This window comes from Eucyclogobius newberryi, unplaced genomic scaffold, assembly GCF_026437365.1.
Source record: "Eucyclogobius newberryi isolate DKJ021-1_F unplaced genomic scaffold, fEucNew1.0.hap1 SCAF_19, whole genome shotgun sequence".
Lineage (NCBI taxonomy): Eukaryota > Metazoa > Chordata > Actinopteri > Gobiiformes > Gobiidae > Eucyclogobius > Eucyclogobius newberryi.
The window spans coordinates 3,345,216-3,416,008 of NW_027315823.1; the positions used below are offsets into that span (position 1 = coordinate 3,345,216).

The following is a 70,793-nucleotide window of genomic DNA, read 5'->3' on the forward strand; positions in this document are numbered from 1 at the left end:
GAGAGAATATAACTAATCATCTGTTATTGCTCATAATGTCTGAAATAAGACGCGAAATGCAGCGTGATATAGAGTCTTTTAGAGCCGAGGTGACAGCTTCCATGGGCCCGGCCGTATCTGCTGCAGTAACTGCTGAGCTGAAAGCAGGAGGAGTAACCGGAGCACGCATGGTCGAACAGCTTGTTTCAGATAATACGGACCATCTGCAGACAGTAAGAGCCGAGATGGAGGCGCTGCGGGACAGGGTGACAACGCTCGAGTCAGAGAACAACAATATGAAAAATAAGATCCTGGATTTGGGGTCGAGATCATGTCGTCCTAATCTGAGGCTTTTGGGGGTCTCGGAGGGAGCAGAAGGAAAGGATACAGAAAGCTTTTTGGAGAAGATTGTTCCTGAGCTCCTTGATGAATCAGGAGTTGAAGTTCCTCCCATCACAATAGAAAGAGCACATCACCTGCACAAACCAAGACCAGCAGCTGATAAACCACGAGGCCTGATAATGAGGTTTCTAAACGATTGTGTGAAGGAACGAGTCTTGAAGGCTGCAAGGGTTAAAGGAGACCTCCAGTACAAGTGTCTTCTTTGCTCCAGATATTCCATATGAGGTTTGTCAACAACCGCAAACATTCCACCACATCTGTGAGGAGCTCAGGAGGAGAAAACTGAGACATGAGTTCTCTTTCCCGGCAAGTCTTCTGGTGACTTTTGAAGGTAAAACACTCCAGGAGAAGCAGAGGTCTTCCTCAGGAAGATTCAGAACTAAACATGAGAGATTGAGCCACCAGCGGTAAGTGAGTTCAGGTTATGATGATATATTTCTGTTAATTTGAAGAGACTGATGAGATGATTCATTTGTTTTTAACATCAGACTTTATGCTTCATGTTGGCTGACTGCTTTGGTACGCTTTATCTGAGCAGATAGTCACACTGGACAATGTCAGTGTAGCCTCCAGTTCTACTGTAAGAAACGTTGGAATCTTATTTGACCAGGAGCTCTCATTTAAAGCTCATATAAATCAAGTCTGTAAAAATCCTGCCTAAAAGCGATGCTGAAAAACTTATCCATACATTTGTAACATCTAGATTAGACTACTGTAACTCCTGCTCACAGCAGGTCCTAAAAGCTCTATTAAAAGCTTTCAACTGGTTCAAAACACAGCAGCAAGATTACTAACAGGAACTAAAAGAAGAGAGCATATTGCACCGGTGCTGGAGTCTCTTCACTGGCTCCTGTCGAGTTTAGAATCAAATTTAAACTCCTCCTCCTGACTTAGAAAGCCATAAATGACATGGCCCCATCCTACCTCAAAGATGCTATAGAACCATATCATCCAAACAGAGCTCTTCACTCAAAATGCTGGACTTCTTTGAAATCGCTTTGAAACGTCTTATGTTCAGGCTAGTTAGGAACAGAAATTTAAAACCAACAGTTTCAGCTACGCTGCCCTAGGAGCAACTGTGCTGGGGAAGTATGGCAGCTTGAGCTCTATCCTCTGCTTCTGACTTATTCTATCAAACAATATTTAATATTATTTAATATATTTAATTTCACTTGCAATCTGTTCTTTGCTTTTCCTTCTTCTTCTCCCACTTCCCCGTCGGGAGTAGAACAGACACATCGATGACCTGTGACCCAGATGATCCTCGAGTCAATGGAGAATCAGTCTCTACTCCATGTGAACGGTTCTTCATCTGCCTCAAAGAACTGGTTCTCCTCCTGAAGAACCGGTTCTCCTCCTGAAGAACCGGTTCTCTTCCTGAAGAACTGGTTCACCTCCTGAAGAACCGGTTCTCCTCCTGAAGAACTGGTTCTCTTCCTGAAGAACTGATTCTCCTCCTGAAGAACTGGTTCTCCTCCTGAAGAACTGGTTCTCCTCCTGAAGAACTGGTTCTCCTCCTGAGTGGCTCCAGCTCCACTGTCTCTCTCGCGTCCGTCTGAGGGAGTCAGATCTCTCCTTCACTGTGGAACTGTGATAAAATGTGAATATATGATTATATTTCTGTGATGTATTTTATCTGCATAATAGTGATATTTTATCTGCATCATTAGTCTATGAGAAGAACGGGTGTGTGACAGCATTTGTTTGTGAAGGGGTCGTAAAGATGGGCCAAAGGATGTTTACCCTAGGGGGGGTGATAACCCAGAGGAGTCTGGGTAATGTTTACCCAAGGCTTGATCTCTACGGAAAAATACCAAGTGCCTTGATGTGAGGCTGACCAATGAGAAATGTGACCCGCCTATTCCAGAATATCTAATAAAACCAACCAGCATGGGAAAAAACGGGGTGAGACGCAGGAGGGTCAGCCAGGCTCCTTACAACGGCCTGGCTGACACAGTCCCCGCGTTTTCTCCCATGCATGCCACACAAATGTCTGATCTTTCTGTGTCGTTTCATATTCTAAGTTGAATTGTGTTCTCAATGTGTTAAGGAATAGCATCGGGTGTATGTCTAATTCCATGACATTTTCTGGTCCTTCGAGCCGGATGACAAGCAGCCCCTTCGCGGAGATTGACGGGTGAATCGGTGAAGTCTGTGCACAGCTGAAAGAAGTCCACTTTTCCCGTGGCCGCCCATCGCACCTCATTCTCCGCGAGGAGAGCGCGTCGTTTCGAAGCAGCAGGAGAACACAGGCGACAAAGAAGGTCAGACAAAAAATTTTGTGTGTGAAAAAGAGTTAGCCATAAAACGTTTTTATGCATTAGTTTGATATTTACTGGAAAAATATTGTAGGCTTATGGACGAGATAAGTTTCTCACATAAGCAAGGCAGTTTAGGTATTACTGAGGAAATACCCAGTTTCATATTACTGAGGAAATACGCAGTTTAGGTATTACTGAGGAAATACCCAGTTTCATATTACTGAGGAAATACGCAGTTTAGGTATTACTGAGGAAATATGTGTGAATGTAAGCGCTGTGCACGAGCGAAGTAAGTAAGAGAGAAGTGTGAATGTGTGAATGAGGATTAATAAGTGATTAACTAACACTAAGTGAGAATCACAATTAATCATACAAGGGTCACAAGGCGTTATTCTGAGAGATCTAAAATTTGCAGTCACGGGTGAATCTTTAAACACCTAGCATTATCTCCGGTGGAAAATCAATAAGAAATTCTACTAGAAGCTTGAGATATGACGTGACTGTAAAGCAAGTAGCATTTCTCTCAGACGACCGAGACCACATAATGCCAAAATTATCACCCCAAACTGTAAAAAGACAAAGGAAAAGTCATAAGAGGATTTTGGAGGGAGACTTCCAGTGTGCTCAGATGACGTGGCAGAGAGGGGGAGATAAGGGGGGTCAACAAGACAGGAGAATGGAAAGCAGTTCAGAGGACGCTCTGAACTGATGAAATAAGTAAAACTAAACCCAGCTGGTTTTAAATTTTAGTATTTGAGAGCTCTGTATTTCAACAAATTTAGGGTTTTGTTTGATTGACAACAGTCAATTATAAAGATTTTATTAAACTTGATAAGAGATGAAGATGAATTCAGATTTTTATAGATGGCCAATATTTTGGGGAATGTGATCACAGACAGGACACTTCCTGTCCCCGACATAGAAGACAAAAGTTGTGTTTTTACGGTATCGTGTTTTTTGAGTGCACAGAACAAACCCACGTTTTGTTTTGTTTTATTTTTGGACTTGACAAAATTATCTTTTTGGACTTAATATGTAACCATAATGCATGACTAGATGAAAGTACAGGACGAAAAGACAGAAGTGTTTTTAAATTTAGGATCAAATACAGGCACAGGCCTGGGAAGTGATAATATGGGTAAATGGGTGACTACTGATGTTTTTGGACATAGGAGTAGAATGAGTAGTAAGTAAAGTGATAGTAAAAGTTATATCAGTAACTTATTTATTTGTATTATCATGAGGAAACCTCGTATTGCATGTAGACATAAGTGAGGGAATAAGTTAAATAGTGACGTCCAATGCCCTCCCAGGAAAGACATGAATGGGTCATTAACTAGGGCAATTGACGCAGAAGTGGGGGGACATGGGACATACATGTGTTTATTAACTAAAGACAACAGGACACCAAGTCATAAAGATAGTCAGAGATAAGGGGCTATTGACTGGCAAATAATCTGGAGGACTCAGGATGGAGCAGATGTCGTTATCTTTACGTATCACAGTGACAATTAAGAGCAACACCACCTCAGGGGGAGGGTTGACGTGATGAGTAATAGGAAAAGTTAAAATTAACAGGGAAAGAATTTGACATTCTAAAGTAAATACCTGAAGGATTGTGGAGATTCAATCAAGAATTGAATAGATTTAAATAAGACAATATCATCTAAATTTAGACGTTATAGAAGTTATAAAAACCAGTGATAACAGGACTTAAACATTATAGGACTCAGGTCGGAGCCAAGAGGGGTTAGACTACAGGAAGGGCCTGGGGGGAGTAGAATAAATTTTACGAGACCCGCAGATTACCTGAAGATAGTGAAAACTATAACCAGGGGAAGGTTTAGAATCATTTTGATTTTTATACACATATAGACTTGTTAGAACAAACTAATACACAATGTTTGTAAAGCACCACATGAGCAGGTGTGAGAGATTGGGTTTGAAACTCACCTGAAGCACATATAGAAGATTAGCACATATTACATTAGATGTGTGACTTTATGCAGGCCACACAAACAGAGGAGATGTGAAATTATTAATTATGTGAAGAATTCTAAGTTGTGAACTGACCCTTATGGCCAGCTCAACGGGGGAATTATTGAGACAATTATTATTGTTTGATGTATTTGTATTGCACACACACACACATACATACGCGCGCACACGTGGAGACCAAACATTTAGAGTTTGAGACATTTAGAGTTTGAAACTTTTAGAGTTTGAAACATTTAGAGTTTGAAACATTGGGAGTTTGAAACAAATGGTGGTAAAACAGATAGGTTAGGGCAGTGTCGGATAACAGACACATAGACGGATTACAGACACACAGGGGGGGCCCAGCGCCGTGGAAGGGGGGCTCAGCCAGGGATGTGACCGCTGAACTGTGAAAGGTCAAGAGGTGACATTGCGGAGTGGAGTGACAGACGCAATTCCATCTCTTCCTTGATTACATCGTTGTAAACTATCTGGATTATTGAATTTTGTTTAAATGTAGTAGTTTGAGAAATGGGAATTCCATATCTCAAAAAGGAGGGATGTACGTGTAAACAAATATTCCGAATCAATAATTACTAAAAAAAAAATTGTAAACAAGAAAACTGTTTGAAATACACTGAATTGTCGAAAAGACTTTGTTTATCACCACAGCAGAACGTGTTGGAGATGTGGTGTTTACAGAGACGGAGCCAAGTGGACAGCCAGTGGACGGAGCCACATCGTGTCGTCCTCACACCGACCATTGGAGGGACGAGAACATGGGTGCTCTCATGGGAAAGTGAGAGAAATGTCTGGACAACACAGCGGCAGATCCATAACATCGCAGACGCAGGACTTCGTTTGTATGAGTTTTGTCCAGAGTCTACGGTAGAGTACGATACTCTGCTACAATGGACGAGAGCCAGAGGCTACGGTGCGCAGAGTACCATACTCTGTGGAAAAAGAATCAACAGTTATCATCATCACAAGTGATGACAATAATATGGGTGCTGAACACCTGTATTATGCACCGGACAATCGGGACAATCGGGACAATCGGGACAATCGGGACAATCGATCAACATACACAACGGTGTATACCGGTTAATGGAATATAGAGGGAAGAAAATAAGTGATCAACTTGAAGGAAGGTTATGAAATGTATAATGTACAATGTACAATTGACATGACAGAGGCTGAAGAAACACAATGGCATATTATACAGCCACAGTTGTTTACACTAACTATCTTTTTATCTGCTACAACAAAACTACATGTAATGTTAATGAAATTATGAATTGAGATGGGAAATGTACCAGTTCATATGTGTCATAGGTGTGAACGAAGCGAGCAGCGGAGGGAGGTCTCTTAAGGAACCAAGAGAGGACTTATGGTGATGTGGGGGACACTTGTGGGACGTTGTGCCTATGTATCCCTTTTGTGGCCAGCCATGGTCATAACAAAGACCAGCATCACCCAGAACCATACCGCAGGGTCAAGGTCGAGAGGTTAGTGGACAATCTGGTCCCAGTAGCACCTGATACGACGTATTTGATTCTATTGGGGTGTCCAGAGGTCCCTGACGAGAACTGACTGACCACAGAGCAGTGGGTTTAAGGGCTTTCCGCTTGTACTTCTATATTTCCCATCACACCGCACAAATTATAGACAAGATAAATGGTCTGTTTGTCAAATTACAGAGATTAACCAATCTGACTCAAAATTTAGGACAGTAATGCTGTAGAAATGTTGTGGGCCGAGAGAAAAGGAGTGTGTTCAATGTTGAAAAATGTGCATAACTTTTTGAGTGTAAAAGTGTCATTTTAACAACAATATGAAAGACATGTTGAAAACTGAAATGAGTAATGTGTTTGGCGTATGAGACAGAAGACTAATGCTTTGATAAACAGGAGGGAAATGTGATAAAATGTGAATATATGATTATATTTCTGTGATGTATTTTATCTGCATAATAGTGATATTTTATCTGCATCATTAGTCTAAGAGAAGAACGGGTGTGTGACAGCATTTGTTTGTGAAGGGGTCGTAAAGATGGGCCAAAGGATGTTTACCCTAGGGGGGGTGATAACCCAGAGGAGTCTGGGTAATGTTTACCCAAGGCTTGATCTCTACGGAAAAATACCAAGTGCCTTGATGTGAGGCTGACCAATGAGAAATGTGACCCGCCTATTCCAGAATATCTAATAAAACCAACCAGCATGGGAAAAAACGGGGTGAGACGCAGGAGGGTCAGCCAGGCTCCTTACAACGGCCTGGCTGACACAGTCCCCGCGTTTTCTCCCATGCATGCCACACAAATGTCTGATCTTTCTGTGTCGTTTCATATTCTAAGTTGAATTGTGTTCTCAATGTGTTAAGGAATAGCATCGGGTGTATGTCTAATTCCATGACAGGAACTCCTCCAGGTTTATACTTTTTCCCAAAGAGGTTTGGTAGTTTTTCCTGGCTGAGGGAGAGTTTAAGGACACGGGATAATGGGACATTTGTCCAAGGACACAGGATGCTGGGAAATTGCCAAGTCCCTAAGAACGTTGTTTGATTTGTTTTTCACTGTCGCCCTCTGAGGAAACTGCTGCTGTGATTTTGGGCGTTACAAAGATAAATTTAGCTGAATTGAAGTCCATAAACTGTGACTAAACACATCTACTCATTGATGTGCAAAATGTGGGAGATTTGATTTGTGAAAAATTGGAAAATACTTTCAGAGTGCAGCAGGAGGACGAGGTGAGCCAGGGGGGTTAGATCAGGTTCTTGATCAGGTTTTAGGTTTTGGGTTCGATGCCTGGTTCCAGCATGAACCCTTTTGTTTTCTTTTGACCTTTTCAGTTGCTCTGTGTTCTTATGTTTCTTGTGTATGTTTGTTGTTTCCGACCAGAGAGATTAAAAATAAGAGTTATCAACGTTACAATCAAAACAATCAACCCATTGGCATCAGAAGTGTTACAAGTAGCATCCATTTAATTAATGGAATTAAGGTTTTCTTTTAATGCATTTTTCCCTGTTGTGTGAAGCACTTTGAATTGCTCCACAAATAAACTTGCTTTGCCACTACATTTGTAAATTTAACTGTACATTTTGTGTACATAGTTATTCTCTCTCTATAGTGAATCTAAATCATTATTTTTATTAAGAGTATAAGAGGTTTTGTTATAAGTGTTTTTCTACAAGAGTGTTTTTTTTTTTAAATAAGTTAGCTGTTTTTTATTATTATACTTCTATACCTACTCTGTGTTGCAACACAGGAATCCCCCCCTTGTGGGATAAATAATGGCTTATCTTATCTTCAATAGTTTTTCTTTAATGCATGCCCTATTTGATTTTATACATCTTGTTTTTATCAATATTCATCGTTGAATGTTGCTCCGAATCACCAAAGCAAGTTCTTGGCCTGTGAATTTTGTTCATTGACAATGGCAATAATCCTTTTCTGATTCTTTAGCCCTGTTTTAAAGCCCCACGCAGACCTCCCCCACGCACACGGCAGCAGCTCTATTTTGTCACTCATTTGACTGATGTAAAACTGTGATCAATATTTACAACAGATGCTATCCCACCAACAAAGTGTCAAAAAAGAACCTGTCATATGCGCTTTAAATACAATTCTAGCAGCTGCACATTATTAGCCATGTAGGCCATAGGCTGTAGCCTGTATCGTTCAAGTTCGCTACACCTGTCACAAGACTAAAAAAATACTTCAAATATAAAATTATCATTGTACCATTAGCTCATGACCAAAAGTTCTCCACTCGCATTGCGCCAGTTTTTTTACGGCGATAACTTAAAGGCGGAACTATATTCTCAGCCTGATAGCGCAATATCCCTACGCCTGAATCATTCCGCCTCTGAATCAGCCAATCAGGTGAGAGTTATAACAACAACATAAAAGATGGCTGCTCCCGTGGAGCGGCATGTTATCTCTCGAGCCGATAGAAAACACTATGAAAATATGGATTACACGTGCATCACACACATTTCAGCGGTAGAAAAAGAACAAACACAGCCACAGACTGTTGTCCGCTGGAGGAAGCTGGTGACTTGAGCTCAGAAGTGGATAGAAATCGACGGAATAGACCGCGCGTTAGCGGCAGCTGTTTGTGTACACAATGATGACTTCGCCAAACAAAACTATCCTACGTCTTCTGTGGCTTCTTCGGACGGAAATCTTTCTTATTTTCTGGAAAGTAACAAGCCAGGCTTTCACCCTACATGCTATAGACGTTTCATTGACAAGAAACGAATTACTAGTGCTGAAAAGCAAAACAGTCGGTCTGTGGGCAGCATGGCGAGGGTGAGAAGGTGAATCTACCACATCAACTCTGCCACCTTCTCCCAAACGACTGAGATCTACCACAGATGTAAAGACAAAATCATCTAAAAAGTCAAGCGATGTACTTCCTGCAGTTTGCATCATTTGCAGAAGGGAAGTATCAAAGAGGCTCACAAGACAAAGAAAGATAAATTGGTCCAAGCTGAAACTTTAACTGCTGGTGAGTAGATTATATATTGATTCTTGCATGTGTGTTTTCTCTTGCTCGTGGTAAATAGGACTAATCACAGTGAAATAAGTTGGCCAAAATATACATAGAAAAGATAAGATAATCCTTTATTGTCCCACATGGGGACATTTCATTGATGCAACGCAGGAAGATCCAGAGGTAGATACAGAAGAAAAGAACAGATCACTATAGGAATATGTGCCTAGTTTATTACATGTAGGTGTAGATGTAATGTACGTAAGACTGTATGATGATGTGAGTTGAATAAAAAGGCAATACAACTTTTGCGATTGTTTACTGATTGTGCTCACCCTTGATTGAAATTCTTTTACTTCTCCTTTACTGGGAAGTTTGGTCAAAGCAGCTGAATCAAGAGCAGATGAATCCATCCTGATGTGTACCAGAGGTAAAGATTGTGTTGCCATTGAAGGCACCTCTATCACAAGAGGTGTTACAAAGAATACACAAGCTTTCTGACAAAGAAGACAAGTGATGAAAGGTAACATTTTGGTAATCAAATAAAATATATATATTTCCATATATTTAGATAAATTCATAATTTAATTGAAAATTATTGTAATGACTACACGATAATTTTAAAGACGTTTGAATCAAAGCAAATTTCTGTTTGTAGTGAGCTAGTATATTTCAATCACTGACCAATCACTGCATTTCCTTGCTTTATACAGGTGAGCTAAAGTCTGGGAGTACGGCGATGCATATACAGCATTCTGTGACACTGTCATCCGGACACGACTGATTGAAAATCAGGAAATCCTCAGAATGAAGAAGCTCTTGTCCCTGTTCCAGAAATTCATCAAAAAACACCCTGGTCATGGAAGTTACAGGTAATTAAATTATTCTTATTGTTTATGAAAGAAAACAATAGAAGATCGGATAAACATCACAGCTATGTTTATTCATGAAATTTCATTCAAGATCAGACCAATCCTGTTAGCTACAGGAGTCTACATATTTCCATTCATTTTGTTTATTTATACAGGGAAAACCCAGTGAGAAAAGTGGTTACCCTGTTAAAACACAACACAAAATAAACAACAAACATAGGATACTAAAACACAAATAAAATAATAATTCTAAAACTAAAACACAAATAAAATAGTAATCTATCAATACTTATGAATTTCTATTCCTTGTCTAATTTTTACAGATCCGATCTTCTGAAGAAGAGATTACAGCGAGACTTCCCACAGCTGAATTTTCACAAACCACCAAGAAGAAACCTGAGTGAAATGGTTTCCACGGAGACGACCGGACTTCTCCACCAGGATTTTTCAACTGAAGCTGATATGTCAGTTTCTGAGATGTCATGTAGTGATGGAGAAATGGTGCCAGAAAGTGGTAAAGATGCAGCACTGCGAGAGCTCTCAAGGACAGTTTACAGTGCAGGTGTATTACTGAAACAAGCGGTCAAGAGTGCCCCTAGTATGGATGAAACAAGCGGTCAAGAGTGCCCCTAGTATCACTGAAACAAGCGGTCAAAAGTGCCCCTAGTATCACTGAAACAAGCGGTCAAAAGTGCCCCTAGTATGGATAAAACAAGCGGTCAAGAGTGCCCCTAGTATCACTGAAACAAGCGGTCAAAAGTGCCCCTAGTATGGATGAAACAAGCGGTCAAGAGTGCCCCTAGTATCACTGAAACAAGCGGTCAAGAGTGCCCCTAGTATGGATAAAACAAGCGGTCAAGAGTGCCCCTAGTATCACTGAAACAAGCGGTCAAAAGTGCCCCTAGTATGGATGAAACAAGCGGTCAAGAGTGCCCCTAGTATCACTGAAACAAGCGGTCAAGAGTGCCCCTAGTATGGATGAAACAAGCGGTCAAGAGTGCCCCTAGTATCACTGAAACAAGCGGTCAAAAGTGCCCCTAGTATGGATGAAACAAGCGGTCAAGAGTGCCCCTAGTATCACTGAAACAAGCGGTCAAGAGTGCCCCTAGTATGGATGAAACAAGCGGTCAAGAGTGCCCCTAGTATCACTGAAACAAGCGGTCAAGAGTGCCCCTAGTATGGATGAAACAATCGGTCAAAAGTGCCCCAAGTATGGATGTAAATTGGCCTCCTACATCAGAGGATCTAAATGTTTCCTCTGCCAGAAAGATTGTGCCAATTGAACTTTATAACTTACTAGCTTGGTGTGTAGGTGCTAGTGATAAATTGACATTGTCTAACATGGTAAATGTATCCGAGGAGGTTGATCTTTGTTTACTGTCAATTTGCCAAGATATATATTTGTCCTCAAAAGGTAAAAATCAAACCAGTTGTACTTACACATTTTGACATCAATCATACTTATATCATTCCTCTGTTTGTATGTATATCCTATTCTGCAGAAAGTTTGCCTTATACTAGATCGAAAGATACACATGTTAATTAGCCTGTTTATCACGATGTAAATACTGCTTTTATGATTGTAATTATTCATATTGTTCATATTGTAAATACATTACATAAAATTATATCCGTTCTATAGAATAAAACTTTTACCAATAGCCTATGTTTTCTTTCTTCAAATGGGCAACTGGTGTTGAAAGGGTTAAAATACTACTTTTAGATTATGTTTTTATAGTGTAGTATGAATCAAGACTAGAGAATTTGTAATTGTTGAAGCATTCAGTTGAATACTAAATGTGGAGTAAGAGTTTTCAAGTGCGTAACGATAACATGCAAAATTGTTAAAACTGTTTTTTTAACTTACGTTTGCACATAATCTAAAGCACCCAGAGTCTCACCACTTTACATCCCTCAAGAAAGTAGTAATGTCTCTGAGAATCTGAATTTCTGAAGTAATCAATCAAAGAATGAAAAAAAATAAGAAGGTATGAAGATGGGTGTACACCCCAATTTGTCACATATTTGGGTAAACTGGCAACTTCGACACCTATTTTCTCAAATACTGGCAGAAATCATGCGGAGAACTTTTTCCCCCAGCTCAAGTACATCTTTGAGATTGGAAAACCACTTTTGAAAAGTAGTCTTGATGTGGTGGAGCGAAATTCATTTTCTAGCCACATTCTGAGTTACAGCCTATGGCCTAATGTCATTTGACTTGAAAACACATTTGCAGAAGCCTGCTCTTTCCACCAATGCTTATAATTGACGTTTGATAGAATTAAAATGATTTGATCGCGCTACTTTCCATCAGTCCTGATTTACCTCTCCGCACCAATCAGCGCTCACTTCCGGCGCCACTCCTCCCAATCAGCGCTGTCCACGAGGTTCAGCTCCGGTGGGCGGGCTCTCCGCCGTCTGACTGACACTTCACTTTATCCAACCACCGTTTGACAGTTGACAGCAGTCGGCGACCTTTAGCCTGTTTTGGACCAATCACCCTGAAGCGGGGGCGGGCCGTGTTCACCCCCAAGACACCACGTGACCCTCCTCGGTAGTTCCCAGGCGGTCGTTAACGGAGAGCTGGAGGTAAGCAAAAACGCCCTTAAGTTGTATTTTTAACGGGATATTTCCCCGTAAATGCGGGTCTACGCGTAGCCGCATGTCCGCTGTACGTGTTGGCGCGTAAATGCTTTGGCTAGGTTTCAAAATTCATTGTAAATTTTGCTCGTAAACGTTGGAAAGCGTGCGGGCGTCGGGAGTAAGCGGCTAACTAGCGCTAATAAACCCCAGGTGAAGTAGCTAGCCCAAATTAGCCACGCTCTATTTAGCTAACTCGGGTTTTTTTATGATTGAAACGTGGTGATTAATATTGTTGACGTCGTGGTTTTTATAGCTGATTACATGTTGTGGTTGTGGAAAAGTGGCGAGTCATCGAACAGCTCCAGAAGCGACGTGAAGAGGGGCTAATCTGATGCTAAACGCCGTGAAGAGTGACCGCTTTGGGGGGAGGTTTTGACGTGAAGCTGCGCACGGTTCGCACGGCGTATCTCAAGCGGTTGATAAGTAACTAAAAAGCGGGTTGTTTAGTCAAAGCGAGACGTGGCTTTCAGGTGGCGTCGGGTGAGCTATTTGTGCGTTAATCCAATTGCGAGCGTCTGTTTCGTTGCCCTGATTTAAAGATTTTGACTTAAACTATGGAGGGTGTGGCCCCCAAAAGCGGAGCGTTTCAGGATTAGCGGCTAAGATGTGAGTAATGTTCTGTAATGATGTTCTGAGAGTTCGGGGGAAGATGCAGCACGAGCTCTTGCGTCACTGAACACGTTTATGAACGTGTCTTGCTAGTGCACTGGTCTTGGAAGGCGACACAGCCACAATCAACTGGATGTAGTAGTAGTTTATGTTTATGGGATATTGTGAGATTTTACTCTGGATTGTGCTGTCAAAGTCATAAGAACCATACACTCTTTATCTTAAGCCCAGGGAGTTTTAAACAAGTACTAAATGTAGAAGAAAATTCAGTTGTAGTCATCTGGACAAAGGGTTTTATTTTATTGAGTCCAGATGATCGAACTGACTCCTGAAAGAATGAGGATTACACCGGTCTATGTACTAAATATTAAATAATACAAGTATTTTGACACCAGCTACCTTACTATACCAATGAACAATTTAAAAAGAATATTGAAATATTGATTGACTGTGGCATATGTGCTCAAATTGTCAAAGATGACAGGAAAGCCATGAATAGTGGGATAAATGGCGGTTCCACTGCTCTTGTGTTCACTTTTCATACTAGTCAATCATTTTTTAAACAGGAAAAGTAGAACATAATCAGGCCTGACAGTTAAACTGGTTTGCAGCAGGTTCCTGATGCATTGAGCAAGTCAGTGTTTCATTAAATAGTTTGCAAACATAGGAACTTAAGGCAACACAATTAATTCATCAAATGAAATAATAATGGAACCTAGAGAGTCAAATATGGCATGCATAAAGTAGAAAATAATGAAATAAGATGTAAAAATAAATTTGTCTCAGAATGCTCAAAAGTATTTACGCAGAACTGCACAGATGGTTGGAAATAGTGCAGAACGTGAAAAGTCAGTGCTTGAATAGTATTGAATAATTGTGTGGCAGGTGTTAAATACCTGACAGGTGTTAAATGCCTTTGTAAAAACCGGCTTCAGAGCAGTTTGTCTTCAGATTAAAGGTGTATTTTGCATCACATATTGTTCATGATATATTTTAATTGATCTTTGGGGCAACATGACATTTGCAGTATCATGATGTATAACACATTTCAGCTGATATTTACCTCTCATAGTAGCACAGTATGAACAGACTGCTCTAGTGTCTGGAGGCCTGGACCGTGGAGGCTCTGCACGAGTGAAACACTCACATGAGGGTTGCAAGCAGAACCTATCAGTTTGATACAAATCTCCTTTCACACGGTAGTACAAATATGATAGATGCATCACTTATATTATCTCAATTTGTTTTTCCTGTTATCATAGTCAAATCCAACGTTAGGCCGCCTTATCACTTACATCCATCAAGATCCATTTTGCACAGTTGTCCATGTTAAAGTGTCAAACTGTTGATCCCGAGCTCTATATTATACATACATGTTATATTATATATTATGAGAATATATCGTTACACTGGATCTGCCAGTGATCAGCTTTAGCAGTTCCTCATGTTTACACCTCAGCTGTTGTGTACATAAGAACGTTGGGGGCCCCTGAAGGCTTTTATGGGTCTGAGGTGGGGTACATGCAGACAAATTACAGTTCACAGATTAAGAGTCTTAACTAAGCCAGAGCCTCCGTATGAGAGCAGCCAGGCTAACCACCCTGCCACAGTCTCCTCCTTGTGGCGCCTGTCACAAAGATGAGGAGATAGAGGTGGAACCGCTCGGCTCTGCTGCCCTCAACAAATGATTAGAAATATTTTGAAGGGAAAATTCACTTTCTGTCTCTGAAATGAGATTTGCTCAGAATCTGCCATCTTCATGAGAAACAGAAGGCCCTTTCAAACTGCACATCCCACAATGCGTCAGGCTATAGTGCACATACTGCCTGTGGTCCAAAAGCACAAGATGGATTTCATGTGGGAAGTAAATGTACACTGTACTGTGGTTTACTGAAAAGAAAAAAAGCTTGATACTCGATACCAATTTCAATACAATATTTTTGTTTGACAACAGACATAATAATGTGACTTTGTTCCCATGAAATTATACTTCTCGTACTTTGCGAACTTTAAGCAGCTACTTTTTTCCCACCCTTTGAACTCTGCGGTCATTGCAACGATGCGTCAAATTTATGGATTTTTACTGGTATACTGCCACTAGGGGGCGCTCTAGTTTAAGCTATAAAACACGTTGTGTTTTATTACAATCAAAATGAGTCTAATGAAGTGAATCTAGACGTGGCAGAATACAAAGACACACGGATCGCGCACATGCGATATGCGGAGTTTAGAAGCTGCTGCATTGAAATGAGACTTTCTTGGCCAGACCTGACTCACGGGTCAAAAGAAAACATGTGCATCACGACATGGACCATATTTATGTGTGAATCTCATGATACAATGTAACACTTTAAGTACGAGCTCAGGAGCAGATGAACCAGATGTGAAGACAGACACAGGTAAATCAGCTCACACAGAGTCAAGGACAGAGGGGACGACAGAGGGGACGACAGAGGGGACGACAGAGGGGACGACAGAGGGGACGACAGAGGGGACCCCCTCCTCACACCTGACCCCCTCCTCGCACCAGACCCCCTCCTCGCACCAGACCCCCTCCTCGCACCAGACCCCCTCCTCACACCTGACCCCCTCCTCACACCAGACCCCCTCCTCACACCTGACCCCCTCCTCACACCTGACCCCCTCCTCACACCTGACCCCCTCCTCACACCTGACCCCCTCCTCACACCAGACCCCCTCCTCACACCTGACCCCCTCCTCACACCAGACCCCCTCCTCACACCAGACCCCCTCCTCACACCTGACCCCCTCCTCACACCAGACCCCCTCCTCACACCAGACCCCCTCCTCACACCAGACCCCCTCCTCACACCTGACCCCCTCCTCACACCTGACCCCCTCCTCACACCAGACCCCCTCCTCACACCAGACCCCCTCCTCACACCTGACCCCCTCCTCACACCTGACCCCCTCCTCACACCAGACCCCCTCCTCACACCTGACCCCCTCCTCACACCTGACCCCCTCCTCACACCAGACCCCCTCCTCACACCTGACCCCCTCCTCACACCTGACCCCCTCCTCACACCTGACCCCCTCCTCACACCTGACCCCCTCCTCACACCTGACCCCCTCCTCACACCAGACCCCCTCCTCACACCAGACCCCCTCCTCACACCTGACCCCCTCCTCACACCAGACCCCCTCCTCACACCTGACCCCCTCCTCACACCTGACCCTGTCCTTTTGCTTCACATTCTGTGCGCTCGGCTGCATATGCCCCCTTCCTCTTTCACCACATCCATAAATCTCCTATTGGCCTGCAGTTTCCTGCTGCTCTAACCTCACTATTCTTCTAGTTTACGTTCTACCCAGATGCATCATTGACTCTCTACAAAGACTTTATCTAAACCGTGTGAACAATAGATGTCAACTCAAAGAAAGAACTGAGCCCAAGCCAATGGGATCGTTGCTTAAATCTGCCCACAGCGTCATACCAGGGCAATATAAATGTACGTTTATTTTAGTAGCAGCCTGTTTGCTCTGGGCCGGCTGGTTAGACTGGTAAAGCTGTCACGGCATACCATTCATGGAAGCCTTTATCACCTGGAGAAACCAGATTAGCAAGACCTGGAGAGCAGTACTGGCAGTAGTAGTAGTAGTAACGGTGTTAGTAGTGAATAAATATGACAGCATGAGGTTACACTGACGCACTATAATCCCGACCTAATCTAATAAAGTCCGGCTTTCTTTTAGATCATTTTACAAACTGATCTGTTTGTTCATGCTATCATTTTACAGCCATTTCCTGTTTCTTTAGCTTCAACAGCCTCAGTTTGTTTGTTTGGACAAAGTGGATAAAACGTTTTCTTTCATCCAGTGTCTTGACTGGACTGTCCATCCAGCCTCTGCCCTCCATGATTATCTCTTTGTCTTGCGACTTGTGTGTTGTGTGTGGTTAGAGTGGGGTGCTAATAATCCCCCAGACTAATCTCATTAAAATGGCGCCCCTTGAGGCGGTGGCTGCCCTGACAACAAACCAACACTTGAGCAGGTCTTTTGGGAGAAGAGTCTGGAAACAAACAGGGACTCGGGCCCAGGACTTGTGAGTTTGTCATTTTCACTCTTGGTAGTGATGTTCAGAGGAGAAAGAAGCATCACTGGGTTTTCATAGTGAAGTTTGGTCTTATGGAAAAACATCTGATTACTTTATTACATGAAGAAAAAATAATGTGCTCTTTTGCCTCAGTACGAATATTGTAAAATCAGCTCTCTGGGTGAAAACAAGACAACTGTGTGTTGTCTGCATCTAACACTATAAAGCTGGTAAATGTGAACTGATTCTGTTTTTCACGAGTTTAAGACCTAAAAATAACCTTTTCCGTGTTCTCGCTGGGCTGAGGTTGAAGGGCGGCGGTGGGACAAACCGTGCGAGCGAAAAGTACTACAGCGCTCGCCCAGTGATCTTAATATCCTATTATCTAAATATCCTATTAAGATCACTCTTTTCATACCTGAATATGACCTGTAGGAGCTTGGTCAATTGAATTAAAACAGGATAGTGACAATTTACATTATGCAGTGCTGGACGTAAATTGTCACAATCCCGTTTGTTTGTGTCTGTGTGAGAAAATAGATCCCGTGTGTGAGGAAATAGGTCCCGTGTGGGAGGGACTCCATCACCTTCTCCCATGACTACCACAGACGCTCTGCAGAACAGGTCCCAAATGTTTGAATGGAAGTCGTCTACGTTATAGAGTGTAGCTTCTTAACCCAATTGTTTTTTTCAACCTGGCGGATTGTTGCGGTGATGAGCCGAAGCCTGGCGGCCCGACCTAAACCCCCTCAGCGAGAGGACTGAATGGCATTTTTAGTTTCAATAAATGGAAAAAAAACAATTTTAATTTACTAGTCAAAATGAAAACATTAACCAACACAAAAAAGACCCAAAGAAAATGTATGACTATATCTTAAGCTAAAATAAATGGAGTGAGTGCACTGAAGAATATTAAAGGATATTCCTCATCACATTTAGCTTCATTCACACTGGTCTGAGAGTCCTCTCCCTCCGAGCCTCAAAAACACACTGACTCCTCGATAACGGAGCTTTTCTCCATCTGTGACGTGGCTCTGAGAATCTTCTGCTGTTTTTAACTCCACAAATCATCTCCAGACTCCAGGTGGAAACAGGCCAATGTCATGTTCTCTCTGCTGCCAGTAGATGGAGCCCTAAGCTCTGTTCCACACAGGAGTAAAGCCAGAGACTTCAAACTTTTCTATTTACTTTTTTGTTTTACATGAAATGTCAAAGTAAAGGTACTCAAGACCTTGTTAAAAGGTTAATAACGATGCAATTTGTCCAGTTGACCGAATACACATTTCCTTCTGCTGTGGAACCTGTCTGGACCACTGAGGGTCTGCGCAGGCAGACGCAGGCATGCAGACGCAGGCATGCAGACGCAGGCATGCAGACGCAGGCATGCAGACGCAGGCAGGCAGAGTCTTTGATCAGTTTTCCTTTGTTCTCTGCAGAAATGTCTCTTGGTCGGCTGGCCCTGCTCCTGTCCCTGGGGCTCCTGTGCCTCTCTCTGCCCCTCAGTGTTTCTGCTCAAACTGAGGAGGAAGTGGACATCCTGGAAGACCTCAACGATGTGGACGTGGAGGACGAAGACCTGGAACTAGCCCCAGACCAAGACCTGAACCAGGACGAAGACGCCGAGCCCAAAGCCCCGCCGGCCCCTAAAGTAAGATCCAGATTTCCAGAGCAAGGAATGAAGCACAGTTCAAGTCTGTGGATGGTTCTGTTCCATTTCAACTCATCAACTAGAGATGTCAATTAGCGCGATAATTTATGGCTGCTCTAGGTTATCATGAGCTACAGTTGTGTTGTGAGTTCACACGGGACAGAGCGAGGGGCCGCACCGCTGACCGCTTGTGGAACACAGTGGCCCCTCAGTGGAGAGGGAGATCTTACCTGTTAACACCGTTTTATTCTTCACAAAGCTGTTTGTCTCAAGCCCCGCCCCTGAGCGTTACCATGGAGCTCATCTCACTATTAACTGTAATACTTTAACCTGTTACCACCCACCTATTTTCGCCCTGTGCACAATGGTTGGACATACCCAAATGGCATTGCTTATTAAAAGAGGATCTTATGTTCCACATGCAAGTGTGATGCATCATTAGAAAGCTTAGGCCTTCTAGTTTCTGCAGATGTGCACATGAACACTGTCAGGGCTTCAGAACTTACACTACAGAGGCCCAAACATAAACAAAACATCCTTTTTTAGTCTCGCCTGAATATTGTCAATTTGTAATGGTCCTGCGCATGACATATTTCATTGTGTGCATATGCTGTTCACTGTACATTATGTTTATCTTGACAGACAACAACTGTGTAAAGTTTCAGATCTCTAGGAACAGGCATTTTGGTGCTGTTGACCTTTTTGTATCAAAAAGTATATTCGGAACAAGTGATACAAATATGTGCCAACTGTGCCAAACTGTTTTATTACAATTTTAGCACCTCTATGATCATAAAACATACATTTTGATGTTTTGTAGGCCACTAATAGCAATTATAACTGCTAAAAACAATATATGTGAAAATGTGTAAATATGAGTTTACCCATGAATTTCCCATATAGAGGTTAAAAAAATAAAATAATATTTTTATTTTTGTATCGGTATAATAATACATATATCTAACAAAATGCACGTCCAAAAGGCTTATAAAATCAGAAAACGTTATGCGCAAAATCCTGCCGAGAAATCTGGCTCTTTACAGACTTCCCGGAGCCTTGCGCACGAGAATACAGAAGATTCTGTGTCAATAAGGCCTTTGTCCCGCCTATCAGGAAAAAGGTCTCCTCATTGGCTAGAATAATATGTCACTCAAAGTCTCCTGCGTGCCTGTTAGCAGAAGCTAAGGGCTAAAAACAAAGATGGACGCGCGCTTCGGAAGCGCCAATTTTTTTTCCTCCGGAGGCTGTAGCAAACAAACCCGGTGACAGATGGTGGATGGTCTCATTCTGTAGGAAACAGTCTAAGGAAGAGATCGATGTCAAACACTATCGTATAAGTCAAACAGGTCATTTGTTATGGACGGAGAAATGCGCCGGACAAGCGCATTCACGTCCGGCGAGAAACGAAGAAAAGTTTGTTTACTTGAAAATATCTCAATCGGATAACTTCAGGAAAAATACAAGTAGATATTGTTTTTCAATGATTCCTTACGGACAGACTGAGTACAAGGATGTACAGAATTAAAGCCGTTTCGTCCGTCATAAACAGCAAACAGGACATGCGTTTGTAAAAGTTGAGACTTTCTCACAAACTATTGGCAATTGCTTCTTGGGGCATATTATTTAATGTAAATCAATGACATATTCGTTTTGTTGAGAAAATAAGCTTTAAAATGATGTATGGCTTGCTGGTATTGACCACGGAAATAAAAGTGATGATGTAAGAGAATATTTGAGATATAGAAAATGTTCGCCGGCGGACAGGTGGGTGGTAACAGGTTAAAGGGCTACATTTAGGGGCCCATAAGCTTATATTTATGGCCATTATATATATTTTTAAATGATCTCGCACAGTAATATTTGTAAGTTTGAACATAACATTTGAATTTTTGAACATTTTTCTTCTGCTGATATGAAGAAATGCATCCATGACAGATCTTCACATGTTCATCTCTGTACAGGCTAAACGTGTTACCTGGACACGTGCAAAGCAATCGTCTCATACTCATGTCTTTGTCTTTACACAAAATGGCTGTCTGGAATGATTTGTTGCTTGTCCTTGTTTGTGCAGGTGACGTACAAGGCTCCAGAGCCTCGAGGAGAGCACTATTTTGCAGAGGCTTTTGACAGAGACACACTGGACGGGTGAGGACCCTCACCCTAACCCCTCACGTCTGTACAAACCCACAATACACTTAGTTCTTACTAATCCAATGTTTGTTTTTCAGATGGGTGCTGTCCATTGCCAAGAAGGAAGATACAGATGAAGACATTGCCAAATATGATGGTAGGTTGTGTGTGTGTGTGACTGTTTCCTCCTCTGTGTGTGTGTGACCGTTTCCTCCTCTGTGTGTGTGTGACCGTTTCCTCCTCTGTGTGTGGTGACCGTTTCCTCCTCTGTGTGTGGTGACCGTTTCCTCTTTCTCTGGCCTCTCTTCAGGTAAATGGTCTGTGGAGGAGATGAGGGACACCAAACTTCCAGGAGACAAAGGTTTAGTCCTCAAGTCCAGGGCCAAACACCACGCCATCTCAGCCCAGCTCCTGAGGCCCTTCTCCTTCACCAACAAGCCTCTCATCCTACAGTAAGAACTACTATCATTTTAGATTTTTGTTTGTTTGATGTCCTAGATACTCCTAATGTACTGTAACCTTTAACCTTTGATTCAAGCACATAATCCTCTCATACTTTCTGCAGGTATGAGGTGAACTTCCAGTCTGGGATCGACTGTGGAGGAGCCTACGTCAAACTGCTCACACAGACTCCAGATCTAGACCTGGTACTGCTTCTTCTGTTACTATGAATGCTCTTAAACCTCCACTACTACATTTAAAAGCACTGATAATATTATTTCTTCAATTACTAGCACAATTAAATCCTCATCTGTGAAACCTACCAATATTATAAAACTGCAGTCTGGAGGCCCAGTACTGGAGCCATCTCCAATAACTGCATTTCATAAAATGTTATTGCAAAACTACTGGAGTTAAAACATTTGTTCAAACGGTTGTCTCCACTTTACTGTAAGGGCTTGTGGGTAATGTAGTCCTCTTTGCTGCTTGCCCAGGCCCAGTTTGTGGACAAGACTCCGTACACAATCATGTTTGGACCGGACAAATGTGGAGAGGACTACAAGCTGCACTTCATCTTCAGACACAAGAACCCCAAAACCGGCGAGTTTGAGGAGAAGCACGCCAAGAAACCAGACGCAGACCTGAGGACCTACTACACTGACAAAAAGACCCACCTCTACACTCTGGGTAAGGGTCTGGACCAATCTCTTCTGCTCAGCAGATCTGATTACATGTAGAGCCACGGTGTGTGTGAGTGTAAAACAACCCAGGAAATATGACCCGCTATATTCTTAATATATTATATATCTCTAATAAATACATGCACGTTGTGCGAAATAATAGCGATCAATCAGAGGCAGCAGACGCTTTTAAATGTGTGTCAAGGATATTTGCCTTGAAATATGAACAGAAGAAGACAGAGCAGTGGAGGAGTGTAGAAGAAGAGAGGAAGCGCTATATTAATGTATTACAAGGAGCAGAGGGGAGCAGAGGGGAGCAGAGGGGAGCAGAGGGGAGCAGAGGGGAGCAGAGGGGAGCAGAGGGGAGCAGAGGGGAGCAGAGTCCTGTTGGGAGTAGATCAGACCAGTCTTTCTGCTTTACACTTTTCACCTCCAAATCCAGATCTGCAGCTCCCACAGTTGTTACTAAAGCTGACACAGTGGGATGTTTGGTGCCTTGATTCTTTTCTCACTTGTTGGGCATCTGCTTACTTTGATTTATTATTTATCTGGTCTTGTTCTATTGTCTTTTTTATATATGTAAATATTTTAAACTTACACAAAGAAAAATAATGCTGACAAAAATGTTGGAGTCATGCAAATATATGGGGTCGTGATCCACTCCCAGTTGTCATGGAAACATCTCATTGACTGGATCTGACACCTCAGGTCATTCAGGGCCACACAACAGGTGCTCCTGCTGTTCTTCAGCACCATCCTCCAGTACTACAGTACTGCAGTACTGTGTAGTACAACAGGCGCTCCTGCTGTTCTTCAGCACCATCCTCCAGTACTGCAGTACTGTGTAGTACAACAGGTGCTCCTGCTGTTCTTCAGCACCATCCTCCAGTACTACAGTACTGCAGTACTGTGTAGTACAACAGGTGCTCCTGCTGTTCTTCAGCACCATCCTCCAGTACTACAGTACTGCAGTACTGTGTAGTACAACAGGTGCTCCTGCTGTTCTTCAGCACCATCCTCCAGTACTGCAGTACTGTGTAGTACAACAGGTGCTCCTGCTGTTCTTCAGCACCATCCTCCAGTACTACTGTACTGTAGAACTGCTGTACTGTAGTACAAAATCTGGACTGGGACACCTGTTTGAAATGTGCTCAAAGATCGTGGGTCTTGGACGGTTAGAGACCTCATACTATAACACTGCGATTGGCCAATCACATCGTTTGTGACCCCAGCCGTGTTCTACATAAGAAATATGCTGTGACCATCTGGACGTCTGAGCCAGGCTTTGTCAGGGTCAGGTTCAAACAGTCCTTCATTCATCAGTCCTTCATTCATCAGTCCATCCTAAAGGTGAAGCAGGAGCTTCATCTACAAAACACATTATTCATATGTTAATATGAGTCCTGTTTGTCAGATCTAGGGCTCCGTCACACAAACACAATGACGTTACAAAGTATTATTGTGTTGTCAGCATAGAAAAACTGATACTGTTTTAGGTTGTTGTTGGTTTGGTTTTGCCGATATATATTTTGCCATGTTAAATTGTTTGGCAAAATTCTAAGCTGATTAAAAATAATGAGCAAAAAAAGCAATTGCTTCAATGAAATGCTGTATGTTATTTACAACTTATACAAGTTTCAACTTTAAATGAAATGGGCTGGTTGTTTACCATGCAGGAGGCCCAAGAAACGCTTTGACTCCCCAACTCAAAATACATATTATAAAGCAAGCACTAAGGTTATTTTATCACACAAGGCAAAGCTCAAAGGGGAGGAGCCTCTAAGTGAAATGTAACGTAAAACACAGGGCCTTAGTAAAAGGCCGTATGGGGCCACAGTGCGGGAAGGTCTGAGGGCCACAGCCATCCATGTTTATTTACCTTTACCACAGAGAATCTCTATTTTTATTTTAAATGCCATCCATACTGTGGAACATTCCAGGCAACCAGAGCGTGTGCACGGCTGGTCGAGTATGAAAAGAAACGATTTATAATTTGAGGCAGAATTCAATCTTTTCCTTTCAGTTTTTTTTACTCTTGTCCAATCTGCTGCTAAAGATGTTTTATTCTTCCATGTCATCCAAAGAGTTGTCTAGGACATATATACTAGACATATTTATAGAGATACTTCAAAGGCCAGTTTCTCCAAAGCACCTACACACACCAAACCTCACAATACATAAACTCTTGACCAAAAAAAAACAATTTGAATTTGTGTCTTTTCTCCAGTGCTGAACCCTGATAACTCGTTCGAAGTGTTGGTGGATCAGACGGTGGTGAACAGTGGGAGCCTCCTCACAGACATGACTCCTCCAGTCAATCCTGCCGCAGAGATCGAAGACCCCGATGACAACAAACCTGACGACTGGGACGAGAGAGCCAAGATCCAGGACCCTGATGCCACCAAGCCCGAAGACTGGTGAGAAATGAGTTTACACACACCTCATTCAAGCGGAAAGTGTGTGTGTCCGTGTATAGGTGTCTGTGTGCGTACGTGCGTGTGCGTGTCTGTCTGTGTAGGTGTCCGTGTGTGTGCGTGTCTGTCTGTGTAGGTGTCCGTGTGTGTAGGTGTCCGTGTGTGTAGGTGTCCGTGTGTGTAGGTGTCCGTGTGTGTAGGTGTCGGTGTGTGTAGGTGTCCGTGTGTGTAGGTGTCCGTGTGTTTCTCTGCGTGTGCATGTGTGTTACTAGACTTCCAACAGTAGGGGGCGCTCCAATAACTCACAACAAAGCTGGAAGCTTTCGCCCAATAGCATTTCATGATGGTGTTTTTAAACAAACACATTCTTGCTGTACTGGCTCGCCTCTCCATAAACCTGACCAGTGGGCCTTGTTTGTGACTGAATGTATTTGTATTTTGTGGATCTGAGTGACTCTGTGGATGTCACATGACTCATTACAATTCAGAAGCTCACGAGCCGATACATCTGAAGGTTTTACCAAACATTTCCAATTCAGAATGTACAAAACTACATGGTGAATAATATCATTACTTTACATAAAATCCCAGTTTTATTTGTGCGTTGTGTTTGCAGTTTTGCTTCTTAGTGGCCCACGCGCTTCATTCTGTTGCAGTAATTAATTTGACAGACAATATATAACCTCTTAAAACATCTCAAACAATGTTAATTACGGAGCACAACATTTAATACGTCTAATGCATTGATTCTAGGAAATCTTTTCTTGTCGCCTGATCTAAAGATGATCAGTGCAACAGTTTTATCATTCAGCAGCAACATCAGATACAGTTTACAGAAGTTCAGTCTCTTTTATACTTGCTATGAAGTAAAAAGTGTTATGCAATTAATTGTCAAACAATATGGTGAAAAACAACAGTATATCTAACAATGGTGGTTTTAAAAATATATATAGAATTATTGCCATGCTATTTAAAAGTTGATTTGGGGTAGAATATAGCGCTGTCATGTGTCGTGGGGGAGAGTTCTGCTCTTGCACTGATCAGAACTTCTCTCATCCGGCCATGGTCATGAATGCAGCGACGTGATTGGCTGATTAGTGCCACATGCAGAAGCTCTTTCTACATTTCCACAGGAGAAGAAGCTGCTGCACACAACGAGGCAAAACGCACATAAAGCCACACGCGCTCTGAACACGAGGAGATCGTGTCTCTGCAGCAATGTGTGCTCCTCACTGCTCACAATGAACTACAGACTTCTATGTAGCAAAACTGTCAGCTTATTTTTGATTTAGACAGATAATAACCCAAAACATGAACAAAATAAAGCCTTAAACAAACTCCGAGCAGATGGAGCCGTCCAGTGTGGATCACTGATGGCGGCCTATAGTGTGACAGGAGGGAGCGACTCGAGGAAAACGAATCTAAACATTACATTTATTGATATGTCTGCATTGAGTCTGAATGGTTTTATTACAATGCTTGTGTTGACAGTGGCTCCACCCTCTTGTCTTCAGGGATGAGGACGCTCCTGCGCAGGTCCCTGATGAGTCTGCAGTCAAACCAGAAGGATGGTTGGACGAGGAGCCAGAGTACATCGGAGACCCAGACGCTCTGAAACCAGACGACTGGTGAGACACTGCACCACCTCCACCACCTCCACCGGGGTCTGATTGTAATAAAACACACAGCATTTTGAAGCCTGACGATGTGTCTTCTGAAGTAGACGCACCGTGATGAGGGTTCAAAGCGTGGGGAGTAAGAAAGTGGCTGCATGCGCTCTTTACTGGTTCAAAAAAGGTTTTACAATCAGACCTGAGCCTGTGTTGACAGAGCCTTCACCAGCAGCATCATGTCCAATGTTTATGTAATTAAGAATAAATTGGCATTCAAATTCATTCAGAGAAAGCTATATTTGATAAACTGTTCTTTTTTTAAAAGTACGTTTTTCCAACACTAAACGTGTGAAAGCTTAATCTGGGGCAGATCATCTTTTCTTTTATAGGATGAATTTGTACATGATCTCGCAACTGGAGAATAAAAATATATATGTACCGTATTTTGCGCACAAAGGCGAACTGGGGTACCTTATTTATACATATTTGGGATTTATACATATTTGGGATTTCTTTCATATATAAAGTGCATTAAGTGAAACAAAACACAGATCTCAGTCAGTTGAACTTTATTAAACATGTTCAACTCTTTCAGATCAACGTTGTTCAAACGTTAATGAACGTATTCACAACAACTCAGACTTGCTCAGTTATAACTCGTAAAATACAACACACTTTTTCAGTTCTTTCTTCATCCACAAATCCCTCAAATTCTTCTTCTTCAGTGTCTGAGTTTAACAGTTGGGCTGGATGCTGTACATCCCACATCCTTGATCATTATCAGAGTCACTGGAACCTTCTGATGGTTCTGGCCTTCGTGAAAGTTTGACAGTCGTTCCTGATGCTTCAGCTCAGAGTTTAAAGTCTGCGTCGTGAGCGTGTCTCTTGATAATATAATACATCCATGGTCTCTTGGAAAGAGCCATCTTGGGGTACCTTATTTAGGTGTCTGCGTGGCTCCTGACTTTGGTCGCCGTAATGTTTTAATAACATAGTTTACATTTCGTCAGAGCCGTGTACCTCACAATCGCAATCACAATCGAGTTAATCCACATATTAAGCGTTCTGGATTATAAAGCGCACTGACGTTTTTTGAGGAAATTGAAGGCTTTTAATTGCGCTTTATAAAGTACGGTACGCCAATATTTTCAGATATCTATCGATATTACAATCCACATATATTGTCTTTTATCTCAAACACTCTGTGTGATTCCAGGGATGAAGACATGGATGGAGAGTGGGAGGCACCTCAGGTTCCTAACTCCAAATGTGAGTCTGCTCCTGGGTGTGGCGAGTGGAAGAGACCCATGATCGACAACCCTAACTACAAGGGCAAGTGGAAGCCCCCAATGATCGACAACCCCAACTACCAGGTAACGCCTCACTGAAGAAACGCTCTTCTACTTCAGATTGGTCATAATATGAAACAAAACTTGTCTCTGGGTTTGGCAACGATCACAGACGAGGAACTAGAGCAACAGTTTGCCTCCTGTTCTGGGGCAGAAACTTTTGTATCACAAGTTCAAATGCAGCACCAGTTAGACCCAGTTTCAGCCACTGTAAGTACAGTCTGAAGTCTGCAAAGTGACTCATACCAGGCCGAGTGGGGTCAAAGAGGACCACACGGGTACCAAACCCTAAAGCAGTCTGGCCTCTTAAGCTAAGGAGGGGTCCTCACATCAGCCAGAGGATTGGAGGAGAGAGAATGCTGACTCGGGTCAAAACAAGACAGCAAAAAGCAGACAGAAAATATCATTTTCTCACCAAATGCCCTTTTGATCCCTCTAGACAGCGAGAAATGTCACAAATACAGTGCAATGGTTATTTAGAGTGTTCTACTGAACACCCAGTGTCCTCGCTGGGCTGAGGTTGAAGGATGGCGATGGGACAAAACGTGTGAAAAGTACTACGGCGCTCGCACAGTGATCTTAATATCCTATTATCTTAATATCATTCTATTAAGATCACTCTTTTCATACCTGCCGTGATCTTAATACCTGGCTGTATATTTTGAGTATGGCGTGCCATGCCAAAACCCCTCAGTGAGAACACTGCATTAGTGTGACATCACTGTCTGAAAGCTCATTTCTCTGTCATCAGGGCGTGTGGAAGCCCCGTAAGATTCCCAACCCGGCCTTCTTCGAGGATCTGGACCCATTTAAGATGAGCGCCTTCAACGCCGTGGGCCTGGAGCTGTGGTCCATGACATCAGAGATCTTCTTTGACAACTTTTTCATCACAGACGAGCGTAACACGGCCGACAGGTGGGCCACGGAGGGGTGGTCCCTCAAGAAGAGTGCAGAGAGCGCCGCCGAGGTAAGAATTCAGCAAAGTTCCCCAGGCTCTACTCCTCCTCCACTGGCTCTACTCCTCCTCCACTGCCCTCTGCTCCTCCCCTGGCTCCTCCTCATTGACCTGATTGCTTGTGGTGTTGCAGCCTGGTTTGGCCACTCAGATGCTGTCTGCTGCTGAGGAGCGTCCGTGGCTGTGGGTGGTGTATGTTCTGACGGTGGCTCTGCCCCTCGTCCTCATCATCGTCTTCTGCTGCACTGGGAAGGTGAGACTTATAACTCTGAACCTTGTGAAACCGAAAAGAGATTGTGTGTGAGATATATATATATATATATATATATATATATATATATATATATATATATATATATATATATATATATATATATATATATATTAATTATTACTACTACTGGAATCTGGCCATGAGAGTACAGTATTATTTTCTCCTTTATTGATTCTGGATGTGATTAAGTTCTTCAGCTCTTGCTGCATTAAAGAAACACTGATTGTCACGACTTTCTCTTGTCGCTCGGTTGAGACAGACTCTCTATTGTAGTGACAGGAAGACGGAGCGACAAACGCCCAAATGAGTTGAATGTTTTGTGAAGTGTTTTCACTTGTGATCATGAACGTTCTTTTATGTCCTCAACAGAAGAAGATTCCAGCTGCAGATTATAAGAAAACAGACGAACCACAGCCAGACGTGAAGGAGGAGGAAGAGGAGGAAGAGAAGGCTGCCCAAGAGGAAGACAAGAGCAGCCCAGGTACGACTACACTGCAGCTAGAACAGGACTCAACATAGGACTGAGCGGCCGCTCAGGAGGTTCATCCTCCAGCTTCTTACTACTGAGTGACGTTGTGTGTTTCAGTGGCAGAGACTGAGGCGGTGGTGGAGGAGGATGCAGCTGAAGCAGAGGAGGGAGAAGAAGCAGAGGAAGGAGAAGATGGAGAAGAGGAGGAAAAGGCAGAGGAGCTGGAGCAGGACACGGAGGCGGATGAGGTAAACACAACCTGAGCTTTAGCTCTCCAGATCAAACATGAGGCGGGTTGTTCCAATGCTATATATATTTATTTACTCTGGCCTCGGGAGGCTGTCGACAGAGTCCAGAGGTTAAATGAGGAAACACAAATGTATTTGCTGTCAATATTTAGACAAATACACCTTGACTCAGTATCAGAATCTCAGTAACACGATCGGAACAACCCTAATCGTTTTCTATTGCTACGAAAATATAAGGAAACGTTTCACTTCTGAATTGGAGGAAAGTTATGTCATTAAACTACTGTTTATTAGAAAAAATAATTTTGGATGTTACAAAGAGGTAAAGGCAGAAAAAACTTTGAAGTTTATCTTTTAAAATACATGCATTTGATTGGTGTATTTCAGATCATGTTTGATGCTTTCCTCTGACAAAATCATGAGCCAAATCAAATATTGATTCTTTTCTGGGGTCGTTGTTCTTAGTTCTTAGTTGTTCAGGTGAAGGTGTTGGTTACTCTTTCATTCTGACTATTGCTAAGTGTGAACCAGGACTAACATTCAGCACATTCAATCAGACGACACCAGTAGGTCTCCATGGTAACATAAACTGAACACCTAACCTGCTCTGGACTGTTTGAAGTGTCCACTCTGGTCCAGACATGGGACACCATCGAGGGCCCCGCCCTGTTTTGTGCTGTCCAAATGTCCAGCAGGTGCAAAAGTTGTGCACCCAAACTTTCCCATGATGCACTGCATGTGATTATGGTCACTATGGGTCAGTCGACCACATCGCAGTGTGTGAGTGTGAAAAACAGTGACCAGTGTCTTTAACTGGACACGACACGTCTGAGGCAGAAGAGCTGTTTGACATTCGCTCTGATTATGAATAAACTCTAAAGTCTGTCGTTAATAATCAATCTGTTTTTCCTGAGATCCATCTGGACTAAAACGTGTGATTATTGGTCCATAAGAATATGAATGTTATGATCTTGGTGCAGCTGCAGCGTGTGAGGACGAGGGACCAGGGTGGACATTTGGACACAGCCCAGGACTGAATCAGGGTTTAAATAAGTTTGTCTTTACATGCAGTTTAGGGCCTTTTTAAACGTCTGTAAACGCTTCTTCTCAAACTGCTCTCTGAATTGGAAAAGGCTGCAAACTTTATTATTCTTAACGCTGCAGTTTCAGTTTTCTTCATTTCTCCATTTTGCCCTTTGTTTGTAGAAACTGGAGGAGGACATTCTGCGCAGATCTCCCAGAAACAGGAGACCCCGAAAGGACTAAACGAACTCCTCTCTCCACTAAAACGCCCAAAACCCACCTCTTCTTCTCTCTGAGGGCATTGGTTAACAGACACCGGAAGACCCTCCCCCTCTGCTCTAAGGAAGACTCTGATTGGACAAAAAGCCTGGGACTGAGAGAATTTTCAGAAACTGTATCATTCCATAAAAAAACATGGAGAACCGCCGTCCGTCGCTACGCTAACAGAAGTTAAGACTAGGCTAATATGCTAAAGCTAATAAAGGTAGAAAACAAGCCGGCCGGTCAGACCAAACCGCGGAGTCTAAAGCTGATGCTAATGACTTGCTCAAAGGTTCGAATGGATTAAAATAGTCTTTTTGTTGCTATTCAGCGCTGTATCTGATGAAATCCTGATTCATTTGGAAGTACGTGAACATAAGAGTCGAGGATTATACGTGTTTCTAGTCAAAATATGTAATGATGTCGTGAAAGTTTGTTCAGGGACTCGTGTACGTACCTGTTCCCTTAGAAATCGTATGTATTCCCAGATTTAAATCCCCCCCGTTGTCTTTTCTAAATGTTAAATTTGGCTACAATTAGTTTTAATTTCTTTCAAATCCAAATTAGTTAGATGCAGGTGAACAACTCTCCATACGAATCGACCCCACAAGGAAAGAAAACGGCACTAACTCGAGCGCTTATCCCACTTTTGTTCACCCGGTTTCCCCGAAATGTGTGTCTAAACGGCGTTGCACTTCTTGACCACGCCCTTTTGTACAGAAATGGAAAAAGTACCAAAAAAAGTCGTTTTATTAGCTTAAACTAGAAATGAAAACATAGCTTGAAAATCCTTTTGTCTCCATTTTGTACGAGAATCTGAAAACGTTTAATCAGCGTGATCTGAACTGACCTAGTATTTCCTGACTCCAGAACCTTAAATCCAGTTTGAATATTTCAACTTAAACGCCACTATTTTAAATCATGAACTAATTAGCAAGTCCTTAGTATTAATACGTGTCAATAATGATCCCTTTGTCATCATTGAATCAGAATAAATGGCTGTGTTGGCTTCACCTAATCAAAGTACTTTTGTCCTTAACATTTTTATTTTTCATATTGACTCTGAATACTGTGCACTGATTGGTTGGCGGGCGGTGGGTAGGTTTGTAGTATCTTTGTTTAAAATAAATAATTATTAATATTGGAGGATTTTCTTTTTGGCCTCACAGCTCCATGTTTTCATTTTTTAAAACTCGCTTTGTCTTGATGCATCCACATTTGTGCTTATTTTCCTTTTTTTTTTTTTTTTTTTTTTTATGTAGGTGGGTCCAGTTACATGTGCACGGATACTTTTACACAGTATTTATGTTTTGCAAACTGATGTCTTCTAATAGCTGAATCTTTTTTGATTTCTTTGGACATTGCCCCTTTGTCTGGACGGATCCATTTGGATTTTAAAACGATTCCCTGGACATGTAACTGGCCTGAAGTCTTGCCCAGTCTAACTCTAGTCTGACCCCTGCTGTTTATCTGTCGTCATTTCTCCTTTTTTAAAATTTTATTTTGTAATTGTTTTCTCCAGCAATGTTCTTTGTAGAGACAGGCGTGACGCTGAGATACTGTGACCGAGGCTGAGTGTGCATGGAACAGATGTTTGATGAATAAAAATACTAAAGTAAATGGACTCAAGAGTGCGTTACTATGTGATGATGTAACTTGTGGAGGGTCTGCTTTGTGTTTCACAGTATAACAGTGTTTTTATTCTTTTACAGGTGTTTTAATAGTCTGGCTCGCAGTATCTCCATGGACGAGCAGTAATAGACCCTTTAGTATACTTTAAACAGAATAAGCCGAGCAAAGACTGAACTGGCCGAATAAAATGAACGTAAAGGCCAAGAAGATGCACATTTTCCATTAAAGGGGATGTACCACATGACTTTGTTAGGTCGAGTTGATACTGTTCTGGTTGGCTCTATTTATAGAAGATTTATTTAGTTACAGTTGGCATTACTGTGGCTGCAATTATCTGTGAAAAACTAGAATGCTCAGAATTCATGAGACAGTGTAAAGTGTGTCCTGTCTGCTGCAAACCGTGAACTGGGTCAGTTTTTCACGTTTTAGACCATATTATGCCTCTAGTGCCTCTAATTTCAGATTGTCAAACATTTAACTGCTGGAAATGAACAAGAGAAGCTGATGTTAATCCTGTAATGAAGAATGCCATGGACATGTTCTTTTAGCAGAATGAATGCTACTGAGAGTTCATTCTTCTTTGTGCCTGTTGCATAAGCTAAATTATAACTTATCCAAACGTTTAGTTAACAGATGCAGAAATATAAATCTACATATTTTCCAACACAAGCTCATGCAGGAGATGCACCTGTCATTAGAGCTCATCGTGTGGACACTGGGTCAGGGACTTGGTCATGGGGAGAATGACTGACCAAAATTCATTCTCCTATCTAGGAGTACATTTTAGAAAACTCTGCACACGTGTAAAGTAAGTAAATGTTATTTGTACAGCACCTTTCATAAAAACACATAAAACTTACAGTGAGCAATACATATACAACTAAATACAGTAAAATCAAATGTAATTAAAAGTGTGCGTCTTTTGGACTCGATGGTGTTGTTTTTATGATACTTGCTTTTACAGCTGTTTTATGCCGTTATTGAAAATAAAGAAAGTTAGATTGGAATAAATAATGTGGGATTTGTTCAGTCAACACAAAGTAAGAATCTAAACCAGAACTTAGGCTCATAATATCTGCAGTTAATTCACATATTCTATTCTACTTTATTTTCCCTTAATTGTCTTTTGCTTTTGACCCATCCTTCAACCTTCAACCCCTGAGTCAGGACCAGTCTGGGGCCGAGGCTGGTTTTGTTTTTATAAATGCTGCTAAATGGAGCTCATGCGGTTGTTTTCTTTTATTTATATCTTTAAAAGTTTAAAACATAAAACACAACAGACAGAACAGAACTAGAAAGCAAAATTAGGACTATGAGATTAAAATTAATTGCAAAATTATATCAACTGACAAAATAAAGACAATCACAAAACGGATGAATTCAAATAGAAGTCCCAGTCAGTTACAGTCAGTTACATTTGTCCATTTCCAAATTAAGTACAAATGTTTGTCTTTCCATTTGTCTATTGTCTGTTATAATGTCAGTCCAGTCTTTGATCGTTGGTGAAGTTGGTTTCATGTGATGGCCTTTTTGTCCACTGCCAAAAGTACATTCCAAAGGTTTCCATTTATTGTGTCCATGTACATGGTTCAGTCTACAGTGCATTATTCATTTCAGTCCAATATTTTTTAACAACACGGCCGTCCCAAAACACGTGATGGTGGTTTGATTCCTGGCAGCCACAGTCAGTATTTCCTTGTGAATAATTGGCCATTATTTTGGTTCACACCAAAACTGATGCAGTTCAGGCAGAAGAAGGAGGCAGCGCTCTGAGCGGTGAGAGGAGGATTTAGCAGAGCCGTGTTGAGAGCTAGATCTCAGGAAACTGGCCCAGCAACTCAGCTCCTTCTACTCTAGGTTTGAGACCACCCACCGTCCCCCACTGTGGACACCTCTGCCATGTCCCAGCTTCAAATCGTCCATCATCGTCCCTGTCCCCAAGATGCCCCAGATCACTGGACGTCATGACTACAGACCTGTGGCGCTGACGTCTGTAGTCATGAAGTCATTTGAGCGCCTCGTCCTTCCCCACCTCAAGTCCTTCACCTCCCCCTCCTGGACCTCCTGCTGGACCTCCTGCTGGACCTCCTGCTGGACCTCCTGCTGGACCTCCTGCAGTTCACCTACAGAGCCAACAGGTCTGTGGACGACTCCATCAACCTGGCTCTCCACTTCACCCTGCAGCATCTGGGCTCCCCGGGAACCTATGTCAGGATCCTGTTTGTGGACTTCAGCTCTGCATTCAACACCATCCTCCTGCTCTGCTCCTGGACAAGCTCTCCCAGCTCAACGTGCCTGACTCCACCTGCAGGGGGAGCAATGACTCCACTCCACCTGCAGGGGGAGCACTGACTCCACCTGCAGGGGGAGCGCTGACTTGCTGATGGATGGAGGCAGTGCTGGGGAAGAATGTCTCAAGCCCTCGGATTATCAGCACAGGAGCTCCACAGGGCTGTGTACTTTCTCCCCTGCTCTTCTCTTTTTACACAAACGACACCACCCTCATCGGGCTCATCTGGGACGGGGATGAGTCAGTCTACAGGAGGGAGGTGGAGCGGCTGTTGTCCTGGTGAACCTGTAGTTCAATGCCAAGAAGACAGTGCAGATGATCGTGGGCAGGAAAGTCACTGCCCGGCCGGCACCATCACCCAGGACCTAAAGTGGGGGCCCACCATCAGCTCCCTCATCAAGAAGTACCTCCGCCTCAATGTTCTCCTCTGTGTATGACAATATAAACGCAAACAATTCTGCCAATCAGGGCACAGAAGAATTAACAACGTTTCTTTTATCTTCATGCTCTGCAGCATTAGACATTAGTCTTAAAGCCAAGCATCCTAAACTTAAAGCTGAAGCTTCATAACTTCATCAGAACAGCAGGAGCAGCGTGCAGATGTGCAGAGAGAAAATGGGGTAAGGATGGACTTGTAGTGTCTAAAGAAAATCTTAAAGAACAGTGGAGAAGCTACCAGAAATTGTAAAATATGAAAAGGCAAAATACTTTTCAGGCATCATCTCTAAATATGTGCACGAACCGCAGATGCTTTTGAAAACTGTAGCTTCCATTTGAAACCCCAGTCCACTTCAATAGAGGCTTCAACTCGGTATGTGAGGATTTTCTGGCATATTTTAAAGGTGAAGTTGATTCTGTCTGGTCTAATATTATGACCACGTCTCTTATTCTGGGCATAAAGCTTAATCATGCTGCTCTTTTTATCATGCGGCTCCAGGTCCTACCCGGCTGACAGGTCATTGAATGTAAAAGTTGGGGACTCCTTTTCTTTACTGGACCCTCTACATTGTGGAGTCCCACAGGGCTCTATCCCCGGACCTATTCTTTTTTCTTTGCACCTCCTGCCACTGTCAAATCTTTAGAAAACATGGGATCATATCACTTTTATGTGGACGATTGCAAGTAAAATATTGTTTCCTGACGACCCTCTTGAAACGTTTGGATGATGTCAAGGCTTTGATGGCGATGAATTTCCTCAACCTAAATTAGTCAAACATGGAAATTGTTGTTTTTGTGCCTAACAAAGCAGGTGATTTTAATTTAGACTTGGGGTCTTACATCAGGTCTACAGCCACCAACCTTCGCGTCATCATTGATGGAGATTTTAAGCTTGAAAAGTAGACAAATGCCGTGGTTAAATCTAGTTTTTATCTTTTAGCGACTTGGAGCAGGTGATCCGTGCTTTTATCTCAACACTGTAATGCACTGCACACTGGGATCAGCCAAGCTAACAAGCTAACAAGCTAACATGCTAACCTGTCACGCTTACAGTTCCAAATTCCTCGGCAGGTCCTTAACTGGCCCTTGTTGTAGAGAACATACACCTCATGCTCACTGCACTGGCTCCTCCTTCATTTTAGAGTAGATTTTAAAGTTTTATTGTTTGTTTTTAAAGTGCTTCATGGACTGCCCCCCTCATATATTTCAGACCTCATTGTTCCCTACGCTCCTGCGCTCGCTGAGGTCTGAGGGCCAGTCCCAACTTCTTGTCCCAAAAAACGAGACTCAAAAGCCGAGGCGACCGGGCCTTTTCTGTCATCGGCCCCTCACTTTACAACGCCAACTCCACATAAAGACGGCACCTTCGGTTGATACTTTTAAGTCTTCTTTAAAAACGGACTTTTATTCACCATCGCCATTTAACCCAGCATGAGAATTTAATAAGTTGTATTTTGTTTGTGCGTATTTATTCATATTTTTATTTTGATATTATAATTATTTTTTAAACATACTTTGCTTGTGCTTGTTTTGTACTCTGCACTATGCAGTCTTTGTGTTGGTAAAATGTGCTTTACAAATAAAGTTGGACTGGATTGAAGATCTCTCACTGTTGTGTCGGCCTACGGGCCAAACAGCAGTGCAGAGTGCCCGATCTTCTTGGAGTCCTTGGGAGGGGAACTGGACACCAACTGGGGACTCCATTGTTCTACTGGGGGATTTCAACACCAACTGTCAATGACAGTGACACCTGGAGAGGGGTGATCGGGAAGAACGGACTCCCCGATCAAGCACAAAGGTGTCCATCAGTGCACGTGGCAGCGGGACACCAGAGGCCGGAGGTCAATTATCGACTTTGTTGTCATGTCATCTGACCTCCGGCCGCGTGTCTTGGACACTCGGGTGAGGAAAGGGGCGGAGCTGTCAACTGAGCACCACCTGGTGGTGAGTTGGTGGACAGACTTGGCAGACCCAAGCGCATTGTGAGGGTCTGTTGGGAACGTCTAGTGGAGCCCCCTGTTGGCAGAGTCTTCAACTCACGTCTCCGGGAGAGCTTCTCCCAGATCCCAGCGGAGGCTGGGGACATTAAGTCCGAGTGGACCAGGGGGCCCTGATTACCTTAAGTCTCTTGATGTTGTAGGACTGTCTTGACCTCTGGACTGGTAGACCGGGGTGGGGGTCCCTCTGTTCTCAAAGGGGAACTGGAGGGTGTGTTCCAACTACAGAGGGATCACACTCCTCAGCCTCCCCGGTAAGGTTTATTCTAGGGTACTGGAGAGGAGAATACGACCGATAGTTGAACCTCGGATCTAGAAGGAACAGTGTGGTTTTTGTCCTGGTCCTGGAACACAGGCCACTCCAAGTGTATGGGGAGTCTTTACTTCAAGTGTATGGGGAGTCTTTACTTCAAGTGTATGGGGAGTCTTTACTTCAAGTGTATGATTAGTCTTTACTTCAAGTGTATGGGGAGTCTTTACTTCAAGTGTATGATTAGTCTTTACTTCAAGTGTATGATGAGTCTTTACTTCAAGTGTATGATGAGTCTTTACTTCAAGTGTATGGGGAGTCTTTACTTCAAGTGTATGGGGAGTCTTTACTTCAAGTGTATGGGGAGTCTTTACTTCAAGTGTATGGGGAGTCTTTACTTCAAGTGTATGGGGAGTCCTTACTTCAAGTGTATGGGGAGTCTTTACTTCAAGTGTATGGGGAGTCTTTACTTCAAGTGTATGGGGAGTCTTTACTTCAAGTGTATGGGGAGTCCTTACTTCAAGTGTATGGGGAGTCTTTACTTCAAGTGTATGATTAGTCTTTACTTCAAGTGTATGGGGAGTCTTTACTTCAAGTGTATGGGGAGTCCTTACTTCAAGTGTATGATTAGTCTTTACTTCAAGTGTATGGGGAGTCTTTACTTCAAGTGTATGGGGAGTCTTTACTTCAAGTGTATGGGGAGTCTTTACTTCAAGTGTATGGGGAGTCTTTACTTCAAGTGTATGATTAGTCTTTACTTCAAGTGTATGATGAGTCTTTACTTCAAGTGTATGATGAGTCTTTACTTCAAGTGTATGGGGAGTCTTTACTTCAAGTGTATGATTAGTCTTTACTTCAAGTGTATGGGGAGTCTTTACTTCAAGTGTATGGGGAGTCTTTACTTCAAGTGTATGGGGAGTCCTTACTTCAAGTGTATGGGGAGTCTTTACTTCAAGTGTATGGGGAGTCTTTACTTCAAGTGTATGGGGAGTCTTTACTTCAAGTGTATGGGGAGTCCTTACTTCAAGTGTATGGGGAGTCTTTACTTCAAGTGTATGATTAGTCTTTACTTCAAGTGTATGGGGAGTCTTTACTTCAAGTGTATGATTAGTCTTTACTTCAAGTGTATGGGGAGTCTTTACTTCAAGTGTATGATTAGTCTTTACTTCAAGTGTATGATGAGTCTTTACTTCAAGTGTATGGGGAGTCTTTACTTCAAGTGTATGGGGAGTCCTTACTTCAAGTGTATGATGAGTCTTTACTTCAAGTGTATGGGGAGTCTTTACTTCAAGTGTATGGGGAGTCTTTACTTCAAGTGTATGGGGAGTCCTTACTTCAAGTGTATGGGGAGTCTTTACTTCAAGTGTATGAGGAGTCTTTACTTCAAGTGTATGATTAGTCTTTACTTCAAGTGTATGGGGAGTCCTTACTTCAAGTGTATGGGGAGTCCTTACTTCAAGTGTATGGGGAGTCTTTACTTCAAGTGTATGGGGAGTCTTTACTTCAAGTGTATGGGGAGTCTTTACTTCAAGTGTATGGGGAGTCTTTACTTCAAGTGTATGGGGAGTCTTTACTTCAAGTGTATGGGGAGTCTTTACTTCAAGTGTATGGGGAGTCTTTACTTCAAGTGTATGGGGAGTCTTTACTTCAAGTGTATGGGGAGTCTTTACTTCAAGTGTATGGGGAGTCCTTACTTCAAGTGTATGGGGAGTCTTTACTTCAAGTGTATGGGGAGTCCTTACTTCAAGTGTATGGGGAGTCCTTACTTCAAGTGTATGGGGAGTCTTTACTTCAAGTGGAGGAGTTCTAGTATCTCTGGGTCTTGGAACGTGAGATTGACAGGTGGATGGGTGCAGCGGCTGCAGTGACACAGTACGTGGACACGTTTGTGTTCCTAATATTACCGAACTTTATGTGTCTCTGTCAGAGCCATTTCTGTTGAGTATTATAGCCGAAGGAACAACATTTCTATGGAAACAAGCAGGAGGAGGCTCCTCCTCCAGGCCAAGTATGAGTCAGGTTTGTGGAGATGCAAGCCCGCCCTATAGAAGTGCAATTAAACCGTGTATGGTAGAGCATGGGCATGAGATAAATGAAAAGTCCACTTATGCAAGTCTTATTAAGAAATATTTTAGTAGAATTTGCACTCTCTACATGGGTGCTGTAAATCGATGTTGGTTACCATGGCGATGATATATCGCTCTAGCAATAATAGCGACGCGATTTTTCCAAATCCTCACTTCCCATTGGCTCAGGCAGACGGCAGAAACCCGTGACGTAGGCACAGCGCCCCTCCTCCTGACGCTGCTGGAAAAAAATTGAAAGTTTCCAAGATGGCGGCGTAGGACTGCTCTCTCGTTGATAACAATAGAAACCAAACACACAGGAATATCTTCATTTCTTCTCCTTTCTCCGCTGGAACCGCCGCGCACACGTGCCGGGCCCGGAGCTGACAGGCGCGGGCCCATCCGAAGCGGCTGCTCGGGGGAAGAAACTCACGAGTACAATGGTTTTGTTTAAGCGTCTGGAGGCTAAAACACAGTTAGCAGCTAGCGGCTAACTGCTAACTCCCAGGATCAGCTGTAGCAACAACCGCAGCCTCGCAGTAAGTTTATTCTTTTGGCTAACTTTTCTAACACTCCCGACTCAAACTGGCTCGTGTGTTAAAAGTTTGTTTTACTTGAGATAATTCGAGGGAGTGAAAGTAAACTCGACAGTTGGCTAACCATGCTAACACTGTAGAGAATAAAAACTTTGTGACAACTTCTTTGAGCTTCTTTTTAGACTGCAGTTTCGCTGTATTTTTGCCTTCAATAAATTAAATACAATCCGGAAAATACAGAGATAAAGTCGGAGCAGGAATAGCAGGTGTTTGAGTTGTGTACGTGTGTTTTTTTTAAAGGATTTCGTGACGGTGCAAGTTTGATTTTTAGAGTGGAGGAATGTGCCAAACCTGCATCAATACAATGGCATTTAGTTTGGACGGGGGCGAAAGAATGGGACTTTTCTTGTTTTTCAAAGACAAATCCCCGTTAAATGTTGTTTGTTGTGGTTGTGTTGATAGATTTAGCCTTCATATTCACGGGTTTACAGTCTGTACATAACTGAGATTGAATAAACTCGTGGATAAACGGTGTAAACTGTGCACAATTCCACCCACGTTTGTGTATCATATGTGACGTGCGGATAACGAGTGATGCAGAGCTGTGCAAATGTCATCAGAATGTTCCAATTAATGTCAGAACGGAGTGATTAAACCAGGTGAAGGTTCGTTAAAAATTGACGTCAACATTAATTGCTGGGATGATTTAAACAAAAAAAAAAATTAAATCTATTTTTTTCCTTCAAATTTACAAACATACAAACGCAAAAGAACGAGACCACGACGAGAGTAAAGACGTAACGAATACAAGCAGACATCCACCAAAAAATAACACACGGAACCCAAAGAAAACGTCCCGATTTATCCAGAGTCTGCCAAATTTGCCACTATTTTCAAATTAAGTCTGATCTTTTCCATTATACGAATGTCCAAAGTAATGTCCCTGATTGTCGGTGTTATTTGTGTCATCCGATTTGTTGTGATGGCCTTTTTCGCTGCTGCCAAGAGTATGTTCCAAAGGTAAATGTTTATTGTGTGGACAGAGTTGGAACGGCAATGTCAAAAACTGTCTGTAAAGTATCGTCAATTTCAGCCCAAAACGTTTAAACCACAGGACAGCCCCAGAATACGTGATAGTGCCTGTACGTGACACAACAGTCTGTACCTCCCTGTGAGTACACGGTGACATGGTATTATGAAAGAACATGATGTATTCTTCCAACAAAACTCTCCAAACATGTGACTTTGCCGTCCTCCGCAGGGATATACAAACATCTTCCCACTGGCTTTTACACAGGATTTGAAACCACCCCGTCTCTGACTAGGCGAAAAAACAAAACAAAAAACTTTGGCATTCTCCGGACCACGGCTCGGCAGCCAATCAGAGTCAAACAAATTCCGTCGACCAATCAGCGCGCAGCATGCACATTTTCACTTGTAAACAGTAAACTGTAATGGCGGACTATTGTCAAATGCTTCCCGGCCCGATTTAATGACAATATTCCCTTTTTTTCTAAGATTTTTTTAATAAAATGGCCGTCCTTGCGCTCAAAAATGCCCGTCCACATTTTAAAATACCCCGTCCAAAATACGGGAAGACGGGTCTCTATCTGAAAACGTGCTCCCACTTTTTTGAAATATATGTCCAGATTAGTAATGCATTGATATAATTTAGATATAATTCCCCTTGAAAGTTCTGATTTATAAGCCATAAACATCTCAGTCAGAGGGCCACAGTGGTCATTAGCTTGTTCAATTTCTTGGTTATAATAACTCTTTATTTGTAAAAAACAATGCAAGTCCTGTTTCTCCAAGTTTAAAGGATTTTTTAAACCTATCAAAGCTTTTCATGTGATTATCTTTTACAATCTGGTGAAAAAACTTTATACCTTTTGTACTCCAGACCTTGACTCTCAGGTCCGTTCTATTTGGTACAAAACGTTGGTCATAAGCCGACCTGTTTAAGATTTTAACATCTTTGTCAAGACGATAAGCTTCTTCCATGTTGTAAGCACAGATTTCAACCAGGGATTCTTAACTTCCTCCAACAGGCTCAACTGCGTGTCATCTGCCAGTATAAGGCCTGTACAGGAACCCACGGCACCACATTACTCTCAACGCTCCATTGAGCTTCATATTCTGGGTCACACCAGTGACGCTCTGATTTGAGCTGAAATACAGTTTTTTCCCTTGTCAAATCTGGAGATTGCTTTATTCCAGTCATCAAACAGCCGGTTGTGGAGGGATATAGGGAGAGTTTGTAACAGATAGAGAAATCTGGGCAAAACTTTTGTTTTTACAGTTGGGGAGGATTCCATTTTTCTTTCTTCCAATTTTTCGAGATCTTTTTTCATAAGGAGGGGTATACTTTTTTTCAGAATTGTTGAGCCATCTCTGTGGAGTACCTCACCTAAATAGGTCTTTTTAAAGGTCAGAGGGGGGCGCCAGAATGAGATGATTTCAGTTTTTTTGTACATTAATTTTGTATCCATACACTGGACCAATTTCTTGAAGAAAATGCATCACATTGGGGATGGAAATGTCTGGTTTGGTCAAATACAATATAAATCTGCAATTTTATATTCCATTATATCAATTGTAACACGGTTATTTGTTTTTGATTGTGTGATAAATTGGGCCAATTGTTCCAAATACAAAGCAAACAGGAGGGGAGACCAGGCATGTCCCTGCCTGACCCCCCTTTCCACAGTCAATGGATCTGTCAGATGACCATTGATTGTAATTCTTGATGTTGGACCATTGTAAAGAGCCCCAAAATGTTTTATAATTAACTCAGTAATTTGAAATTTGTTCAGCACTTTAAATAAATAGAGCCTGTTAACAGAATCAAAATCCTTCTCAGCGTCCACGCTAATTATTATGGCTTTGTTTTGTTGTTTTTGTATATGATTCATTATGTGTAAGGATCGTCTTATGTTGTCCTGTTTTTGTCGTTTGGTAATGAATCCTGTTTGATGATTGTCGATTAATTTAAGTATTTGTTCCATTCTTTTGGACATAATTGAGATGTATTTACAATAATTCACATTCAGAAGAGAAATGGGTCTGTATGAGGCACAATCCAATTGGTCCTTCCCTTCTTTTGGTATCAGCGATATGACGGCCTCTTTCCCACTCGGAGGGTCTGAGTTTGTTAAGTGCCCAGTTAAAAGGAAACTTAACCCATCGCTCCCCGGAGATTTACTGTGCCTTTAATCTTTTGATTGCGCCTTGTGTTTTTATTTCAGCCCCTAATTTTATATTTTTTTCTTCTGACATAACAGGCAAATATAGATTGTCCAGAAAGGAATTTATCTTCTTTATCATCTTGAATTTTTGAAAAACGTTTTTTATAGAAGGATTCAAATGTTGATCCATTTTGGTCTAATAATATCTTTATTTTGGTAAAGAGCGTTTTCTCAACTATTTCTAGTTTTTAATTTTGTGTAGCATTTGAGAACACCTGTTTTAGGCATGGTTTTCCTCCAACAATTGAAACATTTCTTGCAAAACTTTTACCCTTTTCTCCCTTTTGTTTCTTTTTTTCGGGGGCTATGGCAATAATTTGTCCTCTCAAGACTGCTTTGGAAGCGTCCCAAAGGAGGCGGAGAACTTTCCCCAGTATCACTTTCCTCCAGATGAGTCTTAATGTTGTTGGATGTTTTTTCCTTAAACAAAGGGTCATTAAGCAGGCTGGCATTGAACCTGCAGTGTGTTCTTTCATCTTTCCACCAAATCTACAGAAATGTGGACTGTAGCATGATCATTTGGTCTGTTGTGCCTATATCTGCTTCAGTGATTTTACATATGTTTTTATTGAGGATAAAAAAGTAGTCTGTATACTGGCAATTACTTTCTCTCCATATGTCAATCAATCCTATATTCTTCCATAATCCCCAATCCCCTGTAAGAACTGGATACCCGATTTTTTTTTTTTTTACAGCGCTCCTCAATAAAAGCCACACACACGATATTTACAACAAAAATATAACTTGTACATTTACGGGCCGCAATTGACAATAAACCGCTGGTGCCCAGAGTGTAACAGGAGATAGTGATGCGTCGGTGGCAGATGGATTTTGAGCAGGCTTTTAGATAGCCGCCCGTCTTCCTGTATTTTGGACGCAGCATGCAAATTTTCTCTTGTAAACAGTAAGCTGTCATGGCGGACTATCATCAAACGCTTCTCGGCCCGATTTAATGATAATTACTCCCTTTTTTTCTAAGATTTATTAATAAAAATAACCCCGTCTTTGCACTCAAATGCCCGTCCACATTTCAAAATACCCCGTCCAAAATATGGGAAGATGGCCGGCCATCTAAAAGCCTGTATCCAGGTGTGGTTTCTTGAAAAGGGGTCTCAATACACTGCAGTGAGGGGCCGTGGGTCTGGGGCCTTCAGTGAGGTCCCACACAGTCCCACCCGAATGAATCCACCTCTTATCCCATCATTATGATGCCACAGCTCTAGACACTACATTTAGACTGAAACACAGTTTAACCAGGCGTTGCCTTGAATTGCAGAGGAAGAGTACAATACAGTACAGTTCAACTAAGTGCAATTTGTTCCTGTTTTTCTTTACCTTCATTGTGCAGCTTCATTGCCCTGCGCACGCCGTTGTCCGCTCTGTTGCTTGCTCTGTTGCCCGCTCTGTTTCTCGCGCCGTTGTGCGCGCCGTTGTGGTGCCGTCGCGCACTTGCGGTTAGAGACAGGGCGTCATCACCATTCAGGAGCCCAGGCACTACATTGTGGGATGTCCCGATCCGATCACGTGATCAGAAATTGGGCCCAATCACGTCAAAATTGGACTCCGACTCGATTGAAATCGGATGTTGCTTCCCGATCAGTGATCAGATATAAATTTTACTCTTTATTAGTTTGATCAGCGCTATACATTTCAAGCTTATTATTAGATGGTAGATTTACAAATCTACAAAGTATTACATTTTTTAACCCAAAAGGACTATGGCACCTAGGATTAGCAACTTGGATTCATGCTCAATGTTGTTGTTTTTTTTTAGTATAATTATGTTTGATATTATTTAAGATGACACATTTTTAAACAAAAACTTATTAGACCGTAATTTAAACTGGCGCACCATGTGGCACTTCAGCGAACTTCAGCGAACCTTCGGACTAGCGAGCCTTCGGACTAGCGAGCCTTCGGACTAGCGAGCCTTCGGACTAGCGAGCCTTCGGACTAGCGAACCTTCGGACTAGCGAGCCTTTGGACTCGTGGGGGGAAACCCTTGGTAGGTGAAAAAATATGAGATTGATCGCTATTGTGTGACGCTGAGTTCTGGGATTTGACAGGGGCTTGAAATATGCAGACTTTGTCATGTTTGATGACCAAGACGTGGAGAATGAGGATCCTACGACAGAGGAGAACACCATAACGTCGATGATGCACAAGTTGAGACTCCTTTAGATTTTAAAACAAAGTTCTATTTTTACAAACACCCATGCAGTGTATTTAGTTTAATTGTTCCTTCTGAAGAGATCATCTCAAGCATTATCTCCAGAATTTGTGTTCCATGGATGAAAAGTTGATTTACTGTAAAATGGACAAAAAATAAAATCATTTGTTTTATGTCCAAAAATAGTTTATTAGCTGGACTTATTCATTTTTTTGTTTTGTACATTTACGGTAGCATTTCTCCTGATAAATGATAATATTAACGTAATTTCATAGCCAAATTATCATTAAATGGGTGGATTTTATTAACAAATTTGGAATTTTTTATGCCTTAAGTTACAGTCTGGAGAAACGTTAATTAGTCATTTATATATATTCTAACAGAGCCATTAATGCAATGTTTTTCTTTCTTTTCAAGCTCTGGAGAAGACAGACATGGATCCCTTTCCATGGCTTCAACACTCAATATAAATAGACTGAAATGTGGCAGATGCACTCATGGCCATTTAGACTGGGCTGTCTGTCTATAGAAGGGAAATGTGGTTTTGGACACATACTTATGCGAAATTAAGAATAAAATTTTAAGCGAGGTGTTTTTCATTACTATGAACTATAACGTTCAATAAAAATTAAATGCCTATTATGCTAAAAAATGTTTACGGAATGTCAACAAATTAATGGATTACTCGAAGAAAATAATCCATGGATTACAAATATTATTGAATGCTTCAGCCCTGTCTGCCCCTGTCTGCCTCTCCCTGCCCCTCCCTGCCTCTCCCTGCCTCTCACTGCCCCTCCCTGCCTCTCCCTGCCTCTCACTGCCCCTGTCTCTAGCCCATGTGGACATTAGCAAAACATAAAATGAACTGCGCCACAAACACCAGGTCAAAGTCCCGTCATTGCTTTTGCTTCTTCAAAGCAACTTTTTAAAAACATATTTTAGAAAATTGCTTGTGGATTTTGCTTGTCATGGGTTGCGTTTTTTTTTTGAGCTTGAGACAGGAAGCAGACAGTGTTTTTCAGTGGGTCATATTTTGACATCAGATCTGTGAGCTGTGCCGTTCTGCAAGCCAGCGGCCTCAGGCCTTTATTGTACGCAATTTGTTTCGATGATTTATCATATGTGCTAAAAGGGCAACACAAATATACATCTGCAGATGGTTCCACCATTTACATGTCTTCAACAACAGCTGAAACTACATTACAGTAAGCCTGTCTGGATATACATATTTATTTATTTGACAGGAGGTATATTACCTCTGAAACGATATTATTGAGCGTGGCGTGTTATTCTGCTAATGCAAGAATTGTAGCCAATGTTCTCTATTTGTATACGTGAGGAAAATAAGTATTTGAACACCCTATGATTTTGCAAGTTCTCTCAGAAATGATTATTATTGAAATTATTATTGTCAAAATGAGTAGCACCCGTTTGAGCTCGTTGGCTGCATAAAGACACCTGTCCACCCACAATCAGTCAGACTCCCACTACTTCCATGGACCATAGACCATAAAGCTGTCAAAAGACACATTTTTAGACTTCCACAAGGCTGGAAAGGGCCACGGGGTAATTGGCAAGCAGATTGGTGAAAAAAGGATCAACTGTTTGAGCAATTGTTAGAAAATGGAAGAGGCTAAAGAGGCGCCGTCTCCCTCGGACTGGGGCGACATGCAAGGTCTCACCTCGTGTAAGACCACTAAACTCACAAAAAGTTGTGTAACATACAGGTTGTGGCCTGAGCATTATGGCATTTTCGGGGCCAATATATCCACTATATATCCACAATAAGAGGTGAGGAAATGCAATATCTTGGCTGATTAGTTTTATAGAATTCATTGTACTCCTCAATATCTAACTTCTAAATGTAATATGCAAACATAAACGACAAACATTAAGTATGATGTTAAACGTTGTATCCACATTCTCAAACAGTTACACAAATATTAGACATTTGATACCAGGTAAAAGCAGCATATTCCTGTAATGTGCATTAGAAAAGTGGCATAATTTACCCGCCATATGTATATTCAAATATATTCAAAAAGGCTGAATATATCTGTATGAGAAATGGTACTTTCTAATAACTACACGTGTGAAAAGGACTGCTGAATGTATTGCATGCAATAATTAAGACTTTAACTCATAATAAAGTGCTTCAGTATCCTGCTCGAGCTATTAAATTAATTCAGCCCTTGAATTGTGGAGTCCAGTTTGGCCATGTCGAGGCTTGGTCCATTCACACAAATGTAAAATGAGTTCAAATGTGACTCTTTGTTCACGTCCTGACTCTCCTCTGCCCTCAGGCTCGTCCCTATGATGGGCGACTGTGTGACCCCAAGGCACAGCGCGGTGATGGAACGGTTGCGTCGGCGAATTGAGCTGTTTCGGCAGCACCACAACAGCTGCGAGTCGCGCTACGATCGTGCCTCTCTGGAGCGTCTGGAGCTGGACAGACAGCAGACCTACGCCTTACACCAGCGCTGTCTGCAGGCCAAAGCCAAGAGGAGCAGCAAGCAGAGGCAGAGCCAGCCCACTGTGGGGGAGACGCCTGGAGGGAGGGGCCCGGAGGGGGGAGAGGGGCCAGAGCAGAGCAGGAACACCACGCTCATCGCAGTGAGTTAAAGGGTTCATCGTGTTCTTTTATTATATTATATACACTTGTCACGAAGACGCACACTCCTACGTCAGAATTCTCTTTTCAAATTGTAGAATGTGAACGGAGTCTATTTGAAGTTGCGTTCACGTTAAACAATTTCAGCTGAAGGACGAGAGCCAAGAGCACCTGCGTCAAGACAGAACATATCATATTAGTACATCATCGAAAGACATGAAGAGCGGTTAAAAGACGTAGAGGCTTTGCAGAGAAGTCAAATGAGGCAAAACTGTTCCTGTTTACGCTAGCTTTAGCCACTCAAACTTGGAATTCTTAAATGTCTTTTTGTGTATTGTTGAACGGCTCCATGATTAAAATGTATAATTTAGGTACAATTTAGATTGTATTTATTATGAAAACATCAGTTATACTTGGGTGATGTGAGCTCACATAGCAGACTTCTGCCCCACGATGCAGAGCCAGGACCTGAGCATCCCGCCATGAAAAGAAGACCCAGTATTTACTGAGATTTGAACTAGAGTCCGAGTAAAGGCTGTGTACATACAGGCAATTCTCAGAACATCATCAAAGGAAATGTTTGTATTATAAAAGAATGTGTTTAACTGTTATTTTTCTCTCCAGCTTCAGGAAACTGTGAAGCGTAAGATCGAACGCGCTGGTTCCCCTATGGGGCGGGACCAGGTGAACGGCTTTGGGGACGGATTCCCTCCAAATAAAAAGCAGTGTTTGGACAACAGTGCCATCAACGGGTCTCCACTGGACTCTAAACTGGGACTGACTGAATCCATAAGTGCCAATGGGAAACATGAAAGCAGCGACGGGGATTCAGCTGCAGACTTCCACCCCAAAGAGATGAAACAGGTACGAAACAGACCTGGTTGAGACAAGTTTAAACCCAGTTTAGACCAAGTGTAATCCCAGTTTAGACCCCTGGTTTATACCATGTGTAGTCCGGGTTATGACCTGGCTTAGGCCTGTGTTCCAGCTGGTTCTATGTTTGAACTTGGTTTTAGAGGAGCATCTATACGACAGCTACAAATGTAGGTATAAGATTGCCTGGTCTAAATCGGAACTAGTTTAAAACTCCAGTCAATACAGGTCCAAGCTATAGAGCTATGCAAAGTAAACCGTCCTTTCCCTCAGGAGCCAGATGACATCCTTCCCATCATGCCCCCTGCGGGCGGCTCCCACTCAGCCAGCCTGTTCCCCGACCTGAACCTGAACGAGCAGGAGTGGAGCGAGCTCATGGAGGAGCTCAATTGTTCTGTGGCTTACGAGGACATCCAGGACATTCTCAACGACGACTTCGAGGACCGCAAAGACTCGTTGGAGCTGACCCCTGGTCCGCCCCCCGAGTCCCAGGGATCGTCGGGTGGTCCCGGAGCTCAGGGGGTCACGGGAGGGGCACTGTCTGGAGGCACGGGCGGGGCAGGACCTGGGGCGGGACCTGGAGCCATGGGAGGAACAGGAAGACGTGCAGCTCCTGTTCTGCGGCCTCCAGATCTGTCCACGGTCAAGTCCGAATACTCTCCGGCTTCTCTGGTAAGAACTCCAATGCTTTTTCAATTATTTTACCCTGTGGCCTATAGTTTAACCATTTGTAGAGCCCAATAGTAGTTTCCTTGCAGGGCTTCAAACATGTTTTGCTTTACAAAGCCTATACATCATTTGTTTTTCATAAAATAAAGTAATATCTGTTCTGCTCCAGTACAGGTTTATGATAAAAGCCTCTCTTAGGGTAAAAATGTGACAGGGATGTGCTGTCCGCAGGCTAATGTTTGTTAGCTTAAGTTTGACGGCAAAACTCTCCCTGTTCCTCTGAAATCTGTGAAAAGCGTTTATGAACTCATCATGGTGAATAATTAGGATGTTTGGAATGCATTTGGACCTTTGCTCACAGTTTAAAGTCAACTAGTTTTGTTTTTCATGTTTTAAGACAGAAAAACTGTCTTTTTTTTAACCAATCTTCATAAAATGAGTTCAATAAAAGACGAGCAGATTGGGTTTAAAATGTTCAACAGTCCCAGTCTTCAATGTAACTTCGGTTTGTTTTATTCCTTCCTACATTGATTTATTTTCAAATGTTTTATTGTAGAAATTCTTCCTGGACCATTGCGTGTCGACTCATTCTCTGTTCTAAGGTCATGTGTTCTTTGTTGTCTTGACAGGACTCTCACTCTCCCCTGGTGAACATTCGCTCCTCTGTACCTCCCGCCTCCTCTTCGCTCCCTACTCCCTCCATCCCTAGCTCCGCCCCCTCCGTACCGCCTTCCTCCTCTACGTCTCCGGCGTTGCACCCTCAGTCGAAGACATCACGGCCCCTCCAGAACCACCTGCTCCCCTCCAAAGACCTGTCCCCAGCCCAGCAGCTTCAGCAGCTGGCCGCTCAGCAGAGGCACCTTCATGGAGCCATGCAGCACAAGCAGAACCAGCCAGGGGCCAAGTTCCACCCGCAGGCCCAGCACTCGCACCCGCAGGCCTGGGCTCAGATGGGAGGCACCGCCCAGAGTCCCATTGGTGGAGGCTTCAACCTGGACAAGCCCACCAGCCCTTCTGTCTACCAGCAGGACATGATGTTCAGCTCTGTGAGTGTCTCACGCAAACACATTTCAGTCAAAACTTTGTCAAAAACTAAAAAGGTTGTGTTATTTTAGGAGCATTTTAATTATGAAAATGGCAGTATTTTGCTGGTTCCATTTACCAAAACCTTTATTATTTTAAGCCAAACTCTTGGTTTAAAGCAGTGAAGCTGGCTAGTAGTCTAGCTTCACTGCTTTAACCCAAGAACAATGTTCTGGATATCACTCTTGGCCTAAGTACTGAGCTGAAAATGTGACTGAATCATAGGACAGTTGTATTCTGATGAGGACAGTGTGAACATGAGATTCTAATGCATGTTGTTACTCGACTTAATCAAAATATCATTAACACGGGTTGTAAGGGATATCCATGAATCAGGACGGGTATTGTATCAAGTTCTGTGTATCGGGATACGTATTGTATCAAGTTCTGTGTATCGGGATACGTATTGTATCAAGTTCTGTGTATCGGGATACGTATTGTATCAAGTTCTGTGTATCGGGATACGTATTGTATCATGAGGTACTTGCCCTACTCCAGATCTGAATCTCAGTGAGTGTTTGGGACGAGCTGGAGAAGGCTTTTTGATCAAAGATGAAGGTCCAACAAATATTAGAGCGCACTTTTTTTTGGGCAGGCAGCGCATTTGTTAATTTGCTAAATGTATTAGCTAATGCTTATCTGCTCACACCCACAGACGAGCAGAGCTGTTAGTTTAACTTTCCTTTCCTTTTTGTCCCATTTTCTTCTTGCCTTAGAACCAGAACCAGTTACTGCTGCCCTCTCAGCCCGGAAAAGGCTCTCCAAAGGCGGGCAGTTTCCACCAGGGCAGTCCCCCGGTGATAAGCCACTCTCTGGGTCACCCCGCTCCTCCTCAGCCACAGCAGCAGCAGCAGCAACAGCAACAGCAGCAGCAGCAGCCTGGACTTCCCTTAAGTTACCGCAACACCCAACCTCTGTCCCACTATGAGGCCCGGGGTCCGAGCAGCGAGCAGACCAAGAACCAACTCATGAGTCTGTTGAGGCAGCAACAGCAGCAGCAACAACAACAACAACAACAACAACAACAACAACAACAACAACAACAACAACAACAACAACAACAACAACAACAACACTTGAAGCAGCAGAAGGCCATGGGCTACAGGCCACACCCACAGCTCCCACAGCATCCGCAGCACCCGCAGCACCCTCAGCACCCACAGGTGATTGCACAATGTTTTTGTCAAGACATGATTTAGTTTTTCTGTGCAAGCCTTTTGTACCCATTGCACAGAACATTCCAATTCTGTTTTTCTGTCTAATTATTATTTTGTAACATTTTCAGGAGCAGAACAATTTCGGTGCCTCTGCTCTCCAGCAGCAGCAGCCTGGACCAGGAGTCAACTCAGCCATGGGAGCTAACCATGCTAACCCGGCAGCAGCTATGGGTGCAAGTGCAGCGTACAGCCAACAGATGGCAGCAGCGCTCAAACAGCAGCAGCAACGGCAGCAGCAGCAGCAGTATTTACAGAGGCAACAGATGATAGAACAGGTAAAGTGTGGCCCCTAGAAACACATTTACTTTCTCTTTTTATCCTTATCTATAAACACTAAACACACACAAGAAATGGAACAAGACCAGAATAAATGACTAGATATAAATGATTAGACTTCAATACGAAGGTCAAATTCGTCCAGTTTCAAGTTAAGTCCAAATGTTATGTTATAATGTTGATCCAGTCCTTGTTGGTTTGAGTTTGGCTGCAGTTTGAGTCCTGCAGTTTTTGTTATGTTCTCCTTTTCTGCCCCAGCAGTATCCTCCAACGATATCCACTTACTGTGTCAGAGCAGGAGTTTTGAGGCCCAGATGCATAGTTTTGAAATCAAATGGGATGGTTTGTTGCAGTTTATTTATCTCAGTCCAATATTTTAGAGCAAAAGTACAATCACAGAATCATTGTAATGGTGGACGTCCTTCCAGCCACAGTTTCTCCTGGAGATGGAATTTCCTTGTGAATATTGAGCAGTTTAGCAGGATGTTATTAAGAAATGTGACACGACGATATTCCCTCCAAACATGTGATTTTGTGCTTCTCCACTGGGATGTATCTTTTGAACTGGACACAAGGTTTTCCCCTGCCATATAAATCTAGAGATTGCTTTATTTCTCTCAAACAGCCGATTCGGGATCGAAATCGAAAGATTCTGGAGCAGAAAGAAAAATCCTGGCAAAATATGATTTTTTTTATAGTATAAATCCTTTGACTTGGACTTAGAAGAAAAGAAGTGTACGAGCCCATTTTTCAAGACATTTTTTAATAGCGCCGCGTCTCGCTAATCTCACATAGATATTGTGTTACACATAGTTATGTGTTACACATGGTTATTGTCGTGAGATTAGCGAGACACCGCACCCTCTCCCGTTTTCATCAGCGGCGTTCAGTGGGACCTCATAAAGTCAACACAGCGTCCTACATCTGTCATGTTGTTGTTGACGATCGATTGATGAGTGATCTGTGCTTTTTAAGCGCTTTGGCTGTACAATTGAACACACATTTTTGTATCGCAAAAGCTGCAATACAAAAACACTTTTTCTGAGGCTGAGCAAAATAATATGTCTGTTTGCCGTAACCCGACCGACTCGTTATAAAACTAGCCGACTGAAACGCATTTTGTCAAAGTGACGCCAAATTCTTTTATTTTACTAATATTTCACCGACTCACTGACCGTACTTTCCAAAAGCGCCGTGTAGAATCATTTTATCGCGCTTGGGAATTTATTTTTCATCCCAAAGGACGAATAACGCATTGCGCAACACATATGCGCTTACATTTTTGGTCCTCCATATGCTTCTGTATGAAACAGACCATGCAGGAGGAACCTATATTGTCTTTAACATGTTGGTTTGCCCCTGTCAGCGCCACTGAACTGGCCACCGCTCATGCCGTTCTGCATCATGGTGTGGCTTCATGTTAAAATTTGACCTGCGCTTTGCATTCTGGGACATAAACACGACCAGCAGCGTCATCACAACAAACATGGCGGCGCCCGTGTCCCCCGCATTTCCCCCCGCTACCAAAATAAAGGATAACGACGTACAAAAGGTCGATTGAAATATCTTAAAATCGGGAGATTTGGTCTCCTGATCGGGTTGATCGAGACGTTTTCCGTCATTGACTGTTGAAGCCTGACCCCTGGACTGTTGAAGCCTGACCCCTGGACTGTTGAAGCCTGACCCCTGGACTGTTGAAGCCTGACCCCTGGACTGTTGAAGCCTGACCCCTGGACTGTTGAAGCCTGACCCCTGGACTGTTGAAGCCTGACCCCTGGACTGTTGAAGCTCGACCCCTGGACTGTTGAAGCTCGACCCCTGGACTGTTGAAGCCTGACCCCTGGACTGTTGAAGCCTGACCCCTGGACTGTTGAAGCCTGACCCCTGGACTGTAGAAGCCTGACCCCTGGACTGTTGAAGCCTGACCCCTGGACTGTTGAAGCCTGACCCCTGGACTGTTGAAGCCTGACCCCTGGACTGTTGAAGCCCGACCCCTGGACTGTTGAAGCCTGACCCCTGGACTGTAGAAGCCTGACCCCTGGACTGTTGAAGCCTGACCCCTGGACTTTTAAATCTTAATCTTGGTGCATCGTAAAGAGCTCCAATATTTTTTCTATAATTAAATCGTCGATTTGAAATTTGTTTAGCACTTTAAATAAATATGGCCAGCTACAGAATCAAAATCTTTCTCAGCGTTCAAACTAATCATTACAGCTTTGTTTTGTTGTTTTTGTATATAATTAATTATGTGTAATGATCGTCTTATGTTGTCTTGTGTTTGTCATTTGGTAATAAATCCTGTCTGATCCTTGTGGAGTAAGTTTGGGAGTGTTTGTTTCATTTGTTTGGACATAATTGAGGTGTCTATACGATAGTCCACATTCAAGATAGAAATGGGTCTGTATGAAGCACAATCCAACGGGTCCGTTCTTTTGTATCAGGCATATGACGGCCTCTTTCCAACTAGGAGAGGTCTGAGTTTGTGTGAGTGTCCAGTTAAAGGTTTTTATGTTTATTTTAGAGCTTTATATCTCTCTGACCCATCACTAGGAATTTATTGTTCTTCAGTCACTTGATTGCACCTTGTTCAATTCAATTTATATTTGTAATACCCCAAATCACCAACACTAACCCTATTTCAGCTTTTTCCTCACAAACGGATAAAATTCTCTTAGGATTTTATCTCATTGAATGTATCACTTGTTTAACTTTTGCAGGAGAAACAGCGGCAGCAGCAGGACCAACAGCTAAAGAGACATTTGTCGCGCCCGCCCCCTCAGTACCAGGACCAGAGCGGACAGCCCCCCACTCAGAACGCATTCAACCAGCCGCAGTTCACAGGTGAGCCTCGCTTTCACTCGCACCTACGGCCGTACCAACAAGCTTAGACTTCTTATGTGTTCAGACATCACTTCTGCTGCTCAACCACACTGCCCCGCCCCTCTGTGGGCTCAAACGGCTGTTGTTATGGTGTTATTAACTGTACAGAGGCAGCACAGTTCTGATAACTGTTAAAGCAGAACTAAGTAGCTCCCCCTGCAGCTCCCTTATGGTAATACACTGTCACAAAATAGCAAAGTGTTCTGTTTTCTTTTCTTTATCATAGTAAGGCAGTGTAATAACTGAAATGTAAAGAAAGAGCCAGGGTTTCTCAGGAGAGTTTTCATGGTCGGTAAATGTTACAAGGCTGGTTTTCCACCCACAGACAGCAGGGGGCGACAATGAGAGCTTCAAATGCCCAAAAATACATATGTAACATCACAGGGACTTACAAAGGCTTTAAATAGGGTGAAAATGTTCTGCTTTAAGTTTAGATAAGTCCATCAAAATGGCTAAAATTATCCCTTTTTTCATCTGAATTTCACAAAAGAGAAATATATTTATTATAAATAGCCAATGATCTCTTTTAAAACCCAACCAAGCACAGTTCAATCCAATCCTTCAAGAGCAAAGTTCTGCTGAGCCGATGTGTCCAGAACAAGTTGCAAGAGCTGCAGGACAGGAGCTGTAAGAACCAGACCGTATACGATCCAACGTGGACAATGAGAAAGCGGTTGGGTTTACTTACTTACTTCTCCTGAAACACTTTTGAGCGAGATGATTGGATAAGAGAGAACACAGACTCTGGTCAAAACAACCAGGCAAGAAGCAGATGGAAACACAAAAGAATCATCACCAAACGCTGATTGGATCTTGTGCTAAAGCGCTGTATTTCCACTGACGCTAACTTATATGTTGAGCCAAATGTTAAGCAAAGCATGTTAGCATGTTAGCATGTTAGCAACTGCTCCAACATCTGACATGATCCAAAGCCAAAGCATGACATAAAGAGAGGTTCAAACGAGGCGTAGAGAGAAGTCAAAGAAATGAGGCGAAACTGTTCGCGTTTACGCTAGCTTTAGCCACGCCCCTCACACACACAAACTGGAATTAATAAATGTATTTTTTTAAATTGTTAAGAGTTTAATAAGTATAATTCAGGGCTCTGCCTCAGGGCCATGGAGACACATCCACCAGTAAAAGAGCCGCTGGTCTTTAGGGTCAGTCACTACAACTTTAGTCATTTAGTCATTTAGTGATTACCTGAGGTGGCTAGAGGAGCCAATAATTTTACTGAAGAGTTTTGTTAGTAAGAACAAAAGTATATAACGAAGTAAGTGTCTGGACGTTACATCTGATTAAGAATTTGAAGGGCACAACATTAAATAATGCACTGAATCGTATCTGAAGGAGCTTTTTTGACAGCTGCGGCCGCAAATGTACAATTTCTTCTTTCTTTGTATATTTTGTTGGAGCGGCTTTCATTCAGGCGCTGTACGGCCCGAAAAGTATGGTCATCTCCACTCTAATGATGCACAGAGAAAGGAACTGTTAAATAACCAGGTTTCAAAAGCAGATAAATGAATGCTCAGGGTAAATACAAGTGATAAAAGTTATGACATCAGCATCATCCACGTCAGGTTCTGTTTAGTGTCATAAGTGAACACTGGAGAACAGAGATATATTTTCACGTGATCCTCAGTAATTATAATGATCAGACTATAACCCGCTCTTGTCACTTTTATGTCTTTGGTGTCGTTTGTCCCGTTATCCATCTCGTACAGGACTTTGTTTCTCAGCCTCGGTCACTTCCTGGTTTTGTTCTCCGGGTCATTTGCGTCACAAATCAAACTATTCACATTTACCCAAACAAAATGGACAAAAAGGATCCTGATTCCAATTTGTGTAGTGTGTAGTATTGTGAGTACACACTAAGAGTACTATTACACAAGTCAAATAAAAGTAACTTGTTTCCACTTCTCTTAGGCCCCTCTGCATCCATGGGAGGTGTGGCTTCCCTTGGCCCCACCAACCCCGCCTCACGGATGTTCCCTCCGCCCCAGGGCATGATGGGAATGGGTGGCACCTCCGTAGCACCGGCAACAAACCCCCAACAACCGCCCCAACCTCAGCCTCAACCCGACATGCTAGCGTCTAACGGCCTGTACGCCAACGCCAACATGAACCAGCAGCGGCAGCAGCAGCTTTACCGGCAAAGCATGATGATGAAGACGCAGAGCAACGCCGCCATTTTGAAACAGCAGCAGCAGCAGCTCGGGGCGCGGCTCCCGGGGCAGATCGGACCCAACATGTCCGCCGCCATGAACACGAACCACCAAGCACCGCAAAACGTCACGTGGAACCAGCAAATGGCTAATTCGCAACTTGCAAATCAGCAACTCCCAAACCACAACGCGCCAATGCCCAACAGTCAGTTAGCGAGCCAACAGATGCATAGCAGTTTCACCAGCGCCGCTCAGAACGCTTTCCACCTGCAGCAACAGCAGCAACGGCTACCCAAGATGCAACAGTTTGCCCCAAACCGACAGCTAACCGCCCTGAACCCGGGACAGCAGATGATGCCGCGAGCGCCCACCAGTTTGTCTCAGCAGCAGCAGCAGGGGGCGCCGCAGCAGCAGCAGCAGCAGGACCTAAGCGCGTTCGGGCCGGCGGGCGGCGGCGGCGGCAGGAGCGTGGCGGGCGTGGCGGGCGTGGCAGGACTGCAGTGTAACTACGGCGTGGGCAGGACGACCAGCATCCAGGCCCAGCAGCTGCAGCTGCAGCAGCTCTCCTGTGGATACAACGTGGCCCAGGGCAGCTTCGCCGAGGAGAGCGAGCTGGTGGACTCACTGCTCAAAGCACAGACCAGTCAGGAGTGGATGGACGACCTGGACGAGCTGCTCGCCGGACACCACTGAGGACAGGAAGTAAACAGGAAGCACCGCTCCACTGAGTCACAGTATTAGATGATGTTTTAGTCCATCGGAGCAGAAATATCCAGTGTTGGGAAGTAACTAAGTACATGTACTGAAAATATCAGAATACTTGTATTCTGGTCCTGATACTTTCATTTGGTGACATTCAGAATACATATGTGCGTGCGTGCGTGCGTGTCTCTTTTACTATAATCTAACTCGACTCAAAATACAGTTCTCTGATTGGACAGAATATATTACAAAATACATGGAAGTACTCAGTATTCTGTAACTGAATATATTTTCAGGTATTCTTCCCAACACTGGAAATATCATGACCAAAACGTGGATTTATTTAGTTTTATGACTCCAAAAAGTTCTAACTGTAGCTTTACTCATTCAAAACATGATTTGAAGGAAATACATAAAGTATTGGGAAACTTTATTCAAGCAGCAACAAACTTACATTTGAGTTGATCCATGATCCATGATCAAGTGATGAAGTTTAAAACAGAAACAATCCAGTCGTGTTGATGACATAATGACCACAAGGCACAGATCAGAGTACTTTAATCTATACATGTGATACATCATACATAATACATACATGTGTCAAATGTGCCGTCCAAAAGTGGCACATTTTAATATGTTTATGCAAATGTATAAGACTAAGTTACACATTTTCTAATGAAATGACAAACGGGAAGAAATAAATGTAAGTTTAAATATTTTACATAAAAGACACAATTGAATAACTGGGATAATAGATATATAGTATAAAGTAAAGTATATTTTATTCATTCATAGAAATGAGATAATGAGTAACTAAGAAACAAGTGAAATATTCTTGGGGAAAAAAGATTAAAACCAACAACATCAACATGCTTTCTACATTTCCAAGTTCCACTCGATCAGACTTAGAGGGTTTTAGGTCTTTTTAAAAGAATAATATCACATGATATATTTTTAAAACACAAATTAAATATTATAACCCCAGAACAATTTAAATCTATGAAACATTGATTTAATGTATATATTAATTAGGCCAATGTACTATTACAATTACAGCAGTAAACGACACATAACATGTGCGAAACACAAATCCTGCTGCAGTTCTGGTTCTGGTTCTGGTTCTGGTTCTGGTTCTGGTTCTGGTTCTGGTTCTGGTTCTGGGCGTCGGCTTTAGTCCAGCTCGTTTGTAGCCGATACAAACGAGATAAAGATTTTTTACAAATGGCCATAAAACTCCTCATTGTGTAGTTTAGGCCAGTGCGTTCCAATCTGTGGTGTGCGGACCGTTTGGAGAGAGAAGGTACATTCTGAAATGTGTTTCCATGGCAACTGCTGTGAACTTAAAGGGTTCAAAATGCAATATTTGGCTGTACTTCAAAATGAGCATTAAACATAAGGTGATGGAGACGTCTTCATTCTATAAGAACATAGTATTTGGATTTTAAACAAGTCTGAGGAATAAAGTCTGGCGGTAATGCAACAATTGGATGCCAACCGCCATAAAACAACAACAACAACAACAACAAATATACAAACTTCTAAGATATTGTAAATGTAAAATAAAAAGCTTGTCTCTGTTGAAGCCTGAACTCTAATCCTAGATTTAGAAGCATAAAAATAGTGATTTCAGGCGACAAAGGAGACGTGTATAAAGTGGTTCTGAGGATGAAGGAAATATAACAAATGGGTTTATTTATGGTCATAAAGAGGGATTACATGGACTCATGGTCATTATGTTATCTTTCCACTCCGAAGCGCTTTGATTTCTAAATCCCAAAGGTTGTTTTCTGTCCAGAATGTTCAAATGTTCAAATGTTCTTCCTCTGCATCGTCTGGAGCTGGAGGGTGAAGTCTCAGTGGAGCGGGCGCCCCCTGGAGCCTGGAGTGTTGTACTACTGCCGTTACTCTGTAAATGTACTTTTTTTTGTTTGTTTAAACATTTTTCCGAATTTTTCAGAAAATATATGTATTTTTATATTGTTTTGTAAACAAATTTGTACTTTTTATAAAAACTGTTCACTGTAAAAGAAAGTTGTAAAAGAGAATTGTGTAAATATAGAAGGTTAGAAACAAATTGTGTCTCGAGTGGTTTCATTAAAGATTAAATGTAGCTGCTCACGTTTAGTCCAGGGGGCGTGGCCTCATATGTCATGACTCTAGCACTTTTATCAATGGCATAACCAGTGCATCTTTGTCTGGTGCCACCCTCAGAGGTCAGAGGTCAGACCTGTGGCCCAGAGGTTGGTGATGATCACATGTGCCTCAGGTGAACGCTGCAGTCTCTGTTACTCTGCTGCGTGTGGGTCTTTCATGTTCAGTGTCTTGAGAACCTGAAGGTAGAAAAGCGCTGTATGAATCTGACCATTTCTCCATAACCCCACTGGCTCCACATGTTACTGTATTAGAACTGAATATTTTACAATCGCCTGAAGTAAACTGCAATAACTGGCCTAATGTTTTAATTCTGTACTAAAAATACATTAAGTCTTTCTCAGATTCTGACTCTTTGATTGGTCTGAACTGATGTTCTGCACTTCTCCAGTTTCACCTTCCAAGTCACTTTGTCACATCACCATAATGTCTTTCCTCTGCTGTTCCTCCACCTCCACCACCACGTCTATCTGCACCACCTTTCGAGGCGTTTCCCAGTTGGACCTTAGTGTTTCCAGTCCAAACCTCTTGGGAACTATTTTTCTTTGCACCGCTCTCTGTCAGTTGGCTTCCTTCTCTCTGCACATTCTTAATTTTAGCCCAACCATCATTTCCATGCTGGGTGTTTCTCATGGTTGCCATGGTTTCTCGTATAGACGAGCGTCTCTAGGATCACTGCTTGTTTATTGGTTTTGAAGTAACATGAATCCTATGTTCTTTGCCTCTGACGAGGGAGCATCTGACTGGAGCCTGTCCTAGTGACTCAGGGCGGGGCACACCTTGGACAGGGGCCAGTTCGTCGCAGGGTTAACACAGAGACAGAGACGGAGACACAGACACACACAGACACACACACACACACAGACACACACACACAGACACACACACACACAGACACAGAGATACACACAGAGACACACACAGACACACACACACACAGACACAGACACACACAGACACACACACACACACACACACACACAGACACACACACACACAGACACAGACACACACAGACACAGACACACACAGACACACACACACAGACACACACACACAGACACACACACACACAGACACAGAGACACACACACAGACACACACACACACACAGACACACACACACACAGACACAGACACACACACACACACACACACAGACACACACACACACAGACACAGACACAGAGACACACACACACACACACAGACACACACACACACACACACACACAGACACACACACACACAGACACAGACACACACAGACACAGACACACACACACACACACACACAGACACACACACACAGACACACACACACACAGACACAGAGACACACACACAGACACACACACACACACAGACACACACACACACAGACACAGACACACACACACACACACACACAGACACACACACACACAGACACAGACACAGAGACACACACACACACACACAGACACACACACACACACACACACACACACAGACACACACACACACAGACACAGACACAGAGACACACACACACACACACAGACACACACAGACACAGAGACACACACACAGACACACACACACAGACACACACACACACAGACACAGAGACACACACACACACACAGACACACACAGACACACACACACAGACACAGACACAGAGACACACACACACACACAGACACACACACACACACACACACACACACACACACACACTCTCTCTCTCACTCTTGTGTTCACTCACTAGGGCCAATTTGACTGGAAAGATGGACTCTGGTCCCAGACTAAGTCAAAGGTTTGAAACTATAAAAAAGAATGTTTTGCCCAGATTCCATCTGTTCCAGACTCTTTCCATCCACAACCGGCTGTTGGAAGAGTGTACGAGGAAGTTGAGAATCCCTGGGTAAAATCTGTGCTTACAACATGGAAGGAGCTGATCAAAATTTACAAACTAAACAAAGATGTTAAAATCTTAAACTGGTCGGTTTATGACCAAAAGAACTGACCTAAGATTAAAGGTCTGGAGTACAAAAGGTCTAAAGGGTTAGAGTTCTTTTTAACCAGACTGTATAAGGTAATCACATGAAAAGCTTTGATATGTTGAAAGAATCCTTTGACTTTGAGAAACAGGACTTTTATAGGTTTTTACAAATAAGGAGTTATTATAACCAAGAAATTAAACAAAGTAATGACCTTTATAACCCTCTGACTGAATTTTTTATCAAGGCTTTTTAATCAGAACTTTCAAGGGGAATAATATCTCAATTATATCAATGCATTGATGATCTGGACAGCGTCTCTACTGACTATATTAAAAACATAAAGGAGAAAAGAGAAGATAACCTTGTTTAGGTGGACACACATCGCTGAACTTTGAACGTTGTATTTGAGCCTCAAACCTCCAGGGACAAAATAAACGGAAACCTTGAGTCCATATTTCACACACAAACGACACAAACATCACCAACAATCAAGGACTGGACTGATGTAGGAACAGACTGAATGTGACTCCCAGGCGTCTGATAGAGACCGCCCACTTAAAGCTTATTAAAACCTATAATTTTAATAAAGTTGTTAAAATCTTAAACTACCTGTCCTATGACCAAAGTTTTAAGCATCGACATGAGATGACGTAAGAGTTTTTCACCAGATTGTAAAAGAAAATCATATGAAAAGCTTTGATATGTTGAAAGAAAGGATTTTTTATAGATTTTTGTATATATATATTATATTTGTATGCGCAGCAAAAAAGAGGAGCATGAGGTCCTGTACTTGGAGGGAGTTCTGCTGGAAGAATGTGACCTGTTTATTCATAACACCATGTCAAAGTGCTCATTACTCACAGGGAGGGGCTGAATGTTGGAGAGACTGTGGTTGTCAGGAGGGGCTGAATGTTGGAGAGACTGTGGTTGTCAGGAGGGGCTGAATGTTGGAGAGACTGTGGTTGTCAGGAGGGGCTGAATGTTGGAGAGACTGTGGTTGTCAGGAGGGGCTGAATGTTGGAGAGACTGTGGTTGTCAGGAGGGGCTGAATGTTGGAGAGACTGTGGTTGTCAGGAGGGGCTGAATGTTGGAGAGACTGTGGTTGTCAGGAGGGGCTGAATGTTGGAGAGACTGTGGTTGTCAGGAGGGGCTGAATGTTGGAGAGACTGTGGTTGTCAGGAGGGGCTGAATGTTGGAGAGACTGTGGTTGTCAGGAGGGGCTGAATGTTGGAGAGACTGTGGTTGTCAGGAGGCAAACCAACATCATGTGTTCTGGGACTGTCATTGTACAGTAATTCCTGATGGAAATTAACAAGGAAATGCAAATCATCTTGACACCACCATCGCAGGACATTTTGGAATAATGTACTTGGGCCTCAAAACCCCCACATGGACACAGTGATGGCTACTATTTTGGAAATCCAACCCCCAGGACGAGCAGGTCAGATCACTGCTGACCCTTCTCACCCTGGACACGGACTATTTGAGCCACTCCCCTCAGGCAGGAGGCCACTCCCCTCAGGCAGGAGGCCACTCCCCTCAGGCTACTGTCCGTCCGGACCAGAACCTCCCGCCACAAGAACAGTTTCTCTCTCTCTGATGTTGGACTCATGAACACTTCCTAAACACTGTCACTTTAACCATCATTTAATCACTCACTGTTCACTTTCTGCACTACATCTGTAAATTGAACTGTAATTTTGTGTACATAGTCAGCCTATTTTTATTTTTACCCTATAGCAGATTTAAATTGGTCTTTATCTCATGCTCTTATTGACTTATAGTTTGTTTTATCATTCTTCATCATTTTATGATGCATTGAATCACCAAAACAAGTTCATGTGTTTGTGAATTTTGTTCATTGGCAACGGCAATAAACCTTTTCTGATTCTGATTGTGACTTTAAAATAAACACATTTAAAACAAAATGGAACAATTATTCAGAACTTAATATGCTCTAAGTCTTATTTTACTTTTCATTTTTGAAACATAAAACAACAAAACATACATAAACAAACGGACCAAGCAATTGTAATGTTTTTATCTTGTTTATCTGTGTCATAGTTATCATACGGGACACGATATTCTCACTGTGTACTTCTGTGTACTTCTGTGTACTTCTGTGTACTTCTGTGTACTTCTGTGTACTTCTGTGTACTTTCTCATTATCTGTGAACTGGTACAAACAATCTTAAGTCGGACGTGGTGCCATTATATCAGACCCAAGCAACAGCCACAGTTAAACTCTGGTTTATACACGACTCAGGACAAGACAAGACAAAATGCTTCTGTTTTTCCTGTTTGCACCAAATAAAGACCTTGAACGACCTTCGCCTCTCGCAGCTCGTTATCGACTAAACTTCAACAGAAGAAGTGAAGAATATAATGAATATAATGAATATTATGTCATGTGGTTTCATCCAAACAGGGTTAATAATGTTCAAAACACATGTTCCATTTTGTCCATTGTTTATTGTATTTGTCCATTTTCAAATTGAGTCCAGTGGTTCCATTTGTGTCAGTTATGACGTCCGTCCAGTGCTTCATCATCTTCATCATCATCTTCATCATCATCTTCATCATCATCTTCGTCATCGTTTGTGTCATGTCTTCTTCTGCCAAACCTGCTCCAAAAACATTCGTCCCTTGCGTCCATGACAGGAGTGGGACGGGGCTGTTTGGACCAATAGCAGGAGGCCGGAGGGCCACATTTGGCCCCCAGGCCATAGTTTGGACATGTCAGCTTTAGATATTATTCCCATTGAAAGTTCCAATTCATATCATTTAATAAAGTATTAATATGTTCTACTTTTAATCCTTTACTTATCTTTATCTTATCTCTAATAAAACCAAAAAGAGCAAAAGAAAACAAATTCTTTGAAATAAACCAAATCGAACAATATTTACATGAAATCGATTCAGGAATAAAATACTGTTTGTTCTAATGATTCTACAACTACTACATCTGGTTCACATAGAATACTGTATATACAGTATATACAGTATATACAGTATATACAGTATATACTGTATATACAGTATATACAGTATATACAGTATATACTGTATATACTGTATATACAGTATATACTGTATATACTGTATATACAGTATATACAGTGTTAACAAGTGTTTTAAGGTCATTTTGTCATCAGCTGAAATCAGACTGATAATTAATCCTCAATTAACAAACATTAACAGGCGCCGGACGGACCATGATAGACCCATGGTACAGACCATAATAGACCCATGGTACAGACCATAATAGACCCATGGTACAGACCATAATAGACCCATGGTACAGACCATAATAGATCCATGGTACAGACCATAATAGATCCATGGTACAGACCATAATAGACCCATGGTACAGACCATAATAGACCCATGGTACAGACCATAATAGACCCATGGTACAGACCATAATAGACCCATGGTACAGACCATAATAGACCCATGGTACAGACCATAATAGACCCATGGTACAGACCATAATAGATCCATGGTACAGACCATAATAGACCCATGGTACAGACCATAATAGATCCATGGTACAGACCATAATAGACCCATGGTACAGACCATAATAGATCCATGGTACAGACCATAATAGACCCATGGTACAGACCATAATAGACCCATGGTACAGACCATAATAGACCCATGGTACAGACCATAATAGACCCATGGTACAGACCATAATAGACCCATGGTACAGACCATAATAGACCCATGGTACAGACCATAATAGACCCATGGTACAGACCATAATAGACCCATGGTACAGACCATAATAGACCCATGGTAGAGACTCACATATGAATAGTGTCAAATCCAATGTGTCCACCAGAGGTCGCCCTCTGACTGCTCTTGAGTATCAGGTTTTCAAACTAAATTAAATTAAACTAAAGACTAAACCAGGAGTTATTCAGGAGAGAGGAGACTAGGAGAGAGGAGAGGAGGAGAGAGAAGGAGAGAAGAGAGGAAGAGAGAGGAGGAGGAGAAGAGGGAGAAGGAGAGAGGAGACTAGGAGAGAGGAGACTAGGAGAGAGGAGTCAAAGAGAGAGGAGGAGAGAAGAGAGGAGAGAGTGAATGAGGAGAGGAGAGAGGAGAGAAAGCGAGAGGAGGAGGAGAGGAGGGAGAAGGAGAGAGGAGGAGAGAGGAGGAGAGAGGAGGAGAGAGGAGAGGAGAATACATAGAATCATCTTCAGTCATGACCATCTCGGTTCTTGTTAAACTTTAATATTAATGTTCTGAGTCTCATTAAAGGCGAAGCCTCGAAACTGTGTCAAATGCAACATTTTGAATGATTCACTTTGTCATTCGACAAATACAGGCCCTCAGCTCCACATGGGGCCCTCAGCTCCACATTGGGGCCCTCAGCTCCACCCTCAGCTCCACATGTGGCCCTCAGCTCCACATGTGGCCCTCAGCTCCACCCTCAGCTCCACATGTGGCCCTCAGCTCCACATGTGGCCCTCAGCTCCACCCTCAGCTCCACATGTGGCCCTCAGCTCCACATGGGGCCCTCAGCTCCACATGTGGCCCTCAGCTCCACCCTCAGCTCCACATGTGGCCCTCAGCTCCTCATGGGGCCCTCAACTCCTCATGGGGCCCTCAGCTCCTCATGTGGCCCTCAGCTCCTCATGGGGCCCTCAACTCCTCATGGGGCCCTCAGCTCCTCATGTGGCCCTCAGCTCCTCATGGGGCCCTCAACTCCTCATGGGGCCCTCAGCTCCTCATGTGGCCCTCAGCTCCTCATGGGGCCCTCAACTCCTCATGGGGCCCTCAGCTCCTCATGGGGCCCTCAGCTCCTCATGGGGCCCTCAGCTCCACATGTGGCCCTCAGCTCCTCATGGGGCCCTCAGCTCCTCATGTGGCCCTCAGCTCCTCATGGGGCCCTCAACTCCTCATGGGGCCCTCAGCTCCTCATGGGGCCCTCAGCTCCTCATGGGGCCCTCAGCTCCACATGTGGCCCTCAGCTCCTCATGGGGCCCTCAGCTCCACATGTGGCCCTCAGCTCCTCATGGGGCCCTCAGCTCCTCATGGGGCCCTCAGCTCCACATGTTTCAAAATGTGGCCCTCAGTGGTTTGGACCCCCTGATTTAAGACCCGGGTCTAAAGACAGAGATGAACTTGAGGGAATCATACCCTCTCTCTCCTCCCTCTCTCCCCCTCTTCTCCTCCCTCTCTCCCCCCTCCTCCCTCTCTCCTCCTCTCCCCCTCTTCTCCTCCCTCTCTCCCCCCTCCTCCCTCTCTCCTCCTCTCCCCCTCTTCTCCTCCCTCTCTCCCCCCTCCTCCCTCTCTCCTCCTCTCCCCCTCTTCTCCTCCCTCTCTCCTCCTCTCCCCCTCTTCTCCTCCCTCTCTCCCCCCTCCTCCCTCTCTCCTCCTCTCCCCCTCTTCTCCTCCCTCTCTCCCCCCTCCTCCCTCTCTCCTCCTCTCCCCCCTCCTCCCTCTCTCCTCCTCTCCCCCTCTTCTCCTCCCTCTCTCCCCCCTCCTCCCTCTCTCCTCCTCTCCCCCTCTTCTCCTCCCTCTCTCCCCCCTCCTCCCTCTCTCCTCCTCTCCCCCTCTTCTCCTCCCCCTCTCCCCCCTCCTCCCTCTCTCCTCCTCTCCCCCTCTTCTCCTCCCTCTCTCCCCCTCCTCCCTCTCTCCTCCTCTCCCCCTCTTCTCCTCCCTCTCTCCCCCCTCCTCCCTCTCTCCTCCTCTCCCCCTCTTCTCCTCCCTCTCTCCCCCTCTCCCTCTCTCCTCCTCTCCCCCTCTTCTCCTCCCTCTCTCCCCCCTCCTCCCTCTCTCCTCCTCTCCCCCTCTTCTCCTCCCTCTCTCCTCCTCTCCCCCTCTTCTCCTCCCTCTCTCCCCCCTCCTCCCTCTCTCCTCCTCTGCCCCTCTTCTCCTCCCTCTCTCCTCCTCTCCCCCTCTTCTCCTCCCTCTCTCCCCCCTCCTCCCTCTCTCCTCCTCTCCCCCTCTTCTCCTCCCTCTCTCCCCCCTCCTCCCTCTCTCCTCCTCTCCCCCTCTTCTCCTCCCTCTCTCCCCCCTCCTCCCTCTCTCCTCCTCTCCCCCTCTTCTCCTCCCTCTCTCCCCCTCTCCTCCTCTCCCCCTCTTCTCCTCCCTCTCTCCCCCCTCCTCCCTCTCTCCTCCTCTCCCCCTCTTCTCCTCCCTCTCTCCTCCTCTCCCCCTCTTCTCCTCCCTCTCTCCCCCCTCCTCCCTCTCTCCTCCTCTGCCCCTCTTCTCCTCCCTCTCTCCTCCTCTCCCCCTCTTCTCCTCCCTCTCTCCCCCCTCCTCCCTCTCTCCTCCTCTCCCCCTCTTCTCCTCCCTCTCTCCCCCCTCCTCCCTCTCTCCTCCTCTCCCCCTCTTCTCCTCCCTCTCTCCCCCCTCCTCCCTCTCTCCTCCTCTCCCCCTCTTCTCCTCCCTCTCTCCCCCCTCCTCCCTCTCTCCTCCTCTCCCCCTCTTCTCCTCCCTCTCTCCCCCCTCCTCCCTCTCTCCTCCTCTCCCCCTCTTCTCCTCCCCCTCTCCCCCCTCCTCCCTCTCTCCTCCTCTCCCCCTCTTCTCCTCCCTCTCTCCCCCCTCCTCCCTCTCTCCTCCTCTCCCCCTCTTCTCCTCCCTCTCTCCCCCTCCTCCCTCTCTCCTCCTCTCCCCCTCTTCTCCTCCCTCTCTCCCCCCTCCTCCCTCTCTCCTCCTCTCCCCCTCTTCTCCTCCCTCTCTCCCCCCTCCTCCCTCTCTCCTCCTCTCCCCCTCTTCTCCTCCCTCTCTCCCCCCTCCTCCCTCTCTCCTCCTCTCCCCCTCTTCTCCTCCCTCTCTCCCCCCTCCTCCCTCTCTCCTCCTCTCCCCCTCTTCTCCTCCCTCTCTCCCCCTCTCCCTCTCTCTCCCCCCTCTCTCCCGGGATTAGTCGTCCTCTCCCGGTATAATCTCGCTGTCACGGCTCCGTGGCTCCGTCCTGACTGCTCCCGCTGATGTGGATCATTTGGCGGCGCGTCTGGCCGCGTGTCTCTCCACATCTGGCGCTTCGTGGAGAGAAGACGCACGCGGTAATTGGACATCTCCATCTTTAGTTGCTCTGATCAGAAACCACAGCCGGGTCTGACGCGCGTGAAGCGGAGCCGCGCGTAATGCCCCGGTCTTAACGGGCTTTGCGCACGTGCACGAAATCGGAAATGAAGGTTTTAACATTTTGGAGTAAAAATAAAAAAAAGTTCAACATTTCCGATTGAGTCAAAAGGGGGCGCTATAGTGCGGTGGAGGTGAAGTGCACTTTTAGTGTGTTATTGATGAATGTCACTGTTTGTTCAGAGAAACGTGAGAGAAATACTGTTTATTTTAATGTCATTAGTTGAAATAGTTGAGCCCCAGATCAGAATAACCCCAGTGGTTTAGAATCCTTTATTTTGAGCTTTCACACTCGTTATTTGGTCCTAAATGACGCACATTCTAGTCCTAAAGTGGATTTGGTTTGGTTCTGTTCTAGTCCTTGTTCAGCGCAGATTTGACCCGGGTTTGGTTTTGTGTCTGTGTTTAGTCTCTGTGTGTGAGACATATTATGATTCTCGTTCTCTCCGCGCGCGTCTCATCTCGTGTTTCCCTCCTGTACCAAAAACACGCGGGGAAACCGGACTCCGCGTAGCCGCTGACGCTTCCCACGCGCACCGTCCAATCAGCCTCGAGAGGTGTGGTCAGATGACGTATCAAACTGCCCTTATTTGGTGTTCTCCCCCCGCCCTCCCCGCTCCGCGAGGCTCCCCCGGGATTCCCCCTCGTCCCGCGCCCGGCAGAAGCGCGCTCTCCTCCGGGACACTACCGGAGCCACAGAGAACCGGGGAGGGCGGGGGGGGCGTGTCCCCGGGGAGCGCGCCCGAGCAGCCCCGCCACGGCCCCGGCACCTCCTCCTCCTCTTTCTAATCTCTCCATTTTACTCCTTTTTGAAGCCCGTTTTTTCATCCCACTTTTCATTTTCCCTGCGCCGCTTGCGAAGCTCCAAAGAGCCCGCTGTGATCCCCGGCTCTGTCCCCGGCGCTGTCCCCGGCTCTGTCCCCGGCGCTGTCCCCGCTCAGAGGCGCTCCAGAGGCGGCCGCGGCTCGCGCGCTCGCCCCGCTGATCCGCCCCCGGTGCCGCTGCGGTTCTTTTGACGCGTTTGAAGCGCTCTCCAAACGCGACCCGGGATCTTGAAGACATCACAACACGAGCCAGGAACAAGCCCCGCTGGGATCCGGACCGCGCGCTCAAGACCGAGACCAGGACGCGGGGACTTTGGGACCTTCTCTAATCCAGGGGCCCTCCCGCTTTGAGAGCTGCCGCGTCTGGGAATTTTCGACGCGACTTTGGACGCGTTTGTGAGCGGCTTTTACAGCGGCGCGTATGATCCTCGGAGCATTTTTTTACGCCTCATCACCAAAGCCGGGATTTGTTTTGCACAGTTGTCTAAATCATACAAACTGAAGAATAGATTCATGAACTTTGACACGAAAGATTTGACATCATTTTGACGCTTTTTGCGTTGAAATTACGTGACAAGAACTTTGCACTTTTGCATCTTCCACTGACTTTTACGCACGTCGCGTTTTGGCCCGGTGAATAAACCAGACGTGGGGAAAGATTTCAGACAAACTTTGCAGAGAAAAAACGCCACATTTGTGATTTCAACATGTGTTTTAATGAAGACGATGCGCGCAAGTAACGGACAAACGGCCGCACGCGCCTCGGTCTGAAGCAGCGCGAGAAAACCCACCGCGCTTGTCTTGTCTTTTCTCTTGCGGGGATTTTTG

The 70,793-nt window shown here is 43.7% G+C and overlaps 2 protein-coding genes across 4 annotated transcripts; both read left to right on the plus strand.

The window, feature by feature from the left end:
* The first annotated feature begins 21,012 nt into the window (after positions 1 to 21,012).
* canx (calnexin) lies at positions 21,013 to 32,422 on the plus strand. 3 transcript variants are annotated; one of them, XM_072451450.1, is made up of 14 exons: positions 21,013 to 21,086; positions 21,170 to 21,228; positions 21,382 to 21,523; positions 21,637 to 21,718; positions 22,007 to 22,199; positions 24,420 to 24,609; positions 26,121 to 26,234; positions 27,436 to 27,592; positions 28,320 to 28,535; positions 28,657 to 28,776; positions 29,167 to 29,278; positions 29,384 to 29,514; positions 29,809 to 29,836; positions 30,721 to 32,422. In XM_072451450.1, the coding sequence occupies exons 3-13, from the start codon at positions 21,402 to 21,404 to the stop codon at positions 29,815 to 29,817; spliced, it is 1,446 nt and encodes a 481-aa protein (XP_072307551.1). In that variant the 5' UTR covers positions 21,013 to 21,086; positions 21,170 to 21,228; positions 21,382 to 21,401; the 3' UTR covers positions 29,818 to 29,836; positions 30,721 to 32,422. The 3 variants fall into 3 exon arrangements, with proteins under 3 accessions (XP_072307551.1, XP_072307549.1, XP_072307550.1); XM_072451448.1 differs by lacking the exon at positions 29,809 to 29,836; XM_072451449.1 differs by lacking the exon at positions 29,809 to 29,836 and having other exon boundaries at positions 29,170 to 29,278.
* Positions 32,423 to 39,703: 7,281 nt separating this feature from the next.
* Positions 39,704 to 59,975, plus strand: maml1 (mastermind-like transcriptional coactivator 1). The gene is made up of 9 exons (XM_072452885.1): positions 39,704 to 40,010; positions 47,729 to 48,038; positions 48,661 to 48,900; positions 49,183 to 49,581; positions 50,208 to 50,624; positions 51,378 to 51,824; positions 51,947 to 52,153; positions 54,872 to 54,995; positions 56,961 to 59,975. The coding sequence occupies exons 2-9, from the start codon at positions 47,739 to 47,741 to the stop codon at positions 57,890 to 57,892; spliced, it is 3,066 nt and encodes a 1,021-aa protein (XP_072308986.1). The 5' UTR covers positions 39,704 to 40,010; positions 47,729 to 47,738; the 3' UTR covers positions 57,893 to 59,975.
* Positions 59,976 to 70,793: the final 10,818 nt, after the last annotated feature.

Coding starts and splice junctions, on each gene's coding strand:
- canx (XM_072451448.1), top strand. CDS start 21,402: ATGAGGGACACCAAACTTCCAGGAGACAAAGGTTTAGTCCTCAAGTCC. Junction 26,235..27,435: donor GCTCTGAAACCAGACGACTG/GTGAGACACTGC, acceptor GTGTGATTCCAG/GGATGAAGACATGGATGGAG. Junction 27,593..28,319: donor TCGACAACCCCAACTACCAG/GTAACGCCTCAC, acceptor CTCTGTCATCAG/GGCGTGTGGAAGCCCCGTAA.
- maml1 (XM_072452885.1), top strand. CDS start 47,739: ATGATGGGCGACTGTGTGACCCCAAGGCACAGCGCGGTGATGGAACGG. Junction 48,901..49,182: donor ACCCCAAAGAGATGAAACAG/GTACGAAACAGA, acceptor CCTTTCCCTCAG/GAGCCAGATGACATCCTTCC. Junction 51,825..51,946: donor AGCACCCTCAGCACCCACAG/GTGATTGCACAA, acceptor TAACATTTTCAG/GAGCAGAACAATTTCGGTGC.